Raw genomic sequence first — 72,089 nt, forward strand, 5'->3', positions numbered from 1 at the left:
AGTATTATATAAACTTAGTTGAAAAAGCAGTGTCAGGGTTTGAAAAGATTGATCCCACTTGAAAAAAGTTTTACTTTAGGTAAAATACTATCAAACAGCATAGCTCACTACAGAGAACTCCTTTGTAAAAGGAAGAGCTGATCAATGTGGCAAAATTCATTGTTTTCTTATTGTAAGAACTTGCTACAGTCCCCAGCCTTCGGCAACCACCATGTTAGTCAGTAGTCGTTAACATGAAGGCAAGACCTTCTATCAGCAAAAGAGATTTCAACTTACTGAAATCTCAGATGATGGTTAGCATTTTTAGCCATAAAGTATTTTAATTAAGTTATATACATTGCTTTTTAAGATATAATACCACTGCACATTTAATAGACTGCAGTGTAGTATAAACATAACTTATATGTACACTGAGATACCAAAAGTTCATGTGACTTACTTTATTGCAATACACCTTTTATTGCAGTGGTCTGGAACCTAACCTGCAATATCTGTCTGAGGTATGTGTAATCACAGAGTGCTTCGCACATCCTAAAATGTTATATAAATATTATTATTATAATATTTATTCTATTTTCCATTCCTAAAGATTTTGGGGAATTTCCTCAAGAGTAATATTGGGTCCTCTCTTTTCATTGAACCAAGATCTCATCAGTCTTCTATCAAAAGAGTTCATTTACTCTTGTATATCTATTTATAGAATATCTATCTACTCTGCAGAACTTACCCAATTTCTGCTTGCTATTTGCTTGGATAAATGAGTCATTTTGTGGTACCCCTCTTTTTTGTGGTACAAACCATCCAGTCTCATGGGCCCTTCTTCTGCTCTCCTCAAAGCTGGAATCTAAGTCTCCCTCGGAAAGCATAGACAAGATTCCAGAGAAGTACATCCATACCATTCTTCACACTTTTTATATTTTCAGCCATCCTATGTGAATATACAGGACTACATTAGTAATAGATAGGTCACCATCTCCAAAGGACAAAAATTATCTTTTACATATTTGCATAATGCCCATTTCTCTGTCTTTCTGTGTCTCTCTGTCTCTGTCTCTTTCTACCTCTCTCCCTTTTTCCTTCCCTCCTCATTCTGTTTCTCTGACTCTGTTTCTCTCTGTCTCTTTCTTTCTCTCTCTCCCTCTTTCTTCCCCCCTCACTCTCTCTCTGTGTCTCTGTCTTTCTTTCTCTCTCTCCCTCTTTCTTCCCCCCTCACTCTCTCTCTGTGTCTCTGTCTTTCTTTCTCTCTCTCCCTCTTTCTTCCCCCCTCACTCTCTCTCTGTGTCTCTTTCTTTCTTTCTCTCTCTCCCTCTTTCTTCCCCCCTCACTCTCTCTCTGTGTCTCTGTCTTTCTTTCTCTCTCTCCCTTTTCCTTCCCTCCTCATTCTCTCTTTTTCTGTCTCTCTCTCTCTTTCTTTCTCCCTCTTGATTCTTCCCCCCTCTGTCTCTCTCTTCCTCTTTTTCCTCCCTCATTCTCTCTCTCTCTCTTTCTATTTCTCTGTCTCTCTCTCTTCCTTCCTCCTTAGAACATCTCCCCACCCACACAGCTCTATCTAACACCCCAAGCCCTAGCTTTCCCGTCATTTCTTATGATACTCAGCCCAGGAATGATACTGTAAATTAGAGGAAAAACACCTAAGAGGGCATAGAAGTTTCATACAATAAAAAGAGGTACTAAGTACAAAACTAGATATTAAAAATGGCATCGGAGGGAGAGACGTCCAGTTTTCAATAGCCAAGAAACCTCTCCTGCTGTTTATGTTTCTATGCAAGGGAAGGACCTATTCTTGGCTTCTTTGTATTGTCTCAGGACTAAAGGCGTTGGCCTTAGGTGTGGGGATACCACATAGACATAAAACAGGATTACCAAGGGGTGATGGTGGAGGTAGGTCTGAGGTCCGGCAATTCAATGTATTCTTCCCTTAAACCTCCACAATACCCTTAGGGAGATGAAAACATTTTGTGCATGTGACCTGGACATCTCTCTGCTTTGCCCCTCCAGGTTACTGAAAAAGGAGAAGCATAATTGCCCAAGGAGACTAGAAAGTAGAGAATGAAAGAGGAAGAGAAGTGTCTGTTGTTCCCACTCTGTGTTCACATTTGACCTTCGCATTTCCAGCTCTAGCACTAAATGTAACTTTTAAGATGCCCCACATGGGTCACGTGTCATCTTTGGGGGTTTTCTGGGGAAAATTGTAGCCTGGGAGCAGGCAGAGGTGGGTGTAGAGTTAGAGAGATAAAAATAACCACATCAGGAGAAAGTCTCTCCACCTTCCCGTCAAACACTAAAGACCCCTTAAACTTCAAGCCTGAGACACACAAGCCTGAGCAGCTCAGAGGGAAGGAGAGAAAGCCTTGGAGGCATTAAGCATAGCCTCAGAGAAGTTAGGAAGCCATTCAACAAAGAGCTTGCTCTCATCCAGAAAATCAGTGTGGTAGAAAGAGAAGATTTCAATTTCAAAACAATTTCTTGTCCCTGGGGGGGAAAAAATCACTTAATCTTTGAATGTCCCTATTTCCCAGAATTGTTATATGGAAAGAACTTCATAAACTTTGAAATACTATTATTTAAGGAGTTGATAAGTGCTGAAAGAGGAGAGAGATTATATAGAATGCTCACAGAATTTTGCATATTAACAAATGGAAGAGATTTTTGAGATTTATTTCAATTAACTTAAATTTTTATTAAAATTTATTTTAAGGGTCATCCCTAAAGTCAGGAGACCTGAAATCTGAACTCAGACACTTAACACTTACTAACTGGGTGTGACTCCCAATTCTCTCATTAAAATAAATAAAATTTATTTTTTAGAACATTTAATTGATCACTTTATATCATTTAAATTCATGAATCTATCCAAGATGTTCTGGGAAATGTTTGATGACTGACTTTCTTAGGGAAAAATGTAGGTAGCACATAGTTATAATTATCACCATTACTTTCTTAATTCTAAATAAACAATAAACAATAAATCAAATTCTGATTTTTGTAAGGTTTGCTGATTTCTTAGGTGAAAATGTTCCCACTGATAATTTAATAATCAGGGCAGAAGCCAGTTTGAGCCTCTTCCTTTTCCTTCATTACCCAGAGAGCTAGCCCATTACAATAAGATTGGGAGTTGGGGGAGCAGTTCATCAAAACTACTAACGTTAACACATCAATAGAGTCTGACAGTATATGCAAATTTTCCACACCCACAGTCTCTAGACCCTGCAGAAGAAGACAGGTCATTTTAATTATCCAGCATTCAGTTCCCCCTCCCCCATTTATAATGTTATTGTAAATATTATTTTATTTATTCTGCTTACTCCAGTCTGCATCTTTTCATGTAAGTCTTCCCATGCTTCTTGGAATTCTTCATATTCATTATTTCTTTAGCATAGAAATATCCCTTTACATTTATGTGCCACAATTTGTTCATCCATTCCTTAATTAATAGGCACCATGTTTGCTACCACAAAAGAAATACTGCCATGAATATTTTGGTATGCATGAAAAACTTTCTCTCTTTGTTTTCATTGGGGTATCTAAGAGTAGAGTCTGAGTCAGAGGATATGGAAATTTTAGAAATCAAACTTTTAAAAATCAAAATTCTAAATTGCTTTATAGAATCAACTCTCATTTAAATAAGGAATGTTTCATAAGTATGTAACTGTTTTTGTAGCTTGTGTCATGACAGGAAGGATCTAGATACCTTTGGGGAAATTTTTTGATGCTTATAATCCACATCTAGGAAACCTAGGAAAATGTATGCTCAGTACATGCTCAAGGTGCTGAAAACTGACCTCTAAACCCCCATCCTCACAACTTGCAAAATTATGATTTACAAAAGTTTAGGATTTCTTGAAAAGTCAAAGAAAAAAAAGTAAATCTATCAACAGAAGTTTGTTTGTTATTTGTCTCCCACCTCCACCCCCCACTTTTTTTTAAACTACCAATGGGCAGCTCTTTTCCAAAGGTCTGTAAAGTATTTCCATCAATTATAAACAAGGATTTTCCCCATAGTGATTCTTCCTACAATTCCTCTTAGGTCCCTATAAATGGTATAAGATACTATTCCCAATCACAATGAAACCCTCTGGTGGGGGGCCGGAGGCCAGCCACTGCAGCCAATAGGTCTTCAAGGGTATCACTCCTGTCCTTAGGGACAGAGTTCTTCCGGTCCAATGAAGCAGCACCAGCAACAGAAATTTCCTCTCTTCAAGGCTATCCTTCTTTGCTATTTTCTAAACCTCTCACCTCACAAAAATCTTATCTAAGAAAGGACCCCTAGTCACCAACATCCTGTTCAGACACCCAGGGGAAAGGCCTCTGATAAAGTAAGCACTACTCACTGATTGAAGAACTATTTAAAAAAAAAAACCCACAATTTTTTGCAAAGTAATCACAGGATCATTATATCATCAATAGAACTAGATTTTGTAGAGCACTGCGCTTGGAATCAGAAAGACATCCTTATGAGCTAAAATCCAGTCACACTGGCTGTGTGACTCTGGGCAAGTCATTTAACCCCATTTGTCTCAGTTTCCTCAAGTGTAAAATGAGCTGGAGCAAGAAATGGCAAACCACTCCAATATTTTTGCCAAAAAAAACCCAAAATGGGGTCATGAAAAGTCATATATGACTGAAAAAATTGAACAATAACAATATAATATCATGATTGTAGATATGTTTTTTTGGTTTGTTTTTCTGAGGCTGGGGTTAAATGACTTGCCCAGGGTCACACAGCTAGGAAGTATTAAGTGTCTGAGACCACATTTGAACTCCAGTCCTCTTGAATTCAAGGCTGGTGCTCTATCCACTGCGCCACCTAGCTGCCCCATGATTGTAGATATGGATGAGATTTCAGAAATCATCTAATTCAACCCATTGATTTTTTTAGACGAGGAAATTGAAGCTCAGAAATATTAAATGATTTGCCCAAAGCTATATAAGGAGTGACAGAGCGAGGATTTCAATTGTTTAAAAGTGGGAGGATGACCAGTAGACCCTTCTTGAAGAGAAAAATAAAAGTTGGCAAAATTAGTTTTGTTTTATATATGAAGACATCAACAAATATCATTTCATGAAGAGTTGGAACATTTTGTATTGCAGTGTTCATGATAAATATTTGCAAAAAGACCATCATTAAAATAATTAAAGTTTGTGGCAGAAAAGTGGTACAGTGGATAGAGCACCAGCCCTGAAGTCAGGAAAAACCTGAGTTCAAATCTGGTCTCAGACACTTAACACTTCTGCTAATGTGACCCTGGGCAAGTCACTTAACCCCAACTGCTTCAGCCAAAAAACAAAACAAAACAAAAAGAAACCCTAAAGTTTATGTACCAACATTAGCTCCAGAGGATGAGAGAGTAAGAAAATTATATAAAGCTATAAAAATAATATAAAAAAATATTAAAAAGGAATTCTTGTCAAGGCAATAACCAACTGGGATTATAGAGATCTGATGATCAACTATGCTACTTACCCATGAAAGAGAGGTGAGGGACTGAAGGTACAGAATAAGACATACATTTTGGGACATGACCAAGGCAGGAATTTATTTTACTTTAATGAGTATATATTTATTACAAAGGTTTTCTTTATCTTTTAAAGAAGGGAGCAGTTAGGAGGGAGAGAAAATGAATCTTTGTTTATCAAAAAAGTAAAATGAAGAAATTATATGAAAGGTTTATAAGACCCTCTGAATTAAATCAAATAGACTTTGATGCTTGGTTGTTATTGTTCATCCTTTGTTCTTTTGAAGTGGACTGATGACTCCAAGGTGGAATTTTTTACTTCTTTGTGAATTAAGTTTAAATGAAGCAGAGTTGTACAAAATTATCAGCCTCACTCTCTCTTCCAGAGTCAGTGAAGTCCAATGGTAAGACTAAAGTCAAGATGACCAATGATGGCTTGGGATGAAATAGATGATGTCAGAATAAGCTATGAGCAATCCATGGTGTCTGTTTGCTTCAGCCACCTTTGAAGACCTGAGAATAAATTGTTATTCCCATTCTGCTGGGGGCTGACATTCTCCCCAACTCACCATAGGTTACCTGGACATTTAGGGTCTTCAGGGAGGATTAGCACCTCTGGTGTGAAGGCTTGCCACGCCCTTCTCAGGGCTGTTCATCCACCTTTGGTGTCCACCTTCATCCAACGCTCACCTGTGGCTCCAAGAGGCTGTAGCATGTGCAGTGGTAAAATCTGGACTGACAGATGCTTGGTGATGTCTTGCAAAGGTGAACATAGAAGAGAACTTTGAAAAATAGGATGGAACTTGATGTGTTGCTGCCTACTTGTATTTCCTGCTGTTTTAGCAAGCTGAAGTTAGTGAACCTCTTGAGCTTGGGAGTTTTGAGCTGGAATCAGATACATTAGAATTCAGTATAGTGAGCCATATTCCCCATGGCCATCAGGTTGAATAAGGAGGGGAAAACTGATCCAGGTCAGAAATGAAGCTACGAAATGCTTCAGTGCTGATCAATATAAACATTGGGCCTGTGGGTGGCTGCTGCATGTCCAAGGTAAGATAGGGAGATTTATTATTTTTTTTTCTAAATCATTCGGTCAGAAAGAAGGAGAGAGGAGAGAGGTCCCAGACTCATACAGAAGATAGAGGCTACCTGCCTATATATCATATTTTCTTTATTAAAAAAATCAGGTCAGAAATGATAAATATCAAATAACATCATAAAGAATGAAATTGATTGTGTATTAACAGACAGGAAGCAGTACCCTACTGATTCAAGAATTATTTTTTAATCTACCAGCTTGCTTGTTTATGCAGTTCAGATCACTGACTTTTTAAAGCAAGCATCAAAATATAAAATTAGAATTATAAAAAAGATTAAAATGACATGGCATACTGCTAAAGCAACTTAACCAAGTTATTGATTTGAGAAATGGTTGAAGGAAAGGTATGGTAGGAGCAACATCTTCTAAGGTCCCTGCCTTGTAGGCTGGGGTAGTTTTTCCCTAAAAGGACAGGAATCCATCCTTAGGACATGATTGGTTCGGAAGACTAGGGCTTAAGCTGTTAAACTGCTTCTAGGGCATTAAAAAAATAATAATACCCAACTCTCAATGAGATGGGGCCTCTCAGATTTGATAGATGTCCCACTTTTGGGTAAATCAACACTTCTTACTCAACATGCCCTTCTGACTAGATGCATTTCAGTAGGAGATGGAGATGGGGGCCACATCTAGCTGAAGCAATGCTGTATCATTAATGAGCATCCTTTTTATCCCATGATTAATGAACTTTGGTCATTCTGTTGTTGCTAGATGCTCTCTGAGTCTCATTTCATTCCAGTCCTGAGCTTGAGTAACCCAAGTCAGGCCTTGCCCAGCACAAAAAGACATGAAGACCAATTGTAACAAATTTCTAAAGACATCTATTGGATATAAATCAATTGTCATAATAAGGAGACCAAACTTAGCTTAGAAATTGCCTCAGCCAGCAACTACAACTTTATCTTCTTGCCAAGTGTAGAGATTTATCAGCCAAGGGCAACATTAGTTTAGAATATAAACTGGTTTGTAAAATCTTATGGAGAAGGATGATGGATGATTCTGAACCCTATCACCTCATAAAAGGGGAACAACTGAGGAGAAGACAAATACAGAGAAAACTTGGCAAGGCAGACTAGTGAAACAAAGTCATTCCACTGGCATTTAAGGATGAAAGTGGGAAAAGGACAAAAGGACAAAATGGGAAAAACCCCAGAAAGCTTTTTATAATAGGGGAGTCACCACCTATGCTCTCTGACATTATACTCCTAGAGCTGCACAGAGAAGCACCTAATGATCAGCATAGTGCTTGGCATATGGAATATCCATAATGAATGCCTATTAACTGAGTAGGAAAAGGAGCTGGATTACTTTGGGAAAAAATGCAGTTATTTTAAATATACTTGTCCTAAAACAAAAGTCCTTTTTGTTAACACCAGCTGTGTAATATACCTATAATACAAATCATAATATAATTATAATACAGTTTCTCATAATCTTGTGAGCCATGGAATATTATAAGCTCCAAAGAGATTGTCTAAGAAGCAAGGAAGAAATCCATGGTGAGTGTGGGCAGCTTGAAAAACAATTTCAAACAAATAATGACTGAAAAAAGAAAGGGCATTGATTCTGAAGTACAAGGTCTGAGTTTCAAATCCCACTTCTCATGACGACTACTTGTGTAATCTTAGGTCATTTATCAGTCATATCTGACTCTTCATGACCCCATTTGGGGTTTTCTAGAGTAGTTTGTCAGATGAGGAAATTGAAGCAAACAGAGTTAAGTGATTTACCCAAGATCACACAGTTGGTAAGTATCTGAGGCCAGATTTGAACTCCAGAAGAGGAGTTTTTTCTTTCTCCAGGCTCTACATTATTTAACGAGCCACCTAATTGCCCTGTAACTAGGACTGCACTGATACAAATTACTGGTAAAATATAGAACATCATGAATAGAGTAAAGGAGAGGTCCAGACAGATTGCTCTAAGAAAATTTAAGGAAGGAGACATAATTTTCAGATGATAGAATCAAGGAAAGTTTCATAGAGGAAATGGCACCAGAATTGGGTGCAAAGAGAGGGATTTCAATAGATAAAGAACTTCACTCTAGATATAGGGACTAGATAGCCTAAGCAAATATATGAAAGTAGCAGAAGGCAAAATGAGATTGGGGGATAACTATTAGAATTCTTACAAGGTGCTAAGTCACTGGAATGGATAGAGACAATAATTATAATGTATTAAGAACAGTATCTATAAAATATCCTCCTATAAAGTCTAGGGTATAAACTCCCTCAAATATATATATAGCATCTTTTGGAAAAGTGGGCTCAAACTACAATAATCTGGAGGCACACACGGGAAGAATATATATGTCCAAGACAACTCCAATGTTCCTTTCTTTCCTCGTGCATGTTACAGTGCTCTCCATGAGAAGAACATTTCTTTTAGGCTCCTGGACCTGCTCCACTGGTCAGCTCCCTGACAGGACTGGCTCTCACCTAAGTGCAGAGTCATCTCTCTGTCTCCAGAGACTCTGGTCCTTGAATTAGCCTGCAGTCACTGCATCGCTGGGTTCTGGGTCTGAGTGTACAGAGCATGTCTCAGCTATTTGCTAATTGGGGGAGGTCACCTGGTGGGTAACTAGTTAATAACTGGGGGGTGGGGGGTGGCAAGTTGCTGAGGGATGACCTCCCCATCAGAGCCTGGATTCTTCCTCAGCTGCTAGGTTCAGCCCTGTCTGAACAGAAGAATTCAGCTTTATGAGGATCATTGGGGTTGTCCAATCTCCATCCAGTCAATGCTAATACCCTTTTCATTCAATCAAGAGAAACAACTCCATCTTCAAAAGAATATATATATGTATATACATGTGTGTGTTTAAATATACACACGTGCATGTATATTTAGATTTTATATGTACATATGTTTGTATGCTCACATATACATATGTTTTTATATGTAGATGTGTGTTTGCATTTACATACATGCATTTGTGTATATGTATATATAATTTGGACTTTATCAAATCTTATCACTCCTATGAGATGGTAAGTCCCTAAGTTTAGCACAGTGCCTGAAACATAGAGCTTAATAAATGCCTATTGTCCTCCTAAGCCAAGAGCTCTTAACTTTTTTTGTGTCAAGCCACTCTGATGAAGCCTAAAGACCCCTTCTTGGAATAATGTTTTTAAATGCATAAAATAAAACACAAAGAGTTACAAAGGAATCTGTTTATGTGGAAAGAAAACTGGAATTTTTTCCTATCCAAATCCATAGAGTGCAAGTTAAGAACTCTTTTCCTAATGGCAGAAATTGTGTCTTACTTGTTGGTGCATTTCTTACAGGGCCTAGCACGGTTCATCACATTTTAATCCCTTATTATGTTGGAGAATGATTGGTTAATTAACACTCAGTCCAATAAAAAAACATAGTGATTTAAGGCCTTTTTAACAATGGAGGAAGCATTCACCCTATGAAACACTTGGCTGTATCCTGGTCTGGCCCGATCTTGGGTACGTATTTGGTTCTGAACATTAGAGGAAATTTTGATAAGCTAAAGGATGTCCAGGGAAGGGTCACCAATGTTGAAAGACCTTGACTTTTTGCCATATGAGACTGGCTGAGGGAACTGGGTATGTTTAGCCTAGAGGAAAGAATCTTGTGGGGTCAAAGAGTTGGGGAGGGGAAGAACAGAGAGGGGAAAACATCATTGCTATCTTGAAGAAAGGCCTTTTCATGTGGAAGACATTAAACCTTTTTGATTTGGTTCCAGAGAATAGAACTAGGAAGAATTGGTGGAAGTTACAATGGAGCAGATTTAGTCTTGATGTCAGGAAAAATCTTCTAACAATTAAGTGTTCCCCAAAAGGAAAACAGCAAAGCTGCCTTGGGAACGCTCTGGTTCCCCATAACTACAGATTTTCAAGGGAAGGAAAGGACTGACACTTCTCAGATGTCTATCAGCTCTTCTGGCAGTTTTAGACTGGCTATCTTGCAAGGAACCACAGGCCCCTAGACACTGGTAATGGGATTACTTCCCAGAAGATAACATGGAATCAGAATCAGTGGGTGGGGTTTCCCCCCTCCTCCATCAGGGGTTTAAGGATTTCTTGAGAGAGAGGAGAGGCAACACTTAGAGAAGAAGAAGGTGGCAGGGATTCTCCAACACTGGAGCAGCACAACTTCAGCCGTTCTGGGGAGACATCACTCTTCCTCCTGGAACACTAGAAAAAGAAAAGCAAAAGTGGGAGGCCGTATATGTAATTCTGGAGTTTTTTATTTTCCGTGGTTTGCTCAATGAGCTAGAGCCCTGAAGAAAAACATTGGCAGTTCCATTTTTTCTTAGATAGGAAAAGCACCCTATCTAAGCACTTATTTCTGGTCATATTCTCTTTTTTTTTTTTTTTTTCTCCTCGAGGATGCATCTGATGAATCTAATCTTATGTTTAATAAAAATCCATGAGTGATATTAGTGGACAGAGTCCTGGGCTCAGACACTTACTTGTTGCATCACCCCAACACAGGTCACTTAATTTGTCTGCCTCAGTTTCCTCATCTGAAAACGGGGATAATAATAGTAGTTGTTGGGATTAAATGCAATAGCATCCCTAAAGTACTTCAGAAATCTTAAAACACTATATTATGATTGGCTATGATATAATTGTTAATGTGATAATTGTTAACATTTATGTTCTTACTAATAGATTCCAATGGTAAAATTGTTTTAAAATATCATTATAGCTAGCATTCATGTAGTGCTTTAAGGTGTGAAATATTTACTACTACTACTTTAGTTGTTCAACCCATTTCAGTCATATCTAAGTCCTTGTGACCCGCTCTGGGGTTTCCTTGGCAAAGATGCTAGAATGGTTTGTCCTTTCCTTCTCCAGCTCAGTTACAGAAACTGAGGCCGATAAGGTTACGTGACTTAGTAAGTCAGAAAGAGGAATCTTCTTGACTCCAGGCCTACCACTATCCACTGTACCACCGAGCTGCGCAAACTACAACTTCTAACTACCACTATACTGCCACTGCTACTGCTGCTGTTAGTGCAACTACTACCATTGCTACTACTACACTTCTACTTCTACTACCTCTAGTACTATTACTGCCAGTTCTACCACTGACACTACTACTACTTCTACTACCACTAGTACCATTACTACTAGTACTACTACTACCACTGGCACTACTACTACTACTTCTACTTCCACTACTATCATTACTACTACTACCATCACCACTACAACCACTAGTACTATTACTATTACTAATTACTACTATTACTACTGCTACCACTGACACCATTATTGTTACATCTACTACACTACAATCATTACTACTACTACCATCTCCACTACAACCACTAGTAGTACTATTACTACTACTACTATTGTTACTACTATTACTACTACTACCATTGATACTACTATCACTACTATCATTATTACCATTACTATCATTACTACCACTACTACTATTACTACTACTACCACTGATACTACTATCACTACTATCATTATTACCATTACTATCATTACTACCACTACTACTATCACTGATACTACTACTACTTCTACTACCACTAGTACCATTACTACTACTATTACTACCACTAATACTACTACTATTACTACTGCTACCACTGACACCACTATTGCTACTTCTACTACCATTAGTACCATTACTACTACTATTACTACCACTACTACTACTACTATTACTACTACTACTACTATTATTACTACACCTACAATCTTAAAGGCAGAATTATCACGAACTTAAGACCTTTGGAAACTACCTCATCAGACTACAAGTCTAACCTGTTATGATCCTGTTGTGGTTCCCAAAGGATTATAGAAGATTAGAGGGTCTCCATTTTTTGCATGAGTTGGTCTAGAACCCAGTTTCTTAAACTGGTTTTCACCCCTTATAAGGTCTTGTAACTAAATGTGGGGGTTACAAAATTATGGTTTATTATCAATAAATTTTTTATTTGTTTGCCTATTTTATATTCCCACATATCCACGGTCATATAGACATTTCTTGGGCATGAGTGGAAAAAGTTTAAGAAGTCCTGGTCTACAACAGGATGATTTCAGAGAGGCCTGGAGAGACTTACATGAACTGATACTGAGTGAAATGAGCAGAACCAGGAGATCGTTGTACATAGTAACACGACTATATGATAATCAATTCTGATGGGTGTGGCTCTCTTCAACAGTGAGATGATTCAATCTAGTTCCAATGATCTTGTGATGAAGAGAGCCATCCACACCCAGAGAGAGGACTGTGGGAAATGAGTATGGACCACAACATAGCATTTCCACGCTTTTTATTATTGTTTGCTTGCATTTTTGTTTTCCTTCTCAGGTTTTTTTTCTTTCTTTCTAGATCTAATTTTTCTTGTGCAGCAAGAAAACTGTATAAATATGTATACGTATATTGGATTTAATATATATTTTACATAATTAACATGTATGGGACTACCTGGCATCTAGGGGAGGGGGTGGGAGGAAGGAGGGGAAAAGTTGGAACAAAAGGTTTTGCAAGGATCAATGGTGAAACATTACGCATGCATATGTTTTGTCAATAAAAAGCTATGATAATTTTTTTTTTAAAGAACCCTGTTCTAGATATCCTTCCAACCCTGATATTTACTGATTCTATGATTTCCTCAACACCACTTCATCTCTTCATTCACTCATTCAATAATAATTTATTGAAATGTTTACTATGTGTATGGCTCTGTGCAAAGTAATGGGAATACCCCTCCTGCCCCCAAAAAAGAAAGAACCCACTCCTGCCTTCAAGAAGTTTAGATTCTATTGGGAAACATGCCATGGATAGAATACAAGCCCTGAAATTGGGAGGATCTGAGTTCAAATCTGACCTCAGACATTACTAGCAGTGTGACCTTGCTTAATCCCAATTGCCTTGCAAGAAAAAAAAGAAAAGAATTATATGAGATAATAATATTATGACAGCTTAGTGGATAGAGGCTTGTAGTCAAGAAGATCTGAGTTCAAATCTAGCTTAGCTACTTTCTAACTATGCCTTGGTTTCCTTATCTGCAAATGAGCTGGAGAAGAAAAAGGCAAACTACCCAGAGAAATTAAAATCTTTGCTAAGAAAACCCAAATGGGTTTATAAAGAACCTGAAATGACTGAACAATATAATGATATCCTATTCTGTCCTTTTCCCCACCCAGTGAACACAAATTTAACTTAATTAAGAAAAAGAAGAAAATGAAAAGCTCAACACTGGGTACTCTTTTGATTTCCTGGGCTTTTTTGAAGACAATGCTCAAAGTCTGCCTTCCCACAAGCTATAATATTTCCTTTTCCAAATTACTTTCCATTTATTATGTATGTATCTTTTATATACTTAGTAATGTTCTCCCTTATTAGAATATATGTTGCTTGAGGCCGGGGACTGTTTTACTTTTTTATTTGTGCCCCAGTGCTTTGCAGATAGTAAATGCTAAATAAAATATGTCATTCATTCATAGTGACTGGCACATAGTAGATAGTTAATAAATGTTTGTTGACTGAAATTCTTTCCAGGTGAGATTCTGTGATTCTGAGTTGTTGAGGAAATTTATATGTGGGGCAAAAGAGAAAGGGAATGAAGATTCAGAAAGAAGGCTGGAAATACACATATAAAATGAGTTTTCAGACAAGTCTAAACCCAAAGTAGAACAATATTGATGTCATCAAGCATTAAAGCATTGCTTTCCAACCTTTTAGAGTAGGAGGCTCTTTTTTAATGTTCCCCAAGACCTCCCTAAGATAATGGTTGTATGAGTGATGGTTGTTGTTTGGCTGTTTTTCAGGATTCCATTTGGGGTGTTCTTGGCAAAGATACTGGAGTGCTTTGCCCTTTCCTTCTCTAACTTATTTGGCAGGTGAGGAAACTGATGAGACAAGCAGGACTTAGTGTCCAGGGTCACACAGCTAGGAAGAGTCTGAGTTTGGATCTGAACTTGGAAAGATAAGTCTTTCTGACTTTAGGGAAGGTGCTCCATTTACTGTGCCACCTAACTAAGCCTGTGTTAGTGGATTAAGTGTTAAGATCAGGAAGACATGAACTCAAATTCCAACTCAAAAATTTATTGTTGAACAATTCCCCTAATCCCTATCAAATTAGAATATATAGGGTATCCCAAAATTAAAGCTTAAAATTGGTACTAAGACCTCTGTGTTTTGTGAACTACAAAGTGCTATGTAAGTGTAAATTATTATTATTGTTACTGCTAATATTGAGAAAATACATCATGACAAAAATACACCATGAATTCAATTAATACTTTTAAACTCATTTGTATTTTATTATTCAAAAAAGCATTTGCACACATTTGAAAAATAATATTTCCTTGTAGGGATTGTTAAACCATTCTCTTTTGAGTAATTATGTAAGAGTAATTGAGGAGGTCTTGAAATTCTAGAACTTAGGACCTGATACAATTACTGATACAATTTTCAGTAGCACCTGGAAGATCTCAGCATCTTTAGAAAATCTATTTCCCATCTGGAATATAAGATATTTCCCATGTTAGAATTAGAATATTGGAAAGAAGTCTTGACTTGGAATCAGGAGGGATTTGAGTCTGACTCTATCTCTGATTCTACTAATATAACAATTTATAGTTATACTTGTATACCCTACTTGGACAGCTATAACATGACTTCTACATCTGTAAAATGGTTATAATAAACCTTTCGGCCCTTATCTACCTTTCTTAGAGGTCTGGTGAAGTATGAGAAATACTTTGTAAACATTACTATATAAATGTCAGTCATTATAATAATAGTGATAAACACCTTTGGCAATCATGCACGTTTATTTTCTTCCTTGCTTGATGCTAATTATTACAGTCCGTTATCTTTGCCATAGTCCTTATCAAGCAAGAATGATCTCATGCACCAGAAACTTTAAAACTAAAAGCTTCAACCAACCCAAAGTACAATGGAGAGTCATTTAATATTACAGAGGCTGTAATATTTCCAGTGGACATCTATGTACTCTAGGAACAAGAAGTGACCTAAGAGGTAATGATCAGAAGATGTGTGGTCCAGAAAGGAGATGGGCCTGTTACATAGACAAAGTGATGGACTGCATATTGACAGTCTCAGTGTTGCTGTGGTCCCTATGAAATGACATATTTGGTAGATTCACTACCAAGGATTTGTGGAGGATTTATAGGAAAACGCCCACCAAGACGCAAATAGGATAATGAGACATACAGATAAGTTGTGATCTGAATAGATGGAAGGAATGTTCACATCAGATCCCGGACTTTTTGAAATGACAGGTACATACACAGGTGAAAATATAACATATGGATAATATACAGGGCATCTCAAAAGTCTTAGTGTAATTTGGGGGCTTTGTAGCTTAACACTTTTGCACTAAGATTTTTCAGATACTTTGTATTTGTTAAATGTATATTATACATCTGTGCAGAGTGTGTGAAAACCTACATTAATATTTCAGGAATTAATTCCTGATTGAGACATGGCTATTTCCAAGATGAGAATGTTCTCTTTAAGGTGGGGTAGATCAATCAGTCAATCAATTCAAGCACCTGATATACACATCAGATACTGTTGGGGGATACAATAACAGAAGTGAACAGAACAGTCTATTTGAGAAGAAACTTTGTGATCAGAAAATCAAAAGGGGAAAGTGGAAGAAAATATTATCCTTTTTGAAATTCACTTCTTTTAACTTTTATTTAGAAAAATAAATCTCTGTTATTGTCTCAGATTTGGCGGTACAGTTGTCATGGATCATGTCTCCAAGAGGAAGGTATAGAAACGCACTGTGTTGGGCACACAATACAAGAAGCGCTGGTGTTCCATGCTGGCACCCATCGGTCATTTTTGTCTTCTGTAGTCCATTATCCACCTCTTTTTTTTCTAGAGAGAGGAGAGATTCAGCAGGAGATGAACGAGGCTGCCATTGCAAAAACAGTTCATTTTCCCTTCACCAGAACTTTGTGTGTTCAGTGGACTCTCCCACTGGAAATCCTAGGGAAGAATCTCTGCAGTTGAATGTCGGAGTCTCTAACGCTCCTTCCATGGTGGTAGGATCAAGGCTGGAATCGCGGGGAGCTGACATGGGGCTGGTGGAAGGCGTGGGCTCCATAGACCACCTCAGGGGGTGATGGAGATGTGGTGGCCAAGATGGAGCACAGGGGTTCATGGCTGCTCAGAACGGAAGTGAAATATTTCATTTCTTCTGTCAACTGCTTGATCTCCTTGCGGAGAGCTGCATTTTGTTTCTCCAGATCTTCACTTTCCTGTGGGTTGAGAGACCGGGACACAAAGTTAGCCCTTTTGTATTCAATGGGAGGCAAGAAGTTAATAGAGAAGCCAGGAGTTGGTTGGAGCAGGGGAGCAAAATTAGAAATTCATATGAAGAACCAGAGACTGTGATCATGAAATGGAAAAAGCACTGGGCTTGGAGTCGTCAAAATTTAAAGCCATATTTAACAGAAAAGCAAATTACTTCACTTCTCTGGCCCTCAGTTGCTTCATTTGTAAAATGGGAATAGTAAGATTGCGACAACTTACATCACAGAGTTATTATGATGCTGAAAACCTTTCTGAAAAAAGGATATTGAATTATAGCCAAAGAGTTAACTGCCTATACCCCTTGACACAACAATATCACTGCTAGGTCTGTAACCAAGATTATTAGGCACATTGGAAAAGGATCTGTAATGTTCTAAAATGTTTGTAGAAGCTCTCTTTGTGGTGGCAAAGAGCTGGAAATTGGGGTGGGTGACCAACAATTGGGGAATGGCTGAAGAAGTTGTGGTATACGATTGTGATGGAATACTACTGGACTATAAAAAATGATAAGTTCATTGTAGAAAATGATGGATAGATTTGCATGAAATGATGAAGAGGGAAATGAGCAGAACCAAGAGAACACTGTATACAGTAACAGCAGGATTGTTTTAAGATTGTTTTGAGCAACTAAGTGCTTTTGATGATTATAAATACTCAAATTAACTATAAAGGACATATGAAGAAAAACACTCTGCATCCAGAGAAAGAATAGATAAATAGAAGTATAGAATGATTTTACATGCACACACATGTGTACACACATCCACACCCACACTTCCACATGGACATATAGTCTAATGGTAGTCATCTTGAGGAGAGGAGGAAAAATAAAGAAATCTACAGGGCAACTTTATTCTATATTTAACAGGAATAGTAACTAACACATATAGATCGACAGTTTCATGTGCAATCTTTTTTTTATGCTACTTTACAGAAATGATTGTTTTTTTCCATAAACTAAAAATAAAATAAATAAAAAATATTCTATAAATATGAGCTATTTCTTTCTCTGTCTCTCTCTTTGTGTTCTCCTGACCACTTCATGCATTTCTTTCCCTTATCTTCTCTTTCTTTTTGTCTGTCTTAAAAGTGTGAGGAACCTCCTCCTTTACAAAGCCTTTGGTGACTCCCCACTCCTTTAGTGTTTTATCATACTTTGCTTGAACCTCTTCACAGGTATCCATGACCTCATCTAAAACAGCTGGGTATCCCTTCTTTGTTCTCCACACCTCCAGCTCCTATCTCAACCTGCAAACCCTTTGAAAGAGTCTTTATTGTAGCTGTTTGTATAAGCAATATCTACTAAAACTCTTATAAATAGTAGTCACTTGATAAATGTTGGTTGAATTCAATTAAATGTTGCTTAGGTCATCATTAAAGGAAATTGTATTTTTTAAGCATCTTAGGTGGCTCAGTGGAGGTAGGAAGATCTCTCTGGGTTCAATTCTGCTCTCAAACACATACTAGCTAGCTGTGTGATCCTGGATAAGTCATTTCATCTGGTTTGCCTCGGTTGCCTTATCTGTCAGACGAAGTGGCAAATCACTCCAGTATCATTGCCAAGAAACCCCTAAATTGGGTCACGAAGAGTCAGACACTACTGAAAAACAGCTCAACAAATTCTTTAAACACCAATCAACTGGTATCAGGGGGTTGGTGAGTCAGAAGTCTTGAAGTTGACTGTTAGAGGACAAACTGGCATTTTTAAATTGCCACAGATAATCTCCAAAGGGGAGAATCCATGAATCATTTGCACAATTCTGACTGTGTCTATGACAACACATTCACCCAAAGTTTGTCTTTTCCTATAACATCAGTATCTTTGCCAAGAAAACCAAAGGTCATGAAGAGTCAGATCTAAGTAAACTGACTGAACAACAGCAAAACCCAACAGAATGGGGAAAAGACAAGGCCATGGTAGTGGTGGCTAGGGAAAGGGATCAGGAAATGCTTCATGGAGAAAGGGGCATTGGAACTGAGTCTTGAAGGAAGTCTGTGATTCCAAGAGGTGAAGTTAGGAATGAATGCATTATAGGGATGGAGGATGGCAGTGCAAAGACCCAGAAACAAGGTGTGTTTGAGGAACAGTGAGGAGACTAGACCACACAGGGAAGGGAGGGGAGTAATGTAGAGGACTAGAAAGGTAGGGAGCAATCAGATTGGAAAAAGCTTTAAATACCAGAGAAGTTTATGGTTGGTTGGTGCTCAAGGCCACAGAGAGCCACTGAAGTTTGCTGAACAAGGAGATGATATGTTAGTTTTGCACTTTAGGAAAATTGCTTTAGCTGCTGGCTGCTGGGTAAAGAAAGAATGGATTGGAAGGAGTAGCTAGGTGACCCAGTGGATAGAGCACCAGCCCTGAAGTCAGGAGGATCTGAGTTCTAATTTGACCTTAGACCTCAACACTTTATAGCTGTGTGACTCTGGGCAAGTCACTTAACCCCAATTACCTCAGAAAAAAAAATAAGAAGGGAAGAATGGATTGGAAAGGGGAGAGGTTTGAGGCAGAGAACAAATAAGAGACTATTGTATTATTTTCAGAAAGAAGTAGTGAGGATTTGAAGGGGGATGGGGGGAGAGGAGGAAACACATTTGAGAGATATTTTGGAGACAGAATCAATAAGATGTGGCAACTAATTATATGTGTGAGGTAAGTGAGAGAGCAGTAGAGTTCAATCCCAAGGTTTTGATTCTGAGTGACTGAGAGAAGGGTAATAGGGAATAATAATAATAATAATAGAAAAAGTTGGAAGAGAAATGGGTTATGGGAGGGTAGTTCTGTTTTGGAAATGTTAAGTTTGAAATGCCTACTAGGCAGTTGGTGATGAAGGATTGGTGCTCAGGAGAGAGACTGAGGATGGATATGAGGATGGGAGCCATCTGCATGAAGATGATGATTGAATTCATAGTATTTATTGGTGACTTTAGAAAGAGCTGTTTTAGTTAAGTGATGAACCAGATTGGAGAAAATTTGAGAAGAAAATGTGAAAAGAAGAAGTGAAGATACCAAATGTCGATGACTTTTCTGAGGATTTGTCTGAGAAAAAGAGAGATATAGGATGATATTTAGCAGAGATGGTGGGATCTTATTTGTAGGCAGTAGGGAAAGAACTAGAAAGGGAAAGATTGAGAATTAGAAAGAGGGAGGAGATAATAGAGAGAAACAATCTGCTTGAAGAATCTTAGAAGAGATGGGATCAATTTTTTTTTTCTTTTTAAGATTTTAAGTAGCTGTGTTGGCCTTGATAAAGAGAAAGGTCAGCTCTTTATCAAACTGGATGGAGGGGAAAAAAAATTCTGAGGAATAATGCAAAGATTTTGTAAGAAGATAACAAAGAGATATTGATGAAGAGGAGGGGAAAAGGAATTTCACTGACTAGCTCAGATTCAGTTGTTTTGTTAAGATGTAAGGCAATTTTGGGTGAATGAGTGAGGTATTTTGTTCCATAATAACTGGCAGCAAGGTATACCTGCAGTGTACCTTGCAACATTAAAGCAAGATTTTTATTCTAAGGCAGAATAAAACTGTTCCATAAAAAATGTGAAAGTTGAAAAAAAACAAACAAACAAAAAAAATTGATGTGAGTCATGGTACTCTCTTGAGAAGGTGGGGGAAGATACTGTCAGAGGCTTAATGAAGGAGGAGAATGCTTGGAACAGCTTCTCTAGAAGAGAGTGCCATAACAAATGAGGAAGGAGTAAGGAAACTGCCTTATTGTAGTGAGGGTCCATTTGGTATTAATAAGATAATTTTGTGGTACAGCTAATCATTATGGTTGCAAGACTTCCACCACCAACTATGTACAGCAGCATAAGTGGAATCAAAGGAGGCGGATGCTGAGAGTAACACTGACACAGGATTTGGAAATAGTAAAGTGGTGTCTGGACAAGGGAGCCGGGAAATCAAGGTATACTAGAGTAGAGATGAAGTGATTCACTAAGGGGTTGAGATCCAGTAGGGAAGTAATAACCAGAGGAAGGGTAATGGCATGGCAAAAGAAAATGAAACAGACTGATTGTAGCTCACCATCAGAAGGAAGACTGGGAGGAGAAAGGCATAGAGAGAAATGGAATAATAGGAGATTGTGTTCAGGTAAAGGAATTTTTAGTTCTTGATTAAGGAAGTGGAACACTTTAATGTGAAGCAAAGTCAAGGATATGGACATCTTGGAGGTAGTGAAGGTGGAGTGGAAGAATAGGTCATAGGAATTAAAAATAAGGTTATTTGAAGGCTTATCAGCATGTATGATTGAGTTCTCTAGTATGAGGCAAAAGTTTGGGAGAAAGTGAATACTATTAACCAATCATTGAACTAACTGTGAAAAGAAGAATAAAATACTGTGGATGGGTAGTACAGCTGCTTGGACCATTGGATCAATGGATCATAAATACAGAAATGGATGATGACACAGAGAGGATCTGAAAACAGCCAATGAGAATAGGAATGAGTATTCTGATTCCCAGTCTGAGACCAGATAGTTAAGGGGTATGTGCCCAGTTCTAAAAAAGGAAGATAAGATGTAGTGTTTCTGAGAAAGCCAGGTATCAGTAAGAAAAAGAAGATGGAAGGAACATGAAAGAAGCCTAAAATGAAGATATTACAGTAGAAGGAATGGGTACACCAGTAATTTCTCAAACACTTGCTATCTGTCACAATTAATCAGCAAGCATTTATTAAGCAAGTACTATTTATCAGATATTGGTGATACAAAGACAAACATTAAGTAACCCTTGCCCTCAGGGATCTACAGGGGAGACATAAGTAACTAATCAAGGGTAGTTAGGTGGTACAGTGGATAGAACTTGGACTTGGAATCAGAAAGAAACTCATCTTTCTGAGTTCAAATTCAACTTTAGACACTTAATGTGTAACCCTGGGCAAGTCACTTAACCCCATTTGCCTCAGTTTCCTCATCTGTAAAATGAACTAGTGAAGGAAATGGCGAAGTCCCCCAGTATCTTTTCCAAGAAAACCCAAAAGTGGGGTCATGAAGAGTAAGAGATACAATTGTGCTAGACTCTCCTCAATGTGAAAACTGACTGTTCAACAAGTCTGCCCTTAGTCAGGCTCCTGTTTATATAATTGTTGGCTTTCATTCTTGAAGAGGACCAAAATGATATCACTATGTTAGAGTCAAGTCACAGTGTGAATGACTGACTGATCAGCCCCGTACGAGACCGGGATGCTCTGCCACATGTTGCCCACAAATAATTCCCAGGAACATTTGGGTGGCTTTTCTAACTCTGCACATCTTACTTTTCCTTGGAGCTGATTTAATTCTGTTTTGATCATAGAGCACAGTGCCTTCTCCTAGGAGGGCACAGTCCTGTGCCATTGTCTCCCATGTCATACAATCAGTGTATGAATTTCACAGGCATCCTTGCCTGGGTTCTGGACAATGGACCATGCTCTCGAGCTTTCCCCGTCACCACTGCGGTGAAACAAGGCTGTGGCTTTGCTCCCAGGCTTTTTTTTTTAGCATGATGTTTTCAGCTTTATTGCCAAATGCCTTCAAAAAAGACAAACCTGGAATCAAAGTCAGCTATTTATTGCATTGCTGGAAAATGCTTGAAAAACCTACAAAGCAGAACTACAGGGGAGGGAATATTGGTGCAGGATTTTTTGTTTGAAGGTTACTGTGTGCTCAGTGCAGCCTCCAAAGATGAGATGCAACAAAGTATGGGTCCTGCTTTTATAAACACATGATTACCTAGAATTGGGCAGCTGGGGAGATTGGAGATGGTGTTTGAGTAAAGGTTTCATTAAAAATAAGGATTCTAAGAGGCTGAAGTGAGGAGGGAATACATTCTGGGCATGGAGGGGGATGGCAAGGCAGGACAGAATAGAAGAGAAGAAATATAATGAATATAGATGAATCAGCCTAAATCCATTCACAGGCCCATAAAATCTACTCAGGATGCAGTATTGAGAATGGATGAGGTCAGGAGCCCTGGTTTTCTAAGGACAGGAGAGTGAGTTGGCTATTTACCCAAATATTTCTGAGTTAGGGCATCCCCACTTTACCGAAAGCCCTAAAAAAGATAAACAGGACACTGGACTGGGGGTTGTTTGTGAGAAGGGAACCGGGGACCAGGAGTCTTGGCCTTCCCCTTTCTCTAGCCCTTTTCCTCGCCCCCTCTGAATTTCCACCAGTGGCAACATTTACTGTAAATTCTATATACTGAAAAGTTTGGGTAAACCCCTAAGGCTGAGGGGAGGGGCCTTGAGGTGGGAGGGCTGCTTGGGGAAGAACAAGGCAGCTCGGACAGTCTCACAGTCACTGGGGGCTGGCCCGGCTTTCAGGAAGTGTCACCTAGTGCATCCTCCTCCTCCGGGCTCCAGGCTCCAATATTATTTCTCTCCAGGTCTCCTCAGTAAATAGGTTGCCTGGCCCTCGACAGCCTGAGGGGTGGGGTGGAGAGCCCAATAACTGACGGTTTTTAACCAGAAAACCACCTGTGACAGGAAATTTGTCATTACCTTGGAAATGGAAGACTCTCTGCTTCCTGCTGGGGGCCCCAGAGAAACCAGCCCCACCAGCCTGCCCTGGCCGAGACTCGGGCCGGCGGCCAGAAAGCCATTTAAAAGAGAAAGGGGTTAGATTTCACTTTAAAAGGGAAATGGCCTGACCCTGAGTCCCAATTCCCGTCTTCATCCCTGTCCTCGTCACTTTTTGACATTTCTCCCAAATTCACCCATGGAGGGGATCTTACTCTCATTCCCTGAACTCTCCCATTCGGGGCTCCTTATCCCAGCCCCTCAACCCCCAACATGGGCAGAAGAAGCAATTCAAATAAAAAAACTATGAAGTGACTTTATTCCCTATTCAATTTGAATAGAGATCAAAGTTCAGGAATGAAAGGGATGGACACTGTGTATCCTTTTCACACAGTGTTATCCATGTTACAGTGACTGTAGTTACATGTAACTGTAGGAGCAAGGAACCCCTTCTCACACAGTGTTATCCATGCCATAGTGACTTATGTAACTGTAGGAGCAAGGAACCCCTTCTCACACAGTGTTATCCCTTACCATGTCACACTGATTTATGTAACTGTGGGAGCAAAGAACAAAGTTTATCTTTCTTAGTATCTACCTGTGGTCCGAGCACACTAGTTTTGCAAAGAATGGAAGATGTGAACTAAACAGAGATCAATTTGAAGTCAGAAGATCTGTGGGCCTTTGGATTGGTCTAGAGGACCTTTGAAGAACTTTCTAGCTTTGCTGATAATGGCTTTCTTGGCAACTGGGTGGTATGGTGGATAGAGAGCTAGATCTAAAATTAGAAAGCTCTTGAGTTCAAATTCAATCTCAGACTCTATCTAGGCAAGTTACTTAACTTCCATCTGCCTCAGTTTCCTAAACTGTAAAGTGGGGTTGACTATAGCACCTGCCTCCCAAGGATATTGTGAGGATCAAATGAGTGCCTGGAATGTGGCAGACACTATATAAATGCTTATCCCTTTCCCCTTCAAGAAATTCGGAGACACCTCTTAATTCCAACAATTCTAGAAACTAAAGACCTATGGTAGAATTCCCGCCTTCCTCCTCTCCTCAAATCAGTGTGGATTAATGAGTGTGAAGGAGCTCTTTCCCTTTCCTTCATCTGTTTGTTTCCTCAATTTAAGGAGTCATTTTGCCAGCAAAGAGTGATGACTACTCTGGAGAGTTTCCAGGGTACCATAGCATCAAGTAACTTGCCTAGAGTCACAAGGAGGTGTTGGTACTATGCAGGAGAACTAGAACATCAAAGCAGATCATCCTCACCTGGTAGTTGGCCCTTTTATACACTACTCCATTGCCTCAGTTTCCTCATCTATAAAATGAACTGGAGAAGGAAATGGCAAATCACTCTAGTATTTTTACAAGGAAAAACCCCAAATAGGATCCAGGGTCCAATATTATAAGACATTAAAACTTTTGATGCTGGAAAGGAGACCAACAGAATAGTATGGTGGAAGATGAAAAACAAAAACAACATTGAATCAAGGGTCAGAGGACCTACCCCTTATTAGCTGTAATCCAGATCTGGGGAATTACTGAGGGAGAGGACAGCTAGCTGGAAATCCATTCTAGCTATGATGATAATGGCATGGTTGGCAACTAGGTGGCCCAGTGAACAGAATGCTGGGCTGAGTCAAGAAGATCTGATACTCAGATACTCACTAACTGTGTGGCCTTGGCAAGCCATTTAAACTTTGTCTGCCTTGGAGGCAGCCAGGTGGCTTAGTAGATATAGTCTTGAACCTGGAGTCAGGAAAAATCATCTTCCTGATTGAAATCTGGCTTCCCACACTAGCTGTGTGACTGTGAGCAAGTCATTTAACCCTGTTATCTTAGTTTCTTTTTCTGTAAAATAAACTGGAGAAGGAAATGGCCCCAGTATCTTTGCCAAGAAAATTCCAAATGGAGTCATGGAAAGCCAGACAAAACTGAACAATAGCAACAAAAACTGATGGGAATTGGTCTGGATGACCTTTACGCTTTCTCCCAGTTCTAAGTCTTAGGGCAAGTTTAAGAATTTTTAAATATAATCATAAGTATCTGGCACAGGTGAGCTCTGTATCAATCAAGTGGTTTGGTGACACTATGGAAGAACTAGGGAAAAAAATTGAAGAGCTTTTAGAGAATCTCTAGGTTTTGACATGAGTGTAAAGATGAAGAAATGAAGTAATAAGCAGTCCCTGGAGTTTATTGAGTAGGAAAGCAAATTGGTCACTCTTGTGCTTTAGGAAAATCATTCTGGCATTCTGGCACTGCATTAAAGAAGGAAGAACTTGAAATCCAGGAAATCTATCAGGAAGCTGTTATAATACTCCAGGTTTCCAGCTGTGGTCTTTTGACCACACAAGGCATCCGGAGATCTATCAAATTTACATATCCAGAAGGGGAAAGATAGAGGGCAGTTCTGGGAAAGGCAAGCCAGGTTTTGCCCTCTTTCTACTACTCATGAACTATAACCAAATAGGGTTATTTGATGTTTACCATTCACATAAACAAGAAGAAATGACAGCTCAGGGAAAGGAGTAAACATAAAGCTGATAGGAAACTGGAAATTCCCAAAAGAGCTTGTGTCATATTAATTGATTACCATGAAACTGTACCTATAACTTTGTAGGTAGTTCATAACTTAACATCTCCCCCTCCTATTATTATTATTATTTTTTCCCCCTGAGGCTGGGGGTAAGTGACTTGCCCAGGGTCACACAGCTAGGAAGTGTTAAGTGTATGAGACTAGATTTGAACTCGGGTCCTCCTGAATTCAGGGCTGGTGCTCTATCCACTGCACCACCTAGCTGCCGCTTTCCCCTCCTATTATTAAAATAGAATAAAACATAGATTGTAGACTGTGTGTGCTATTTCTCATGATTGGAGTTGGAGGAAGGCTAATATAAAAGAAGTAAAAGGGGAAAAAAATCACCCATTCTAAGGGAACAGTTTTTGGAAAGGGAAATCCCCTGGCAGCTAGATGATACATGAAGACGAGTTCAAATTCCACCTCTAGTTGTGTGACAAGTTGGTATATCATTTGATCTCTTCAATTGCCTCATCTGTGAAATGGGGATAATAGGAGATAATAATAACAATAATGGGACTATAGCACCTATCTCAGAGGATCAAATGAAATAATAATTTTGAAGTGCTTGGCACATAGTAAATGCTTTATAAAATCAGGTTTATAGATCTAGAGTTGTCAATTAGTTTAACTGTCTTCATTTACAGTTGAAGGAATTTTAGCGAGGTGACTTGCCCAGGGTCACACAGGTAACAAATGATAGTGTTGAAAATGAAACCAGGTTCTCTGCCTCCTAAGCCACTGTGTCTTTCCGCTATGCCTTGCTCCAGAACATTTGAGTTGTGTTCTGAAGGGCTGGTATTGTTGGTGCTGTGACATGCCGGTGAGTTAGATTTAAGTAAGGGAGGGCTATGCAAGGTCACTTTCCTTTCCCCTCTGGAGCCATCTGGATCCAGTGGCAAGAAATAGATCAGGATGACTGGAGATGGTCCTGGATGTAATGGGAGACCTTGGGTTTTTAAGCTAAGGTCTTCAACAGGTCTCAGTTTGACTGAGGCAACACCCATTCAGTGATTTAACTGTGTGACCTTGGGCAATTGTCTCCAAAAAAAAGACTAGGTAGCCTCAAGGCAAAGAATGGCCTTTAATATCTAGTCCAAAAAAAAAAAAAAAAAAAAGCCTAGATAAATAGATAAATAAATCAGGGAGGGTCATTTATTTCTGAAGGATTGATTGTAATTGGGTAGATAGACCTGGAGGGAAAGGGCATTCTAGATAAGAAAAATATTACCATCAAAAAGGCAGGAATTCCAGAGGATAGTCAGCTAAAAGAGATGACTATTCCCCACAATAAAAGAAAGAAATAAGATTTGGAAGGTAGATTGGAATCCAATTATGGAAAGTCTTGAAAGCTCCTTTAAAGAATTTATATTCATTCAGTGAATCTATGAAAGATTTTTAAAAGACAGAAACAACAAAGTCAAAGATCATTGATTCTGGCATTTAGTGGATCTGCATTCATGTCATGAATTAGAATCTAGATATGTCTGAGCTTTCCTGTGTAATACAACTGCCTTCCCTAAGAGTCCAGACTGTTTCCTGATCATTGGTGGTACAAATGCCGAAGTTAATGATTACATTGACCTACTAGCACAGGGGAAAAGTGGGACTTTGGTTTGGACTTTTCCTCCTTGATAAGAGATTCTCTCTGTATTCATTTATCCCTTCTATGTCATAACTTTCCCATCATAGCTTCAATATATCACAGACTGCTATAAGAAATTAAATGGGAATTGTACAAACATCTCAAATGACATATGAAGAGCAACAGACAGCACAGAAAAAGCTTAATATGCATAAAAATATGCATAATATATAGTATTATATAATATAAACATATCTAACTAGCAAATGTGGCAATAAGACAGATATGGTGAAAAGAAGACAGGCCTACTGGTCAGGAGGCTCCCAGATTGGTCACTGTCATTTTCCCTCACTGGATGACACTTTCCTCTTAGAAACTTTACTATCCCTCTGTTTTAAAATTCTAGGGTTCACTACACACTATACGATATTATAATTATTCTCATAGATTGACTGAGTCCTAAGTCCTTTAGCTCTCACCTCTTATTTTTGCTCTTTACACAAATATAAGTTAACATAATTTCATATACATATGAGGAGTGGAGGATTAGGTTACCTCATTCTACTCCTATAGCCAGCTATAAGCAAATTGGGAACAAAGTAGAAATTTCCCCCAGTGAAGAGTCATTCGAGGAATTCCTGCGTGATAGAGAATTGCCCCAGCAATTCAGCCATCAGGGAAGTCAACATTTCCTATTTAATTTTTATAACTTAATTATATATAATTATAATTTATTAATATAATTTAATATATATAATTTATATAAATATATTTATATGTTACATATAAATTTATGTAAATATATAATATAATAAATAAATAATATAATTTATAATTTAATTAATACTTTACCCTCTGGAGGCTCAACCCTTTTTTCCCCCTTCTGCCTTAGACCAAGGCTCCTTAAACTTTTTTCACTTGCAATCCTTTTTTACCCAAGAAATTTTTACATGATCCTGGGTATATAGATATATAAAATAGGTATATAAATCAAACATTTACTACTAATAAATCATAATTTTATGACCTCCACATTCGGTTACAAGACCCCAGGTGGGGTTGTGATCCACAGCTTAACACCTTAAATAATTATTTGGATTTTCTTATGCCAGTTGTCAATAAATTGAAAGCACCCTTTCATTAAGATTCTAATAAATAGAATCATTTATCTAAGAATCTCCATCCTGTCTCACCATATATTGACAAAGGGAGGAGGAAAACATGCCTAATATTACCAACTTCAATAAACGATTTATTAAAAGCCCAGTATGTATAGAATACTTTTTAAAGCACCGAGAAACAGTGATTAAAGATGATACCATAAAAGTGTTTGGGATATTCCTACTGTAGTAGGAAGATAGACAAAGTTAAATATATAATGAATCGTAATGAATTGTGGTAGTGGAATGGACTGAGAGTGGTGGGAGGGAAAGGGGGGAAAAAAAGGAAAGGTTGTCCTTCCCCTCACCAGAGCTCAGCAGAGGCTGGAGGACCACTAGTTAGCACATTCATGGAGGAGAAAATTTTGTTCAGGTATGGACTCAGTAGGCTGTAAACCACTTTTCTTATCTGAGATTAAGTGCTCCAAAGCAGTATGCAGTGGCAAAGAATAGTGAGGAATGCCTCCTCACTGGGCAGAATCAGTTCTTGGGATGACAGCAGTTAGCCTGGCTTTGAAGATTGGTGGGTGACATTTCAACAGAGGAAATACTAAATGGAGAGAATGATAGGAATAAAGCCTGGAGGTCAGATGTGACCAGAGTAAAATGAGGAATCCACTTTGACCATGTGTGGAAAGAAGTAATAAAATTAGGACAAAACCTTTCTTATTTCCCCAACAACTACACTAAAAGTAGCAGTTTCCAAAACACACAAATTTGATAGATCCTATCTCTCCTCATGGAGTCATAGGCTCACAGAATATTGCAGTAGTTTCCTAGTTGGGCTTCTTACCTCAAATTTCTTCCCACTCTAATCCATCCTGAGCCCTTAAGCGGATAGGATAGATAATCATCCTTCACTCAGCTGCCTAAATGATTTTCCTAAAGTATAAATTTCATCATGTCCCACTCAACATAATTCAGTGGCTCCCTGACTACAAACATTTTTCTCTCTTCTTATCTGCTTACAATTTGGTTTCTGACCCTAATATTCCAGGAAAACTGCTCTCTTCAGTAACAAAGGATCTCTTAGTTGCCAAATCCAATGACCTTTTCTCAGTTCCCTTTGACCTCTATAGCTTTTGACACTATTAATCCCCTTCTCCTAGATACTCTCTTTCCTCGGGGTTTTGGGATACCATTCTGTCTTGGTTCTCCTCTTAGCTGTCTAACTGTTCCTTCTCTGTTTCCTTTCCTGGATCCTCATCCTAATTATGTCTTCTGACCATAAGTATCCTCAGGGTTCTGTCCTGGGCTGTTTTCTTTTCCCTCATCAGCTCCCATGGATTTAATTGCAATCTCTATATTATAATTTTCAAATCTATTTATCCTGACCTAATCTCTCAACTCTCTGTTGACCTCCAATCAACATTTCCAACTAGATGTCTAGTAGCTATTTTAAACTCAGAACAATCATCCCTTCCACATCCCTGGGATTAGGGGCATGATCCCCTACACTATCCCCCATTATCTGGAAAATCTACAGAAAATTTTTTCCTTCTTTCTTCATACAAGGAACTCTGAATTTTTTTTCCTTTTCTGTTATAGAGTGTTTACAGTGTAAAACTTGGGTATATTTATGGTCTCAAACAATATGTTAATAAATGAATCATATATTTTGTGCATTTCTGATTTCTAAACTCTTTTTTCATCATCTACCGGCCTTTGAAGGCCATGTCATCTATGGCTTCCATGAAACTCCCTCAAAATTCCCATCTAATTTCTTATGCTGACCTTCAATATATCAAAACTACAATAGGAAAAATTACAGTGTGGAAGAGATAGCTATACATCCAAAGCAGAACTTACTATTTTCCTGATAAACCCTCCTCCTCCTTATCTTCTCTATTGCTCTACAGGGCAGCAGCATCCTCCCAGATGCTCAGACTGAGATTCCTCACAATCTCTCACTTCCCATATCCAATCTGTTGCCAAAATCTGTTGATTGCACCTTTTCGATGTCTCTCAAATAAGCCCTTTTATTTTCTCTAACACTGCTACTCCACTCTGGTCCAGATGATCTCACGCCTGGACTATTGTAATAGTCTGCTGGTGGTCTGTCTCCCTGAAGTCTTGCTGTACTCTGATCCATGCTCCAATTAACCACTAATGTGATTTTCCTAAAAATACAGTTGGATCATGTCATACCCCTACTCAATAAACTCTATTGACTCGGTATCCCAGTATTGATTATAAAATGCTTTTTCTGGCATTCAAAATTATTTATAATCTGTCCATTTTCTATCTTTCCAATCTTTTTACACTTTACTTCATACATACTTTGGATTCCATGACCTGTTCCTTAAATAATACCTCTCCACTCTAGCCATTTTCAAGGCTGTCACTCCTTAACTCTGCCTATTGACCAGTCTGGTTTGCTTTAAGACTCAGCTAAAATCCTATAGATGGGGGTTTGAGGTCACTATCTTTTACTGGAATTCTATACTAACTTCACTTAATTCTAGTGTCTTCCCTCAGCTAATTATTTTCTATTTATCCTGTATGTAGTTTGTTTTTTATATATTTGTTTACATGTTGTTTCTCCTAGAAGATTATAAAAAAAAGATTGGCTTTTGCTTTTTTGCATATCCCCAGTGCTTAGCACAGTGAGTGGAACATGATTTATATAAATGCTTATTAACTAAATAAGAAGGATTGAAGGCAAATGATGTGTGTGGAGGCAAAGAGCTTGCTGAGTCCATTGATATTGTTCCTGATCTAAAGTGACCTTAGAAGCAAGAGGGCTACTGGGCTACACACATTCTGAGACTTTGTCTCAGGCCCTAGTACCACACTAGGCACATTGTAAGCACTTAGTAAGTATTTTATAATGAATCCCTTCCCACTCTCTAGTGGAGAGTGATGAGAAAAATCTATAGATGAACTGTGCAGGGCCACCAGAAGCAATAGAAAAAAACTAGAACTCTTTCTATTTGCCAAGAATGACCACAATGACATTCCTCCTCTTCCTCCTCCCCTCAGGGAAAATGTGAATCTTTTCCAAAGCTTATCTCCATTTCTTTAAAATCTACTTTGCATTTCTGTACATTTATTCTCTTTTTAAAAATGCAACATTAGGGCAGCTAGGTGGTGCAGTAGATAAAGCAGGAGGTTTCAAATCTGGCCTCAGGTATTTATTAGCAAGTCATTTAACCCTTTGCCTCAGTTTCCAAACCTGTAAAAATAGCTGGAGAAGGAAATGGCAAATCATTGTAGTACTCTAGTATCTTTGCCAAAAGTTGGAACTGAAAATGACTCAATAAGAATACGTACTTCTAAAAGTCTCTTTTTATCTAAAAGATAAAACTGTGCTTAATCTATTACTAATATGGATATATTTCTCCTATTCAATACATTCTAACAGCTACCTATTGCCTTCAGGATCAAATATAAAATCTTGTTTGGCTTTTAAAGCCCTTTAAAACCTGGCTTCTTCACATCTTTCTAATCTTCTTACACCTTACTTTCCTCCAAGAAATCAGAGTCAGAGATGAACTTGAAGTGTTCCTCAAAAAAGGCATACTATCTCCTGCCTGAAAGGTGATGGTATTAAGATGCAAAATAAGATGTGCATTTTTGCATATGGCTACTGGTGAAATTTATTTTAATGGACCATGAATATTTATTATGGAGGGTTTGGTTTTCCTTTTATATAATTATTGAGTGAAAGGGGATAGAGTAAGGAATAGTAAATGCCTGTATTAATATTTTAAAACAAACAAAAAACACCTTATTCATTGCTCTAATCCAAACCCTTCATTTGTCCCTGTTCTGAAGTATGAGCCACAACTACAAGGAGTAGACACACAAATGGGTTTCAAATCAAGGTCTTTTGTCCATATTCAATGAGTTTTCCATTGGTGGGTGGGTGAGAAGGGGGCAACAACTATTTCTCCAGACCTGAAAACAAAATCTTTCTGAACCTCTCACTTTTCAAGGAGAACTTTAGCCTAAAGTCATAGGAATAAAAAGCAGTGAATTAGGCTTTAAACAGAACACCCTATCTCTGAAAGAATCTTGGTCTACACAGACTGGGGACTAGTGTCCTCTAGCACCCATCAGTTGGGCCCTTAGTGGTAATAGCTTAATGTTGACTTCAAGGTCAGGAGTCTTGAGATTCTTGCAGCCTGTTCCTTGGTTCCTGGCAGAGTGATTTTATTGGAGCCATACTAGGAGAGTTATCCATAATAGAGCCAATTGTAAACATTTTAAAAGGTTGAGTAAATAATTGCAGCAAAAGATTTTTTTTAAATCTTTGGAGTGTTTACTTAAGTTTAAATGAAGACTTATTTCTTGGCAGGGTTAGAATAGCTAGCTATGTAAATCTTAGAGTAATATGTCAGCAGTTTATTATTTAAGGGAAATGCTTGTTTCATCCCATAAATTAAAAATAAATAATTTTAAAATAAGCTGCCTCCCTTCATAGCTGAACTGTTATTGCCCTAATTAAAAAAAAATTAAATAAAACAAAAATAGTATTTTTACCATTAAATAATAAGCTGTAAGAGATACCAGAAAAAATTATTTTAAAAAATAATGCATCTGAGATTAGAAGCATAATATAATAGAGAGCTGGTCATGAAGATCTTCATGCTTCAGATACATACTGGATACATACACACTTCCAGTATGACCTTTGGCAAGTGACTTAACTTTCAGAGCTCTAGACCACTTTCTAAGACCATAAGGTGTAGAACACTTGCTAAACTGCTTAGATATAAGAAGCTTGGGTTCCTATATCAAAGATCTCAATAACAGCCAAAATTCATCCAGGGATGAGCTAAATGACACTATGTGTGAAGAAATGATTGCCTAAGCAAATTAGGTATGAAAAAGATGAAAAAGATTTCAGGAGACAAGTTTGATTCAATTGAGAAAACCAATCATTTAAGTACTTAAACTATTTGATTAAAAAAAAATTAATGGCTCATTAGTATGAGTCATCTATTTTTTAAAAGGAGACTCATTTGTTAGGCAATCTTTAATGGAATGATTTCAAGTGATTATTCATAAACATTAGAACTGGAAGAGACCTCAGAGATTATTTAAACAGAATCTGAATCCTTAGAAGCAGGAGTTATCTGATTTTTTTTTTCTCTGTATCCCAGAGGCTTAGCACAGTACCTTGAACACTTGAGGAACTAAATAAATACTTGCTGAATTGAAACTTCAGTCCAATTCCCTAATTTTATAGATTGGGTAACTGAGGACCAAGGAAGTCTTATAAAGTCTTATAACACTCAAAGTCTTATAAAGCTAGGTAAGCCAGAAGTGGGTGGATCAAGAATTTAGTTAGATTTCCTATATGGGTAAAAGGATAGCATATATTTAACCTATATTATATTGCTTGCTGTCTTAGAGAGGGGGAATGTGAGGAAGGGAGGGAGAAAAATTTGGAACACAAAGTTTTACAAAAATGAATGTTGAAAACTATCTTCACATGTATTTGGAAAAATAAAATGTCATTGAAAAGTGTGGGGGGGGAAATTTAGCTTTCCTAATTTTCAGATCGGTGACTAGAAAAACGATGATGCCATCTTTAAAAATGGTTTTGTAACTCAGATCTTACATTAATTTATGCCCCCTTTTCCCTATAATCATTCTAAGTTAATAAGGGTTTGCTGAATTTTGTGTGAATTAAGTCATTGGTTGTTGTTATTGTTGTTCAATTGTCCAGTTGTGTCTATTCTATGTGACCCCCATGAACTTGTTCATGGGATTTTCTTGGCAAAGATAGTTTGCCATTTCCTTTTCCAGTCTATTTTACAGATGAAGAACTGAGGCAAATAAACAGAGGTTAAATCACTAGCCCAGGGTCTCATAACTACTCAGATCTTCCTTACTCCAAGCTTGATGCTCCATTCCATTGTATCACCTAGTTGCCCCAGATCATGAGTAGTGAAGGGTTTTATAAACTACAAGGAAGAGGAGTGTAGATATTCCCATACAGAATGTCCCCCAAATCATAATCCAATTTTAAGATTTAACAACTTAAAATTAAACTTAAATCACTTAATAATGCAATAAGACTTTTAGGACATTTTGTGGTTTATCATATATCTCAACATTCTTCATAATTAAAAAAAAAAAAGATTCTAATTTTATGAAAAAATAAAAAGGAAAGGAATGCAAATCCTTTTTTTATGTTAGTCAAAAACTAGAGACTCCTGTTCCAGAATGAGGTATTACATAAAATTTTCACTACTAAGGGCCTAAGTTCCATTTTGGAAGATCAAATATATGGCCTCTTGGTTGAATTAAAAAAACAAACAAACAAACATTAGCACTTTGGTACTCTCTTAAATGTACTCTATGTCCTAAGTGTGAAGCAGTCCAGGGCCTAACAATGGAGGATATTCAGATACCTAAAATAATACAGTCCCTGACTGCTTACTACAAAGCCAAAAAACCTACAAAAAAAAACCTGAGAAAATTTAAATGGAATGGAAAAACTTTTTATTAAATGCCTATTGTGTCAGACAGCATGCTGAGCACTGGGGCTGTAAAGTCCCTACCCTCAAAGAGTTTACAATCTAAAAGGTAAGTGACAAGCAAACAAATATATACATATAATCTATATACAAATTAAATAGGAATAGTTGACAGGGAAGGGATTAGAATTAGGAGAGATCACAAAAAAATTGGAAAAGAAAATGGGACTTTAGTTGGAATTTGAAAAAAGACAGGAAAAGAAGATCAAGGAATTACTGAATACAATGAGAAAATAGAAAATTCATGTTTGTTGACCTGTGAAATGTGTCAATTTAAAGTATGATAAATATTGCAGGTTACACAGAAGGCAATACTCATTTCATATCTCAGAATTCCTTGGCTTCCTTCAAGCCATAAAATCTTACCTTTTTCAGTCCCCTTTAGAGCCTTCCAGCTACGATTATCTCTATTTTATTCTGCGTAATCTTATTTGTGCCTAGTTATTTGCATGTAGTCTTACACATTAGACTGGAAGCTCCTTGAGGGCAGGGCCAGTCATTATTTGGTGGGGTTTTGTTTTTGTTTTGCTTTTCTATCTCCAGCTCTTCCCATAGTACTTGGTACATAGAATTCACTTTAAAATTTTTGCTAACTTGTTGACCAGGTTTCTATTTCCTTACTAGTAAAATACTTTGGACAGCTCATCCACACTTAAATCCAATTCACTTGCAGGTCATAGCATCATGTCCCTAATGTCATGGTCCTCTTTGAGAATGAAGGACAAGGGGCAGCTAGGTGGTACAGTGGATAGAGCACCCACCCTGAAGTCAAAAGGACCTAAGTTCGAATGTGATCTCAGACACTTAAGGCTGAATAGCCTTGTGACTGAATTATCTTGCTCTCCCTCCTTCCTCCCAAAAAGAGAATGAAAGACAAACAACAAAGTATAATGAAAGCTGATCTCATGTTCTTTACTTTCTATTCCCATTTTTTACAATGAGGAAAGGTTAGTCACCACTGTAAGGGAAGCCAGGTAAAATACTGCTAAGCTTAAGGTGACACAGTAGATAAAGTGCTGGGCCTGGAATTGGGAAGATCCAAGTTCAAATTCTACCTTAAGACAATTATTAACTGTGTGATTCTGGGCAAGTCACTTAAGCCTGAGTGCCTTGATTTCCTTGAGAAAGAAATGGCAAACCATTCCAGTGTGTTTGCCAAGAAAAACCCAAAGGCGGGTCACAAAGAATAGGATACAACTAAAATGGTGCTACAACAACAACAAAATAAAATTTATCCACCAAGCCATCTAACAAGATACCAAAAAACTTTCAAGAAGTTACAACCAAAGACAGCTTCATAAAAATATTTCCTTAATAAAGCAGAAGCTGTGACCTCAGACTAATATTATCTGAACATGTCTTATATTGAGATGAGATCTACAAAGTTTTGAACTTCTAAAGTATGCTCTTCAAAGATGTTGATCTTGAGCTGCCATCAGCAGGACATTAATTTATAGAATTGTTTGGTTTGTTTTGTAGTGGTATCAGTCCCTGCACTTCCTTTGCCCATTCTCTTTATGATAAACATTATGCAATTCTAGGTGGCTGGCATGGAATGTGCTGTTTTTTCAATTTCATTCTCTCTTTAATTTGTTGGCAAGACAATTGAGGAAAAGTGACTTGTCCCGGGTCCCACAGCTAGGAAGTATTAAGTGTCTAAGACTGGATTTCAATTCAAATCCTCTTAACTCTGTATCTACTGAGCCATCTAACTGCCCCTTTGTCCTTTATTCTCTAAGAGGACATCACTATGCTGTTGCCATGATGTGAAAGTGAATTGGATTGAAATGAGGGAGAGCAATGCAAAATCAGCAGCTTCACTCCTGCTTCTGAAACCAGTTGGGTTTATTGGCAAAATATTGATTAGGATGATTGGAGATGGCCCCAGATTATGGGATGTGACTTTAAATAGAGTTTATATGTTTGCTTGTGTCACAAAATTGTGTATACTCTAAGCTGGAATCCTTCCCAGATCATATACAACCGATGTAGGAAAACTCTAAAGAAAAAATTACATTCAAAGAAAGCCTCAAGAGATAGTACCATGTTAGACAGTAAACTTGATTTAAAAGACAGAAAACACAAATCCTGCCTGTCTTGATTTTAGCATTTACTTAATTATTTTAGAACTTACTGGCTATGTGGTTTTAATAAGTCATTCATTAAGTAAGTCTTCATTATGGGGATAATAATAGCATCAGGATTGTCATGAGGATCCTATGAGTTAGATTATGTCTCCTCCTGCTTTGTGAGGTAAAGCAAACCCAGATCATCTTGCAAACCAGTCACAGTCACCTACACTCAGCCTCCCAGAACTCCTTTTCAAAACACCGAGTGCTACCCAGTCAACGTAGCCCTTTCTTGCAAGGCACTGCAGTTCCAGAATGCAGAACAAGGATGTGTAGGAGAGAAAGTCTGTATGTGTAGGTGATGGGGATTAGTTTATAGAGAGTTCAGAGACTATCGTGTCCCGAGCTTACAGAGTGATACATGTAACTTTGCAAACCTCAGAACAAAGTTAAATATGTGACTTTGCAAACCTTGAGATGCTATGTATAAATATGAACTATAATTATCTGAGTGTTCTATATTCAGAGAAGGGAAACACGAAACACGTCTGCAAAAGAGACGCAGTAAGCTGAGACTCAGGGGAAGTGGGTTCTACTGATGGTTCAACCCTTACCTAAGTAGAACAGCAAGTCACTTCCCTTCCCTAGATTTCAACTTTCTTATCAGTAAAGTGAACAGCTTGAGTAAAATTTCATGCCTACCTAAGAAATCCAGGGGAGAGATATAAACCCCCTAAAAATAAATGTAATGTATAAGACCCAGCTAGAAAGTCCCCAAGAAAAACAAGAAAAGAAATCCACTGTGGAAGAGAAATAAGGAGAGTGCTGTTTAAAGAAGGGATCTATCCAATGAAACTAGAACTTACTCCATACTATGGGTAACTTAGGGATAAATAAATGGTGAAGATAGTTCTGAATTCTTCTTAATTGCTGTCTCAACTGAACTCTAAAATAGATTGTTCAGTAAAGAGTTTAATCTCAGAATCCAAAACAAAAAATAAACCAAACTGATAACACAAAATGTATTTAAAGCAAGAACAATTTAAATTTTTAAAATAAATTTTGAGCTTAGATATAAAAATATTTTTTAGAAGAACAGTTCCAAATACTCGGCACAACATAAAAAGAGGATTCAATGTAAAACCATGAATTTTCATTTCACACTGTTTACTCTTTTTGAAAAACTTAAAACAAAAATTGTTAACTAGATAAATCCCTGGAAAAAATATTCTAAGCATATATGATGTTATTAGGATTATTGTAGAGTATCCTAGGAAAGTAAGATCTTTGCCAATTAAATTTCTTCTGTTTCTGAGAGATTCATTTTAAATCTCACATTGCATCCCATTTTATGCCAAAATGTAGAGGAAGCCTTTCACTACAGCAGGTAGAAATACTTGATCTTATCGACAAGTTAGCAAGAAAAATTAAATTAGTATAACTGGGGTCTGGTGCATGAGCAGGAAACTATCAGAAGGCAAGGTCTCTTCCCCTTCTTTGTAGATTGCTGCTCCCCATTTGGCCTCTTCCCCACCCAGCTTGGCCCTGCTTTATCCCTCTAAATGTTGATTTACCAGAAATAAACTCATTGAACACTGGATTCTCTGCTCTTATTGGATCTTGAGGTATCCTCCCCCAAATACTGAAATTGAGACTTTTTTTGCCTCTCCTTATTCCAGGCATGTGTTATGTGTTTTGTCTGAGCACCAGAGTTCAAAACTGACCTCAGACACTGCTAGTTGTGTGATTCTAGGCGAGACACTTAACTGTTTGTCTCAGTTCCTCATCTGTAAAATGAGCTGGAGAAGGAAATGGCAAACCAGTCCATTATCTCTATCAAGAAAACCCCAAATGTGGTCACGAAGAGTTGGACATGAGTGAAAAACGACTGAACAACAAGGCACCAGAATTTCTAGTAATGATTCTACGTAAATAAGAATCCATTCATATTATTTTTTTTGTTGGGGAAGGGACATGTTTGTAATTTCATCAGTTTGGGAAATTCCAGCTATGGATATTTCTTTCATGGATACAAATAGGAATCCATCCTTAACCATTATCCATTTTAGAGGGTTGCCTGACAGCAAGAGTTTAAGATTCGCCCAAGATTCCGACATCAGAATTTGTCAGAGGTAAAACTTGAATACAGATAGTCCTGTTTCCAAGGCTGGTTCTCTATCCACTCTGCCAGGCTTCCTCTTTTGATGTTGATAAAATTGGAATAATTGAAATTCAATTTGACCCAAGATAAAAATAGTTGGTTTAGTTTTGGTTCTTCCTATCAGCACTGAGTAGACTGTAATGGTCTCTGTGGACACTCATTAATTGTCAGGTACAAAAAACAAATTATGAAAGAATTATGATTAATATAATAAAAGTGACAATACTAAGTTAATTTACAGATTAAGTACCATACTAAAAGATGGAATAAGAAAATATAATAACCAAAATCACACAGAAAAATGAAAGTTCAAGAATATGAAGAGGAAAAAAAATAGAAAATTTGGGAAGAAAGATAGTGTCAAATATCTAACTGTACTAGAAAATCAAAATCATTCAGTATGAGTTAAAAAATAGGAATATTGAAGAAATTAGGCACACAAAACCCAGAAGCAATTGAACATGATAGCATAGTTTAGTACATCCAAAGGCTGCAACTCCAAGAACAAGGCATCACTATTCACCAGAAATTACTAGGAACATTAGAAAGTGGTTTAGTAGAAATTAAGTTTAGAACAACATCTTTTATCAAATGTTTTAATAAGTTCTAAATGGATTCATGATGTACATACAAAAAGCTATATCATAAAAAATTAGGGGAGTAGAAAAAGAGACATTTTTCACAACTCTACAGAGAGAAAGAACTGACAGCCAAACAAGGGATAAGGAGCATGGGAGATAAAAAACGAACAATTTTATTTTAAAAAAAAAATTGTTTATAAAAATAAAACAATGCAGTTAGATTTAGAAAGGAAATAATTATCTTGGGGAAAATCTTTGCAAAACGTTCTTCTGATAAAAATCTTATAGCTAACATATAATGAATCAATACAAATATGTAAGAACAGCCTTTCTCTTAATAGATAAACTGTCAAAGTGTATGAGCAGATTGTTCTCAAAAGGAGAAATGCAAGCTATTAAAACCATATGAAAAAATGCTCTAAATTACTAATAATGGTAGAAATGCAAATTAAAGCAAATTCTAAAGTTCTACCTCATACCCTTCATATCGGCAAAGATGATAAAAAGAGAAAATGACCAAGGTTAGAGAACAGGCACATTAATGCATTGTTGGTGGAACTGTTAACCCAATTAATCATTCTGGAACTATGGTATCTTGGTTTGCTCCTGCACCCATTCCCTTGGTTCCCTTGTGGACTTTGGGGGATTTAGACTTTTCACTAGCGTCCTAACACTGTCTCTAAAGTGATTATGGAAGATAACAATGCACTTATTGGATACCAGTGACCAACTGAGTAATGAAGAAAGGTATATTCAATATTCTACAAGCTACCATATAGCTAAAGAGAACATGTTGAGGACTTGATCAAGAGGATATCCAGTAGCTAGCTGTGAGTTATCTCTCTGCCACATGTGCTATATGGTTGAGACCACATTCCCCTGGATTCTGTAAGTACTGTAGGAAATGGGAAGGTGTGTCAGAGTTGTTTATGGGCCATGGTGGGGAGAAAGAGTTTATACCAATTACATCACCATAGTAAATGCCCAGTACTGTATAATTTTATTAAAAAAAAAAAAAAAAAAAGAAGAAAAGAATATCAATCAAACATATAAAAATACATAGAAGAGAACGTAAGAAAGTTCAGAAGGGGCTATACTCAATTAAGGCATTTGGGGAACAAATCTAACATTTAATAAATTTAAAGTTTAAATTTAATAATTCATTTTTAATAATTTTTATTATTAAATTTAAATTTTCATTTTTAAAGTGAAATATACCTAAGAGATATTCACAATATTATATTCAGTCCTCTTTCTCTAATCTCTTTTGTTTAAGGAAGTATTCATATTTGTTGATGTTTTTCAAATTCATAAGGTTAAAAAAAGATAAACAACAATAACAAAAAAAGATGTCTAAGTGATAGATGATTAAAATGTTATGGTTAAATGTTTAGGATCACAGTGGCAGATGGGGGTGGAAATTACCTAACCCAATTTCTCTGTGGCAGTTGACATTTATACTGTTTTGTTTTGGATAATATAGATAGCATAATAGATGAAAAGGCAAATTTACTGTTCTGATCTGAAAACAGCAGGGCTGAATTTTTAGAAAGTCGCATAAGGACTAGCTATTGATAATGATGATGGAACCACTTTCCCTAGAGAAAGCCACTTAATAATCTGAAAATACTGAGATTACATTAATGCAGTGAAAAACATAAGATTTGTTATTTGTGACCGCAGATGAAACTGAGGAGAAACTGTTACACCACCAAGGATTTGGAATTAGAAAATCAACGTCTTGGTGGCTAGGACAGGGAAACAGTTATTCTACACATTTGAAACCAGCTTCACTGAGTCAGTTGCTTCTAAAACCACACTAGTCTGTTGACAAGTAGCTTGGCCACATTATGGGACAAAAGGATGTTTTCCAAAACATTATTTGTAAAGTCAAGTAATTCTGAAAAAGCAAAGAAAGATCAAAATGACAAGGACATTGATTATGTGCAAGCTCTCTGTCTGGAACAGATATCATAAATTAAGAGGGCAAGTAGATGATAAACAAATGATAATTATTGAAAATCTAACTGTAAACCATTAAGTCAACATTTATTTGATCCAGCAACATCACTATTTGCAGAGATGATTAGGGAAAGAGAAAAAAGGACCTATATGTTCTAAAATGTTTGTAGCAGCTTATCTTTGGGGTGGCAAAAAATTGGAAATTGTTGGGATGCCCATCAGTTGGGGAATGGTTGAATAAGTTGTGGTATATGGTCATGATGGAATACTATTGTGCTATAAGAAATGATGAAGCTTGTTGATTTTAGAAAACATAGATAGAAATTCACAAAATAAGGAAGAGTGAAATGAGCAGAATGAAGAGAATGTTGTATATAATAATAGCAATAGTTTTAACAAAAATTTTGAGTGACTAAATCATTCTGACTAATGTAAATACTAAATTTAACTACAGAGGACCTATGCAAGAAAATATGCATCCAAAAGAAGTAACAAATAGAATGATTTTTACGTATGTGTGTGTATGTATATCTACATATATATATATATATATATATGTAGATATACATAAACACATATTAGTGTTTAAAGGTAACTATCTCTAGGAAGCAAGGGTAGGGGAGAGGGAAGAAAAAAAAGAAAAATGGTATATGATAACTATTATATATTTAAAAGAAATAGCAAGTTGTACATAATATACTTGCAGTTTCATGTGCAACCATCTTTTTTTTTTTTGTTCTACGTTTTAGAAATACTTGTTTTATTTGATAAATTAAAAATAAAATATAATAGAAAACATGGATGAAGGAGGAACCCAAATAGTTAACAATAACCTTCCTCTTTGATTTCATGGAATTTGCTATCACATAATTATTGATATAGTTGTTGTTCTGGTGTTTCAATCATGTCTGATTCTTCATGACCCTGTTTGTGGTTTTCTTGGCAAAGATACTAGAATGGTTTGCCATTTCCTTCTCCAGCAAATTTTACAGGTAAGGAAACTGAGGCAAACAGGATTAATTGACTAGCCATCATTTGAGCTTCATAACTTTGTGAGGCAGAGACCCCCCCCCTTTTTTTTTTTTTACCAATGAGATAACAAGGCTTAAAAAAAGGTTACTTACCCACAGTTATGCAGATAGTAAATAGCAAAAAATTAGCAAGTAGATGACATTTTGAAAAGGTTTGATCTTGATTTTATTTACTGTGTAGAAACAAGGGAGAAAAATCACAGCAAATAAAATAAACATTTGATCTATCTAGAGACCCAGTCTGAGTAGAGGAAGGGCATTGCTTCCTTTGAAGGTCAAGGTAAGAAGGAAAGTTTCTTACTTACGCCATGTTTCAAGTATAAATTTTATAAAAAATGTTCACAAGAATCTTTTAAGATAAATAACAAAAGCATTATTATACATTTTACAGATGGGAAGACTAGGGTTTAGGGAGATTAAATGATTTCCTTCAGTTACATAGATTTTAGGGGCCAAGATTGTGACTTGAAATCTGGTGTCCTGATTCCATACTCTGGTTTATCACACTTCCCCTCCAATAAATACCATCTGTTTAAAAAATATGATCTAATTATAGTTTAAATGTTATAAACTTTTACTATCATAAAAATATTCACCAGCTTTGGAAGTCATATTTCAACCATTATCTTGTCTTCTTGCTACAGAAATGTTTTGGTTTTTTTTTTTTTTTCTGAGCTTATTTTTTATTCTTAAAGAATTCTGAACTAGAGCCAATAAGAGATACACCAATATACAGTTTCATTATCACATGAAAACACTTATGATATTTTCAGATAACTGAACCACTGAAGGCAAGGAATAAATAGCTGGAAAGAAATCATAACCTATCATAATCTATTTGGGAATATTCATTCTACTTATCAAGAATTTCCCTGTTAGTTTAACCTATGCCTGATCCAGAAATCCCACTACAATATACTTCCTATGTTAGTCTATCTTTCACCTAAAACTTCTAAGTGAGAGGGAACCCACTCATGAGGAAGCCCTTTTGAGCAGCTCCTATTTATTAGGAAGTTTTCCCCTCATTCTGGCCTAAATCTCTTCAGCTCTCTTCAGCTTTCTTCAATTATTCCTTATTCAGTCATTAGGGGCTAACCCGAATAAATCTAATCCCCCTTTTATGTGGTGTCTCTTCAAGCATTTGAAAAGAGCTATGATTTCTCCATCCCCCTATTTCCTTTAATCTACTTTATTTCAAGCTAAACATTTGTAGTTTCTTCCACTAATCTTCATGAAGCACGAAAGCTCTCAAAAGCACCTTGTCATTTTGTTCACCTTTCTCTGGACTTACTCTAGCAATATCCTTCCTAAAATGTCATATCTAGTCTTAACATATATTTTAGATATAATTTGATGAGAGGAGAATAAAGGAGTATTGTTATCATCCTAGTCCTGGACCGTCTGCTTATTTTGGGCACCCTGTGATTATGTTTTCTTTGGCTTAAATTGAACTTGTGGTCTGCTAAAAAGGTTTTTATTTTATCTGGGAACTAAAGAATACTATGGTATGAAATAGACATTATCTAAAATAAAGTGGAAATGTCCCAGAGGAGTGGTTAAAGTATTTAGTTTCTATTGACTAATGGCAAAAATTATAAGTCTTGACCTTACAAATCTGGCCATCTTATTAAGGAGGGGAAAAAATGGCTGCTTCAGGATGCCAATTTCCCAAATAACCAAAATATCAGATGAGAAAAGTTATATCTGATATGTATCTTTCACAACATAACATTTCCAAATCATTTTTCTGAATTATGACATTTTCATAGATTTAGAACTGGAAAGGACTTAGTGGTCACCTTATCCAACTTCTTCATTTATAGATAAGGAAACTGATGCCCAGAAAAGTTACATGATATGCTAGGTGGCAAATCCAGGTATTAAACCCACAAGGTATCACTCTAAATGGGGAATTCTTTTCATTCCATTTTTATGGAAGAAAAATGGACAAGAAAGAAGAGGGGGCAGGTTGTTGTGTAGGTGACAGGAGAGAAAAAGCAAAGAATTTATTTGAGCACAATCAATATGTACACTCCTTAAAATATCTGAATCTAAACACTGGATTGTGTCATGTATTATCAAGTGGAATAAATACCTAGACAATACTTTGGGAAACTCTTAAAAAGAGGACAGGGATGAGGGGGACATCAAAAAACTAGAACTTTTATTACATTCCTGATTTTGCCATGCAATGACCAAAAGAGAAATAAATATACTTGCAAAAGCGACTATTATTTATGGTATTAAAAATAAACTGATTTTTTTTTTTTTGACTCAAGCACTTGGGCATATTTCCTATCTCCCATTAAAGTTTGATTTATCAACACTGCTACAATCAAAAGAAAGATTATTCAATTTCAGAGAATTTGGAACATTTAGTTTGAAAATTCAAACAGATGAAATGTCAGGCAGATGTTGGAGTCAATGCTTAAGATTCAGGGATAAGTAGAAAGCAAATTTGGATAGCATGAAGGGAGACTGTGGGGTTATGAAAAAGCCACTAGTCTTGAAGTCATAAAATTGGGTTTGCCATTATCCTGGACTTAACTTTGATGCCTCTAAGATCTCAATTTCCTTATACATAAAAGGAGGTGTATAGGACTCAATGAGCTCTTAGATATAAGTATTATTCCATTCTAACTAAAAATCTGTGAATACCTAGAATACAATTTGGAATTATGCCAAGAAAATGATTAAGATCTATTTGGGAATATTCATTCTACTTATCAAGAATTTCCCAGTTAGTTTAACCTATGCCTGATCCAGAAATCCCACTACATGACATAACCCACGGAAGTCAAAGAGTTCTATTTCATAGCTCATACATATACACACCAAAATATTTCCTGCAGCATTTTTGTAGTAGAAAAGAAGTGGAAACAAAAAGGAATATAATAAGCACCGATTAAGTACCAGGCCATACTAAATGCTTTATAAATCTTATTTCATTTAATCTTCATAACAAACTCTGAGAGGAAGATGATATTATCCCCACTTTACAATTAAGGAAACTGAGGCAGACTGGATTTGAACTTAAGTTTTTCTGACTTCAGGTCTAGCAATTTGTCCACTTTTCTACTTGGCTACCAGATAAAAAGAAAGGAAAGCAAAAGCAAGATTGCTAGAGTTCTTCTGGATAATTTGCTCATATCTGGGGTATAACATTTGTCTCGAGAAAATTTTAAGACACAAGGGCTAATGTTGAGGAATTGTCCATGCATATGTTTTGAAAAACAAAAAGCTTTAATAAAAAAAAAATGAAAAAAAAAAGTTCTAATAAAGAATCCTAAATGCCTGTCTTCTGACACAAAAAGGATGGGGCAAATGCAAAAGGTTCACAATTCATTTCTTCCTTCCTCTTCAGCTCTACCCACAATTTCCTCACCATGCCCCATTCTGGGCACCTTTCCCACCCCTACCTCCTTTCCAGTCCTCTTTTATGTGTGATCTCCCCTCATTAGAAGGCAAGTTTTCTGAGGGTAGATACTGGTTGTTTGCTTTCATCTGTGTGTCCAGTGCACTTACTTGGATTATTAAGCTTTAGTAAACATCTTTCTATCTAAAAATTTTTTACAGCAAAAAACTTGTTTACTCTTCAGAAATGCTCTCCTTTTTCTGCTAGAATTCAAACTCACTGGACTCCAAAACCAATGTTTTCTCCAAAATACCACTATGTCGCTTTCAGAACATATGGATGAAAATTAAATGAAGAGAGTAACAAAGAGAAGAGCAAAAGATGGCAGAACCAAGCAAGTGGTAATAGTTTTCCAAAGCCGGGACCAGATAATTGCCCACAAAAATGTTATCAGGAGTCCTGCGTGGCTGGTGAGCATTCTGCCTCAAAGTGGACTTCATGTGTATAGAGCAGAAGACCCACTCCTATGCATCATCAAGAAGCATAAAAACTATTTGACCTAGTTCAAGGAAATAATCTGAGTTCTAACTAGATGATTCTCTGAGTGAGGGGCTCTACATTTCCTCAGTGTATTTGAGCCGCTGATCTAACCCCACCACAGCATCTCATTCTTTTCAATCCCATAATAAAGGTAGTCCTTCTAAACTGTTATCTCAAGTTCATGGCAGACTAATTTCATTATAGCCGAGCCACCTGTAAGCAGGCTCCAGTTCAACAATCCAGCCTTGCTTTTAAAAGCTGAACTTTATGAGTTGAGCAGTCCCTACCCCTCAAGGAGTTTATATTCTGCTAAAGGGAAACCATATGTTCACAGATCAAATAAAATCAGGGAACAACCTAAAATATGCACATTGATTGGAGTGGGAGCTTGAGCCCTAAAAATGAAGTGCCAGGAGTCAGAAAAGGTCATGGATTGGTATTGTACCTTCAGATTGTTGTGTTTTCAGAAGATTCAAATGAAAATATAGCACATATCTATATAGATTGAGAAATAGATAGACCTACATAAAGCTAGTTATATGGATGAATATATATAGATATATTTTTTCAAAATAAATAATTTTTTAAAAAATTAACAGTAATTTTTAAAATCTCCTACCCCATACCAGGGGGGAGAATCTATCTCTATATAGATATAGATAACAATTTCCATCTCTATATTTATGGGGCTAGATATAGTTATACAAGATGAGATATACATATGTAAAAATACATATACATACATAAATACAAATGTATGTATTATATATATATATATACATATATACACACACATATATGATAAATGCTTGTCAATTCAAAAGCATTTGTTAAGCAACTACTGTGTGCTAAATATGTACTATTCTAAGTACTGAGGAGACAAAGAAAGGAAAAAAAAAACAATTCCTGCTCCCACGGAATTCACAATTTAATGGGGGAAGACAACAGGCAAACAACTATTTCCAAACATAATAAATAAAAATAAACTCCTCAGAAATAAGAGCTAAGTTACAGAGAACTGGGTCTCAGGGGGATGATGGAATGAGCTACAAGGCCAATTATTACACGTTCAGTGCAAGCATTTATATCTCAGAAATTGATAAATGTTACAAATAAAGACTTGATTTAGTGATTGCTTAAAATTAAGAAAGCAATGCAGATGATGTTAATAATTAAATTTAAGTTTAAGATTAAACACAAAGGTGTGCATTCTAGACAGCAATTTGGAATTACTCCCAAAGGGCCACAAAACTGTGATGCAGCAGTGTTTCTACAGGGTCTACATCCCAAAGAGATCATTAAAAAGGGAAGGAAATGTTTGTAGCAGCCTTTTTTTATAATGGCAAGGAACTGGAAACTGAGTGGATGCCCATCAGCTGTGGAATGACTGAATAATTTATGGTATGTGAATGTAATGGAATATTATTGTTCCATATGAAATGATGGGCAGACTGATTTCAGAAAAGTCTGGAAAGACTTACATAAACTAATAGTAAGTAAAGTGAGTAGAACCAAGAGAACATTGATCATAGTAACAAGATTATGTGATGATAAACTATGGTGGACTTTGCTCTTTTCAACAACGAAGTGAAAGAAGGCAATTCCAATAGATTTGTGATAGAAAGAGCCATCTGCATCCAGAGAGAACTATGGAGATTAAATGTGGATCAAAGCATAGTATTTTCACATTTTTTATGTGAAATTTTTTTTATTGTTGGTTTGTTTGCTTATGGGTTTTTTCTCAAATGTTTTTTTTTTTCTTTTTAATCTGATTTTTTTTTTTTTTTTGCAAAAATATGTCTAAAAGAACATTTAATCTATATTGGATAGCTTGCTGTCTAGGGGAAGGGGGGAGAGGGGGAGAAAATTTTGGAACACAAGGTTTTGCAAGGGTGGATTTTGAAAACTATCTTGCATATATTTTGAAAAATAGAAAACTATTATTAAAAAATAAAAATAAATAATAATTTTTTTAAAAGTGTACTGTGACTTTTAGGATAGATGATTGTTAAACATTTCCTAGCATATCCCTGACTACTTTCAAGGGCTACTTGCAAAAGTGGTCCTTGAATTGAGATTTGAAGGAAATCAGAGAGGATTAGAAGAGAAAGAAAATAGTAATCACTAGAATTTAAGGGATGTCAATGGGCTAAAAACACTCACCAAATGTAATGTGTCTGCTTTTTGTGTCTGCCTTTGTCGACTCTTCTGAGCTGCAATACGGTTTTTCTCCCTTCTCTGAACTTTCCTCACATCATCTGAGGAATCCTGAGAAGTAGAGAAGATAGCAATGGTTACTTTGGGCTTTCTGCATTAACTCATCTGATTAATTCACCTACTGAGTCCCTAGCACTTTTCCAAATGCTAGACTGAGAATCCTTCCCCCTTTCTATGGAATTCCCACTGTTAGGTTAATGTGATATAATGAAAAAAAAAAAAAAAAAAAAAAAAAATATATATATATATATATATATATATATAAAGGCTTTTGCAAACTCTAACACATATGAGTAGAAAAGTCAATTTAAAAAATATATATTTTCAATAGTTCAAGATATTCCTACATATATCAATAATTAAGATATTCCTATATGCAAATATAGGTATATCTTGAATTACTGTAAATTAGTTTCTCTCGTTTACAATTTATCTAGAATGAGACACTCCATTGAGCCAGTCTGAGCAAAACTGTTAAAGTTGTCTCTGAAAGTCTCTGACCTTCCTTTTGTTGTCCCGGTCCACTTTTATCTTCCCATCCCTGGTTCCCCATGCTTTTAATTTTACTCGAAATTGCCACTTTTGTGTTCTGATGTTGATTTCCAGGGACAGAACCCCCGATTTCAAAACTCTTTCATTATCATCCGCCTCTCCCACCAAAATGTACATGCTTTGTATTCTGAGCCTGTGGGTGTCTTCTCCCATCTAAATGAGAGAATCAAATAAACTGAAATGTTATTGCATTGATGCATGTGAAGAACTGAAAGAATTATCCTTTCCTAGATAATATAGGTCACATGGCCCAGGGCACAAAATTTCGAAGATCTGGATTTGAATCTCGGTTCTCTAACATGATCTTGTACAAGTCATTTAAACTCTTTAGAACCCAGTTTACTCATCTGTAAAATGGGTAAACTCAACCAGGTGTGCTAGTGCTACTTGAAAGGCCGAGGCTAGTGGATTGCTTCAGACTGGGAATTCTGAGCTTCAGTAGGAATAGAAATTATATGTCTGCACTATGGCTCCCACCAAAAGAATCAGTCCCTGGGAACAGGAAACCATCAGGCTGTCTGAGGGGCAAATGAGCCTTGGTCAGAAATAAAGCAGATCACTGATCAAAGCAGGGTTACCTCCACACTACAATGTAAGACTTTTGTAGTGGAGAAACCTGAAGCTAAAAGAAAAGTGACCAGCTAAAGTCATTCACCGTCAGAATTTGAACTCAGTTCTTTTAACTAGACTCTTTCCATTATGACAGGTCTTCCAGGCAATCTTTATTTACTATGATACATCCCGTTCCAGAGGGGATAGGGAGGCCCCATACTCTAACAGTGGTCCTCAAACTTTTTAAATAAGGGCCAGTTCACTGTCCCTCAAGCTGTGAGAGGGTCGGACTATAGTAAAAACAGAACCTCACTCTGTCTCCGCCCCTCAGCCCATTTGCCATAACCAGCGGGCCACATAAACGTCCTCAGTGGCTGCATCTGGCCTGTGGGCCGTAGTTTGAGAACCCCTGCCTACAGGGTACCTCATAGGCCAGAGTGACATGATATGGAAAGGAACTTTGTTATTACCAAGAAAAAGGCTGGGAGAATAGTCTTATTATTATAGCACCAGCCTATTTCAATATCTATGAATTTATTAATAATCAAGAGAGTCAAGGTGCAAAATGGCTAATTCCAATTACATTACCTTAAAAGGATTTTGTGCGCAAGATCAGAAGCAGAAAATTGGGGTGGGGGAAGAATTTTATAGACAATTTCTCAGATAAAGACCTTTTAAATACTTCTCAGAAAAGCAAAGCCAGAAGATTCAGATCAGATAGGAGGGGAAGCTCCATTTCTCTAAAGGATACAGAGGACTGGACTGGTGATTTTCTGGCATGGGGAACTCTCTGATAAGGAAATTCCCTCTATCAATGCAAATCAGCACCTTTTCTGCAACTTCTAATCTTAGAGGGTCAATGAAGGCTTTACTAGACTAAATTTACTTAGGATCTTCTAGCCAGTAGGTGTCAGAGAAAGGACTTAAACCCATACTTTCCTGGTTCTGAGACTCTCTACCATGGCACAATGTTTCTCAAAAAGATATGTGGCTTCTGACATTTAATTCTTATTTATTTAATTCAATTAATAGTTTAATACTTATTAGCTGTGTGACCGTGAACAAGTCACTTAATCCCATTTGCCTAAGAGAGACAGAGAGACAGATGTGGGCAAGGATTGCAAGTTTATAACCATTTTACAGATGAAGAAACTGAAGTTTAGGAGTTACATTCATTGCCTAATCTATACAGCTAGTGTCAAAGCCAGGGCTGTTGGCTGGTTCCAGGTTCAGCATGCATATTTACAAAATGTGTATTCTCTAAGTTACTAAGTCCTAAAGTTGTGAAGAAAATGTTTTCTAGTCCTCAAATCAACACACTAATGTGAGTTATATTTATTATTATTTATTATAAATGTTATTATTAATTATTATTCTATATACCTATAGACATGAAATATGGAAAATCTACTCACCCTACCCCCAAAATAGTACTAATGAAATATATGATCTTTAAGTCATAAGAACAGGGAAGAAAATTAAAAACGATTGCACCATAGGTGGTTGACTAGGCCAGAACCATTCCCCTTTACAGAAAAAAAGTCAAGGGATGTGGTGAGCAGGCAGGTTCAGGGAAGCAGTGCTTTGGTTCTTAAAGTAAGACCTATCAGAAAGCCGGAAGCTTCTGGACAGACTTTAATCTCCCAGGACTGGAGGTGAGTTGTTGGGTTATCCCAAGAATCTCCCTTCAAACTCTCTAGAACCCTCCCTCACATCCCTTCCCATGACTCCCAGCCCAGTCTTATCCAATGCAGTAGATAAGTTGCAGCAGTAGCTGTATCTCCTTTCTCCTCACCCATGGCAGGTCAGCTCCTCATAATGCTCTTCAGAATTTCCCAAACCACAGCCCTCATAGCCATTATCTTCCTCAGCCCTATAGATTCTGTTTTGGTTTTTAGTTGCTTTTTTTGTGTGCCAAAATTACATCCTCTTGGATCATCCCTGTTTCATACTTTGACTTAAGTTTTCCAGTGTAAGCTTCAATTTAGCAGCCTGAAATAGCATAGTATGGGCAAAACACATTGGATATTAGGTCAGAAGACTTAGGTCTAAGCTATTTTTTTAGGCCTGAGAATACGGGTCAGCAAAACATTTAAACGCTGAGTCCCAGTTTCCTCTTCTGCAAAACGCGGCTAATAATAATACTTGAGAGAAACAAGGAGCAAATCAAGAGCTAGCAATGGAATCAGAAAGACCCGGTCTCATACTTACTAGATGAATGACTCCACGTGAGTCATTTAATTTCTCAGTCCTCACCAGCAATTCTCTAAAATTACACATTTCAAAGGAGTTGCTAGTCTGCAAGAGCAGAAGGACTTTTTTTTTTTTTTTTACAATTTATGTCCATATTTAAAAAATAAAACTGAAAAGAACTTATCCTATTTCATAGGATTATTATAAGAATTCTGTGATCCTCAAATATGTTAAGCTGTTATTATTAGCAAATGAAATAATATTTATAAAGATCTCAGTACGAATCTAGCACCTAGTAGGACCCTATAAATATTAGCTCATCATCATCATTCTTATTAGCCATAGCTTGCTCTCCTATTAAGAATAAATTTTTTGTAGCATAAGAGTGTTTCCCTCTGACTAGAACAAAACTCTTTGATTCACCATCTCCTCATTCATTCTATTTCCTTCCTAGAAAGCTTTATGGGGCAGAGACCAGGAGGGTGTGGAGGAAGAGAAAAGGAGAGGGACATTGGTAGAGTGATGGGCTGAGGGTCCCTGGGCCAGGTGCTTCTGGGAGACCAATCCCAAGTTCCAAGCTGAGGCTCTTTGGCTTATACTCCGTCCTTGACCACTGAGCCATGGTTTTCGGACAGCAGCCTCCCGAGAGGCTCTACCAGGAAGGGAGGACCAAGGGCTGGCAGTCGGGGTGGGTGATGAAGGAAAAAAGAAGCCTTACCTGTTTATTGCTGGGTGGAGGTGAACGGCTGAAGCTAGAGTCACTGCTGTCAGAACTATGGGGCATGGCTGAAATCTCCAGGGGCTGGGCAAGCTTCATCAGCTTCCCTTTGGGCTCTCCGGCACTAACCTGCCTTTCTGAAACACTCCCTAGGTCACCAGCCCACCACCTTCGTAGGGTTCTTCTTCTTTCTTGCCCACCATGCACTTCTAGACCCCAAGGTCCTTTTCTCTCTGCGGCCTGGAGACACTGCACCTAGCAGTGACATACTCGCTCACTTTTTGGGGCTTGCTTTCTCACTTGTGGTTTCTGGTTAAAAAAAATAATAATGGAGAACTCAAGCTGGAAGTCACATGGGCGGAAACTTAGTGAACTACAAGTTACACTGATGGGTGAGAGAGAGAGAAAAAAAAACATATCAGAGAAAAGACATTTAAAATAATCTGAAAATGAGAAGAAGAAGAAAAAAAAACCCATACACCTTCAGATAGTTTAAAAGGCAAAGAAATTGGTTACAATTGAAAATGGTAATAGAAAAGAAAAAAAGAAGAGGGAAAGTCCCCAAACAGCTCTAGAGAGCTGGTAGTCTCTCAAAATGGGGAGATACCAACAGCAGGGAAGCAGTTGCCATTCTTACACAATTTGATTTTAAGCCAAAATAAAACAGCAACATTAGGATTTCATTTTGATTTTCCTTCATAAATAATCTACTGCAACCAGAAGTCCTGGTCACACATCACAACCATCAAAGAGGCAAAGTGAGTGAGGATGGATGGATAGAGAATCCTAACTCAGCATTTTATTGTAAGCAGTAATTAATATCAGTGTAAATAAATTATTAAACCTAGTAGGTGATTAATAAATGGTTATTGATTCTTTTTAAAAAGAATTATCTACAAACATTTTATTTTTAAAGATAAAAGAAATGAAGTCTGAGCTCTGGTCTCAATGGACATAGAATCTTGGCTCTCCTAAAAAGGAATACTCAAATAATCGGCTCACCACTTTTCCATTAGAAAAGATCCCGCTGGCTGACACTATCATCAGAGAAAAGCAGTCATCTTGTATTAAATGGAGACACAGCCTAAATTCCCTGTGATTTATCTGGCCAGTGCATTTCCACAGAAGCAGAACCCAAAATGGTGGGAGGATTTAAAGCATGGTAAATATCCTGATTACTAATCTCTTAGTCAGCTAGAGCACCAAACTTGAAGTCAGAATTCATCTAAATGAGTTTAAATCAATCCTCAGAGGCTAGATGTGTGATTTTGGGCAAATCATGCAACCTTATTTTCCTTAGTTTCTTCATCTGTAAAATGAGATAGAAAAGGAAATGGCAAAGCACTATAGTATCTTTGCCAAAATAACCCCAAACAGAGTCATAAAAAGTTGGAAAGAACTAAATCTAATTTCTCTCCTTGTATAAAACCTTATTTTCCTTGATGAGTAGAATGCAGTCTCCTTGAGGGTAGGGATATAGCCAGGACAACAAAGAGTACCTTTTATTATCTATTTGTTTATTTGTTTTATTATCTGTGATTTCACTGGTAGACTGGGTTCCCAGTGAGGAAACACCCTCTACCAGTATAGAATTGTATCTGTTCTACAACCTCCTAGTTTTAGAGAGTTACCTGGGGCACTGGAAGTCAAGGGGCCTATCTGTCCGTGTGGAGTCATATAACCAGTATGTGTTAAACTTGAACTCAAGACATGCTGATTTAAAAGCCTGTCTTCTATCCACTTCCCCATCCTGTTCTCATGTAGTTGTCATGCACCTAGGGGGCACTTGATATATATTTGTTAAATTGACTTGAGTAATATAATACTTCCTGAAGTCTTTCAACTCTTAGAGGGGCTCTTATGACTTTTCTGGATCACTTGACATTATTACATATTATAATCCAATAACTTGGGCTCCAACATTGACTAATTGTGTAAACTTGGACAAACAACATCCTTGATCTCTATGAGCTACAGGTTCCTCCTCTGGAAAATTGGGATAATGATACAGGTGTACCTAATTTTATTGTGCTTTGCTTTACTGCACTTCACAAATACTGCATTTTTTTTTTTTTTTATAAATGGAAGATTTGTGTTGACCAAATATGCTGTGCCATTTTTCCAATAGCATATGCTTACACTGCATCTGTGTCCCATTTTGATTATCCCCACAATATTTCAAACTTTTAAATTATTATTATGTCTATTCTGGTGACCTGTGATTAGTGACCTTTGATATTATTATTGTAATTTGGGGGGGGCAGATGCTGTACTTGGGTAGTCATGCCATGCTTTGGGCAATCATTCCACACTTCTTTGAACCACAACTACAGAAGATGGAGAACTTAATAGATAAAAGGTGGTATGTGTTCTGACTGCTCCAACAACAATGCTCTCTCTCTTTCTCTTTCTCTCTCTCCCCTTTTCTCCCCAGGCCTTTCTATTACCTCAAACTCAATAATATTAAAATTAGACTAATTAATAATCCTACAATATCATCTAAGTATTCAAGTGAAAGAATCAATCGATGTCGAAAACTTCACTGTTGTTTTAAGAAATTGCCACAGTTACCCCAACCTCCTGTGAGTGCCACCCTTTTCCATCAGCAACCATCTACATCAAGGCAAGGCCTTCCACCCACAAAGATGATAATTTACTGAAGACTCAGGTGATGATTAGCATGTTTAAACTCATTGAAAAATGGAGGGAAAAGTGTGTGACTCACTTTATTGTGATATTTGCTTTATTGTGGTGCTCTGGAACCTAACTTGCAATTTCTCTGAGGTTTTCCTATAACTTGTAACTCAAATGGTTCTGTGGGGAAGGTTCTTTGTCAACCTTAAAAGCCTTTTATAATTGTGAACTATTGTTATTGTCAACTTTTTCTTTCTCCCCACGCCGACTTTATTTATTTTATTTTGTCTAAGGAGCGAAGATACATCAAATAAAATTGTTGTTTATATAGCACTTAAGATTTTGCATAATGTGTTATAAGAAATACCTCGTAAGGATTTCATGCCTTACATGGCTTTCTGTATTTTCTTTCAGGGCATATTATAAGTTCAGTTGACTGGTGTGGACCCTTATAGTCCCCTTCCCGAGGTTAACTTGGAGACACTCAACATTCTTCCTCACATATTTAATCCTAGAACAATAAAACAAGGGAAAACTAGCAATAAAGCAAATATCAAGATAAAGCAAGTCTGAACGTGAGGAAAGAAGTCCAAAAAGTGTTGTGAATGACTAGAAAAGGCTATTGCTTCTGAATTTCAATGACAAATAAAATAGTTCTCCATGGGATGATTCAGATGAGACCAGAGCCATAACTTGATCTTATCCTATAGTGTTGTTAGAGGGGGTTCCTTCTTATCCTGATGGGTCTTTGATGCTTCTAATCTTATATCAAGAGATCCTTGGCAGCTAACATGACCATCCCACTCTCTTGACCATCCATGGGTTTCCATCCCCGTGGTTCTATATAGGTGGGATTCCTTTCCAGAGAATATCTTCCCGCTGACTCCCTCCATTCTGCCTTCTTCATGGGGTTAAGGTGTTAGGGACTTTTAGCCATCCTGTGTAGAAGATAGTCAGATTCTTAGGGAGGGGGAGTTGTCCAAGCACAACTATATCCAGAATAGAATGTTCTCTGAACTGAACCCCTAAATTAAATTTCCTCTTGATGCATAAATCAGACAGGAAGAAAAGACATTCTTGTAGTACTTTATAGCCTTCAGATTCACAGATTCTTTTCTATGGAAAAATAGTATAAAGGATCATATTTTCCATATAGTCAAGTAAATTGGATATCTTTCATTGTGGTATATAGAAAGAGTGCTACCTTTCAAGTCAAGAGTGAGTATCCATATCCAAGCTATGTCCCTGCCCTGTGACCTAGACTAGGTCAATTAATTTTTCATTCTCCTTATCTGTAAAGTGAAGGAACAAATTTAAATGACCCTTTTAATCCCTTCTAGTTCCAAATCTCTGTTTTTACAACTCCATGTTGTATGTTTCCTTTGAATACATCTTTCTTTTTTTTTTATCCTCAGTGAGTTTATTCTTGAAGACCCTACCAGCTAAAAGCTATGACCCAACTGTGATTCCTAGAATTATTCTTAAGCTGGATAGTTAACAGTCAACTACATAGCATCATTTGAAGAATGCCAAAGGGCCTTCTTATCATCTCTCATTTTTTTCCATTGAGTTATTCCCTCAGGTTCAAAATATGTTTTGTGGGGCAGCTAGGTGGTGCAATGGATAGAGCACCAGCCTTGAATTCAGGAGGACCAGAGTTCAAATCTGGTCTCAGACACTTAACACTTCCTGGCTGTGTGACCCTGGGCAAGTCACTTAACCCCAGCCTCAAAAAGAAAAAAAAAAAAACAAAAAAACCAAAATATGTTTTGTACAAAAGTATCATTCTTAGAATAAAAAATTAATTTCACTTCTCAATTTAATCAATAATCACTTGTCAAATATCCATCTAACGGTCTATCCAAAGTTCCGTGCTAGGGACTGGTCTCTTCCAGCTCTAACTCTATGATCTATGAAAAATAAAATAGTCCTCATCCTCAGGGAACTTATTCTCATTTATATGTATAAAATCTAGTGCTTCTTGTAAATGAGTGTTAGATTATAGTCAGTAAAGATCTGAATTCAAGTCATGCCTCAGATACTAGCTTTGTGCAAATCACTTAACAAATTCAGCTTCAGTTTCCTTATTTTTAAAGTGGGATAATTGAATATTATTAATGAATTGTTAATAACACCTGCCTTAAAGGGTTATTTTGAGGCTCAGATAATTTATCTATTTGCCTGTTTGCCTCAGTTTTCTCATTTATAAAATAAGTTGGAGAAGAAAATGTCAAACCATCACATTGAAAATCCCAAATGGGATCCTGAAAGAGTCAGACAAGATGGAAATGACCCAATAACAACATGTAGCATTCACTATATTGTTATCACATTTGACTCTCAATAAGATAAATGCTATATTCATCCCCATTTTACAGATGAAAAAACTGAGACAAAGAAAGGTTAAGGTTCTTGTCTAGGGCCACAATTTGTCAGATCTTTTTGACTCCAAACGTGGCACTCTATCCACTGCAGCTTAAAATCTGAATGAACGAGGGCAATTCATAATAAAAGAAGGAAGGATAGTCCCTCCTCCCAACCATTAGCTGGACACTGCACAGAAGCAGAATCACAAAAAGCTGGAGCAAGAAGGCACTTTAGGGATCATGTATTTTTGATTTTACAGATGAAGAAAGCAAGGTACCCAGAGTGGAAGGGATGTGCCTGAGATTACTGGCAGTCAAGTGTTCTGGGTGGCCATTGTTTTCTCTGTTAAGCTAACTCAGAATTCATCACACATCAGCATCAATTCTGAGAGTGATACTTCTAGGAACTTACCAGGAAATCTCTGTGCCAGGGACATGCATTCTTGCATGCATGAAGATGATAATCAAGTCCTTCCAGAGACACTTATTTTTTTGAATTATTTTTTTTTTCCTCCCCATCAGGGATGATGGATGACCTTCTCCCGGTCCTTCATCACCACCAATGTTATTTATAGTTGGCTTGGTTTGAAGGTCAGTGCCACAATCTAGGAAGAGGGAATTAGCTAACTGGCCCACAGAGAGAGATCCAAACCACGACATTGTCCTCATAAACATGAAGTCACCCTAACTCTGTGACTGCAAAGTACAAAATGCTGCAACCTGCACAGTCCCTAAGGCTTCTATCTCGTGAGTTGACACTGACTTTATCCAAATTAAAAAGACATAGGATGGTATACTGTCAGTTTCTTTACATAAGTAGAAATGAGGCCCTGAGAAGGGAAATAAAGTGTGAGTCAAGGGAAGATTCTGCTAAGCCATCCTCTCTTTCACCTCTCTCTCTCTGAGATGTAAGGTGAGTCAGCAGTGCTATGAAGACCATGACTTATGCATCTTGTGATCACTTTGCTTTTAAATTTGAGTTTTACTTTCCTAGAGGGTTTTACGTGTGATTCCTTAACAGTTTGTTTTCTTGGTATGGTTAGTAAAAAGATTAAAAAGAAGGGAGGAAGAACATGAAAGAAAATGATCCCATTCGAAAGCTACATGCACTTACAAGGTTCCCCTCAGTACAGAGTTCACTCAGCCAAAGGAAAGCCGAGGAGTCATTTAGAAAAGCATTTGTAACTCATACTTCCTCTCAGGGATGCCTAACATGGACCCGGATCCATTACTAAAGGTGTCCAGTTTCCCATTTCTTCTCTCATTCACCGAATCCTGTTTATTAAGCCCCTACTACATGCAAAGCACTAGACTGGGTATGAGACTTACAAAAACAAAAACCAGACAGTCCCCATTTTCAAGGAGCTCCCATTCTACTGGAAGAAGTCAAAAGATGCCCTCATCGTGTTTTCCGGCATTAACTATTTGTTCACTCTACCCACACTGCTTTTTTTTCCAAGCTCTATCTGACAGCCCAATAGAAACTTACCAGCAGGATGAACCAACTTTGAAGTCTCTGGGTTAGGTGCAAGTTGTTAGTTATTTGAACAAAAATAATAAAAATCCCCTAGCCGCTTTGTCTTTAAAATGGAAAAAGGCCATTATTTCATGTCCTAAGTGATTTTAAATAAGGGGGATTTTTCTCAAAATTTCCCAAGCCTTTCACAGATAGGGAAAAACACACCTGAAAGGGCACTTTCTTCAGAAGCCAGCGACAGAGAGTGAGGAAAGCTAAGCTGATTAGCTGGGGCATCATGCCCAGGATCTGGTAATTAGTGTAGGAGCCACAGGCCATCCACCATGATAATAGAACTCAAGCCTCTGGGAAACAAATTTCACAGGTGTTCCTATGAATGCATCCGAACTAGAACTCTAAAGAGCCTACTTATATCCACCTTGTTCCTTTCTCATTGTCATTAGAGTATCCCAGTCACTTTCTTGATCATGATTGACCAAGATTTCCAGCTGCATAGCATCATTCTTTTCTTTTCTTTTTTCTCCTTTTATCCTTAGGCTAAACATATGATTTTATTATCCTAAAGGATACTCTCTGGTTTAGAAACTCTTTCTACCATGGGCAATTTATCTATAGTTTATAATCATAAAGCAGCAGGACCTTTATAGTATCATGAATCCCTCTGGTGATCCAGTGAAACTTAATAATACTGATTTGTTGCCCGTGTTGATTATTGAAGAAAATGTTAAATTTCATTTAGAGGTTAATAAAAATCATGAATAATGGTTATCATATTGCTTACTTTCTCAATAGGTGAAAGAGAGACTGGAGAGAGGGAAAGAATCTTGTAACTCAAAATTTTTAAATAAATGTAAAATGTAATTTTTTACAAACATTTTAAACTCAAGTAGGAAGAATCCATGTTTGGCCATCAGTTCACCAAAGAAAACATGTCAGGATTTTGTCATAATGTCCTTGAAAAATTGTCAAACCTTGACATATTTCATAGTTTTCTGATGTTTTTCTCTGTCTATTTGTAGCTTGTTCAATAATTTTTCAGTCATGTTCAACTCTTCATGATCCCATTTGGGGTTTTCTTGGCAGAGCCACTGGAGTGTTTTGCATTTTCTTTAAATGTTTAAAATGTAATTGAAAAATAAATGAGGATCAGCCCCGAAGTCAGGAAGACCTGAGTTCAAATCTGGCCTCAGACACTTAACACTTCCTAGCTGTGTGACCCTGGGCAAGTCACTTAACCCTAATTGCCTCAGAGGGAAAAAAATTATCAAACAAGCACTTTACAAGCCTTTAAAAAAGTAATTAAAAAATAATGAAGTGATTTTTTTTTCCTAAAAGTAGAAAATAATTTTTTAAAAAAGCCTACTGAAAGCGACAATGTAATTTTTTTCCATCCAAATAAAGAGAACTTGGATCCTAGCTTAAGGACCCCAATTGTGGAGAGCTATTTGGAGGTCTAAAAGCTTGTATCTTGCCTATCATCAAATAAATAGTTTTTCCTTCTTCCCGGTCAGCTCTCTATGGGGCATTATTGGTGTATTGCTGAGATGACTATATATAATAGAATAGAACACTAGAAGTTTAAGTCAAGATGACAAATTTGAATCTGGTGAGGTACTAGCTGTGTAACTCCAATTTGGTTACAACAGTTCTCGGTCTCAGCTTCCTCATCTTTAAAATGGGGATAACTGGGGCAGCCAGTTAATGTGGCAGACTGAGCACCAGCCCCGAAGTCAAGAGAACCTGAGTTCAAATCCGACCTCAGACACTTAACACTTCCTGCCTGAGTGATCCTGGGCAAGTCACTTAACTCCAATTGCTTTAGCAAAATAAATAAGTAAATAAAATGAGGATAATTCTAGCCTGTCTCTACAGGGCTGTTGAGGGTGAGGATCAAATAAGACAATATTTGTGAAGCACTTTGCAAACTTTGAAGTGCCATGTAAATGTTAACTATTTTTATGAAAATACCGACTTATGTAACAAAGAAAAGTTTGGAGTTGTTGAAAGCTCAGTGTATTGTCCCAAATGCAGTTCTGTTCATTTTTTCTCCTCCCTCAGTTCTGCTGACTCTAATGGAATGTGTCTTTTCTGACTCTGAAGTGAAAACTGAAATGTTAATAATAACTAGTGTTTATATGATAGAATTTGTAAAGCATTCTACAAATTTAATGTCATTTGACCATCAAAATGAGGTGCTATTTTTATCCTCACTGAGTTTAGGGAATTTAAATGATCAACCTAGGATCATATGAATTGTAAATAGAGGTAAATGTTTAACAACTGACTTTGGGGGGAAGGGGCAGAGGACAGGAGAATTGCATATACTGTACACTTTTAAGTTTAATTTGTATTAATATTTTCCTTTTCACTTTCTTAAGTCTAGACAATCAACAAAACAACAAGCCAAGTTCTAATTTGTAAGGCTTGCCGATTTCTGAGACATAAAAGTTCACATTGAAAATTTAAAAATCTAATGTCTGGCTGGAGGAGCTGGCTCTGGCATACCCTGAAGCAGCATTTGAAGTCAGGTACTTCATGATTCTGGTCCAGTCCTCTGGTCCATAGCCACTTAGCTGCCCACCACACTACTACTTCTGAAGAGTGACCATAAAGTGTAAAATCATAAGGCTCCATGAATGCAGTTCATAAATAATAAGCATGTGATATGTATGGTGTTTGCCATATGGTCATAGGATCATAGATTAAGAAGTGAAAGAGATTAGAGATTATGAAATCCAACACCTTCATTTTATAGATGAGGAATGTGAGATGCAGCAAAGGTTATATAACCTACCCAGGTCACACAACTAACCTGAATAAAAATAGTATTCTAGTCTAAATGGAAGGGTAGCTAGGCCCAATGATGGAGCACCAAGCGTGGAGTCAGGAAGATTCTTCAAATCTGGCTTCAGGAACGTACTAGCTGGGCAAGTCACTTGATCTTGTTTGCCTCAGTTTCCTCATCTGTAAAATGGTCTGGAGAAGACAATGTAAAACACTTCACTGGCTCTGCCAAGAAAACCCCAAATGGGATCATGAAGAGTTGAACAGGACTGAAAAATGACTGAACAACAAGCTACAAATAGAGAAAAACATCAGAAAAGTATGAAATATGTCGAGGATTGACAATTTTTCAAGGGCATTATGACAAAGTCCTGACATGTTTTCTTTGGTGAGCTGATGGCCAAACATGGATTCTTCCTACTTGGGGAATGGGAAATGGAAGGATGAGGAGGAAAAATATATGGCCAATTCCTGAAAACAGAACATTTTCCTCTAATACTATTTATTCCACACTTCTAACAGAGGTGCTAATTCAGAAGAGAATGTGCTCTTAAAAGCACTAAAGATGTGGCTAAATCAACTATCCCACTTTTCTCTGGAAATAGCCTCGGGTGTTCTCTTTGAGGCACCTGGGATAGGATGCCTTGTATATCAGAGAATAACTTCAATTAGACCATGAATTGGAGGGACCACTAGTTACCCAGGACATTCAGCACCTCAGTATCTGGGATCCCCATACCTGAGACTTAAAAATCCCCAAGTCAATGCTCCACCCAATCAACCCTGGGGATGCAAGTGTGTGTCTGCTGAGGAGGAGATAGCTGAAGCTTCATCTTGAAACATGGAGCAAGTTAGAGCACCCAACTATGGTCATCATTATTTAAAAAAAAAAAAAAAAAAGCATTGATTAGTCATCTAGCTCCTAGATTTAGTCTTAGGTTTGCACTATGCAGATTAAGTAACAGACATGTAAAGCAGCTCACATAATGTCACTGTTAATCCTGAGTAAGCCTTTTATTCCAATCAAACACATAACAGTTGTCAAAGGCTGTTTGTGTCCATAATAATAGCTAACATTTACATATGTGCTAAGTGTTTTACAATCATTAGATCCTTACTACAACCCTTCGAGGTAAGTGCAATTATTTTCCCCCTTATGTAGAAGAGAAAACTAAAGCAAAAAAGGTAGGGGTGGGGGTAGGAGAAAGAGAGTTTCAAGTGACTTGCTCAGTCACATAGCTGGTAAACATCTGAGGCAAGATTTAAGCTCAGGATTTCCTAAAGGAAAAACCCAGCACTCTAAGTCCCATACCACCGAGCTGCTTCAATGTTCTGCCTCCAAAATAACAAAAAACAGGTATTTAACATCAATAAATTGAATAAAACTTTTCTTATTAAGAGAAACTCATTTTCTTAGAAAATAATATGTATATGAATATACAAACTATATATATACGATCTCTATGTAAAATATATATATTTATACACACATACATATATACAAACATTGTCAGTGGTTTTGTTTATTTTTGTTGTTATTGGGGAGGTATTGGCTGGAAATGAGGAGGAATTATGACCAGAAATGATCTAATGAAAAAAAAAAAAAAAAGACATCTATAAAAAAAGAAAAAAGAAATTCTACCCTTATGCAAAGCAAACTGTCTAGACACCTGTTTTTTTAGCTTAGCAACAAGGAAATTATAACAAGCATACTGAAGGAATGCTGTGAGAGCTCCATAGAGCTATCACCACAGACCAGTCTTCTGAGGAAAGAGTAAATTCATTTGAAATCCCTTGAGGACTTTACTTCTAAATTTTTGTACTCGGTTTCAAAATTGCCTTTCAAAATAGCATTTTTTGTACTCAATAAAGTGGTAAATATCTCCTTCCTCCATCAGGAAAAAAAAAGTATAACAACCTCAGACACTAAGCAAGCTAGAAATCTGGAAATAAAGCTGATTAGGCTTTTAGCCAGACATTTAAAACATTATATGATTGCATTTGTGTAAACAAAATATTGTGAATTACTTGCTCTCTGACATGCAGCAAATCGAAGTTATACATAAATACAATCACTTAGCACAGTACATAAAGTACCAGGCCTGGAGTCAGGAAGATGAGTTCAAATCCAACTTCAGATACGAGCTGTGTGACCTGGGAAAACTTGATTTGCCTCAGTTTCCTGAACTGTCCAAATGAACTAGAGAAGGAAACAGAAAACCATTTCAGAATCTTTGCCAAGAAAACCCTCAATAGATTCACAGAGAAATCAATGGGACAGTATTTAATTTATACTTTAACATATGCAACATGTATTGGTCAACCTGCCATCTGTGGTTGGGGGTGGGGGGAAGGAGGAGGAAAATTGGAACAAAAGATTTGGCAATTGTCAATGCTGTAAAATTACCCATGCATATATCTGATAAATAAAAAGCTATAATTAAAAAAAAAAAAAGAAAAGAAAAAAAGAAGAAAGAAAGAAATCAATGGCATTACAACATACAGAAATACAGCTGATTATTGCCTTAGAGCTTTATCTTGTCTTACTTTGAGTCAGATAAAAAATTCCACACTGCCACATATAGTATACTTATCTCATAGGGCCTAGTTAATCTTATCCCCAGTACCCTTCCCAAGTAATCTAAGCACATAGCTCTGGGCTTCAGAATCACAAAGGCTTGGGTTTGAATACCACCTTGAATATATGTATACCTGTTGTTTTTACTTGTATAAATTATATTACTACTTGTACAACTCTGGAGAGTCATTTTACCTCTCAGTTAAGTCTGTTTCCTCATCTGTAAAATAGCACCCGTAGGATTTAATGCACAAGGATGTAGTAAAAATCATGAGATATATATGTAAGGTACTTCACAAACTTTACTGCTTAATATAAATGTTCATGGGCATGGGGGGAGATAGAAAAGAAATGGAATAAGCATTTATGTAGCACACCTACTTGGTGGCAGACTCATAGCTTATATACCCTTTTGGAAAAGAATATTCCTTCAATTAACTTTGATTGGTTAACAATTAATGAGATGAGATTTGTGATGGAAAACGCTATCTACATCCAGAGAGAAAACTACAGAGACTGAATGTGGATTAAAGCATAGTATTTTTATCTTTGTGGTCATTTATGTCTTTTTTCTTTCTTGTGTTTTTTGCCTTTTGATCTGATTTTTCTTGTGCAACATGACAAAAATGGAAATATGTTTAGAAGAATTGCACATGCTTAACCTATATCAGATTGCTTTGTGAAAGGAGAAGAGAGAGAAAAAAATTGGAATACAAGATTTTGCAAAGGTGAATGTTGAAAATGCTACTTAAACAATTAATGAGAGGAGGTTTTACAAAGAGAAGTGAGGTCACTCCAATGAGGGGCTGAGAATGACATCAAATCACTCTTGGACTAAACTTATTAGGGGCAGCTAGGTGGCGCAGTGGATAGAGCACCAGCCCTGAATTCAGGAGGACCCAAGTTCAAATCCAGCCTCAGACACTTAACATGTCCTAGCTGTGTGACCCTGGGCAAGTCACTTAACCCCAGCCTCAGGAAAAAAAAAAGAAACTGAATGTGGACTAAACTTATTCACATACCCAGACCACATCTTAGCCCAGAGCAATCTAGACTGAAGGATCTATCTCCACCCAAGCTTGATTGAATGGAATTCACTTTAGACTAAAGATTGCTTGTAAAGTTGGGTGGAGTTGGATGGAGAGTATTAGTTCCTCATTCAGAGATAGATCTTGAAATGAGGATGATTAAAAAAAAGGGGGGGTGGTGGCAAATCTGAATTTTCCCAAATTATTAGTTATTAATAATAATTTCTTTCAGGGAAGAGGAAACTGAGAAAACAGCACCTACTTGGCAGGGATGTCTTGACAATCAAATGAATTAATTTTTTTAAGCATTTAATATAGAGCCTGGCACATAATAAGCATTATATAACACATTCCCTTCCCAGCATCCTATTCATTGCAACACACTACCTTTCTACTGTCAGGATTATCACCCTCATCATCTTCTTTAAAAAGATAAATTTATTTTAGGCTATATCTATGCTCTAACTCTGTACTTTGTTTTTGGAGATATAACTTTGGCTCCTGTCTATGAGTCAGATTTATAAAACAGGGCCTGCATTTGTAAGTCTGCATTTTGTTTTTGTTGAGTATTTCTATCATATTCAACTCTTTACGATCCCATTGGGTGTTTTCTTGGCAGATATTGTAGTGGTTTCCCATTTCCTTCCCTAACTCATTTTACAAATGAGGAAACTGAGGCAGACAGGGTTTAGTGACTTACCCAGGACCACAAAGCCAGTAAATGTCTGAGGCTGCATTTGATTTCAGTTCCTTTTGACTCCATTGTGCCTCCTAGTTGCCCAAGTCTGCACTTAGCAAAGTAATAATAAAATAGTCTGAATTTATGCATCTAGTAAGAAAGCACATCTCTCTAAAAATAGGCTGGAGGTCTCAGTCTGGTGTAAGGAAAGATTTCTCTCCTGTGTAGTTCCTGTTGTATCTTTGAGGCCCAAAAAAGGGAGATCCAGCAATATAAAGACAAACTTAAGCCATAAATGTTTATGAGAAATAATAATAAATGCAACACATGCTTTCCTTCTTTTGGGGAGCAGGAGAGGCAGCAAAGCAATCAGGCTTAAGTGACTTACCCACAGTATGAAGGCTAGGTTTGAACTCAAATTCTCCTGTCTCCAGGGTCAGTGCTTTATGTACTGAACTACTTAGCTGTCTCTTCTTTTCTCAGTTTTATTGAAGGTTTTTTTTTATTTTATATATTACACTATAGATTGCTCTCACTGCGAGAGAGTTCGTATAACAAAGTAAAATAAATTTAATCTATAAGTTCATATATTTCACATCTATAGTCCCCTTTAACTCTCTATTTTACCTAAGTAATCTAATTTATTCAGTGCCATTCCAGGTAAATTATTTAAAAATTATTTCATTGAGTAATAAAAAATAATGACAAAGTTCATTTGGAGGATCAAAAGTTTAAGAATTAAAAAAAAAAATTGGAGAAAAGTTGTAAAGGAAAGAGATTTAGTAGTATTGGACCTTAAATTATAAGTCAAGGGCATTATTAAAGTGTAAAATGAATAATTTCAATTTATCTTAAATTAAAATATTTTCATATAAATAAAATGAATGTTTTCAAGAGAAGAAGGAATGCAGAAAATTGAAGGAAAAAATCTTTCACAGATAGGATGTGATTGTGTTGGAATAACTGTGTTGCATGTAAAATGTATGGGATTGCCTGTCATCTAGGGGAGGGAGGGGATAATTTGGAAAAATTAATACAAGGGATAATGTTATAAAAAAAAATTACTCATGCATATATGTCAAAAAATTTATAAATAAAATTTTTAAAAATCATATTCATAAGTGTCCCCCCCTTTTTTTTTACTTCTTTGCAAATTATTCTTTGGTTCTCTGCTGCAAACTTTATTTACTTTATTCATTTTCCCCCTTTTATCCCCCCACAACCCCAGACAATCTACAGTTAAGAAAAGACATTTATGGAGATATATTTTGATATATACATACATATACACACTGATATATACACCCCACATACACACACGTGTCTTTCCTATTCCTCCTGACTCTTTAATTAAATTCTGCTCCCTAAATTGCTTTCCTATTACTTAGCCTCCCCCCATTCAAGGATCCTTCCCTCATCCTTTATTTCCTTATCCCTCTCTTTCTCCCTCCTTATTTCTTCTACTTCTTTTTTTTTTTCTGAGGCAATTGGGGTTCACTTGCCCAGGGTCACACAGCTAGAAAGTGTTAAGTGTCTGAGACCAAATTTGGACTCAAGTCCTCCTGACTTCAGGGCTGGTGCTCTATTCACTGTGACATCTAGCTGCTCCTCCCTCTTTGTTTCTTTATTGATTTTGGAGGATGCTATACTAGTACTTCACCATGTAGGTAGGCAATATGTAGTATTGTCTATTAAACCCATCCCCAATGTGAGTAGGTTTTCATAACTATGAGCCCTCCCCCCATGCTTCTGTGTTTATTCTTCCTCTGCACCTCATGTGTATAACATGATTACTGATTTTTTCCTTTATTAAAGCTTTTTATTTTTCAAAAGATGTGTGGACAATTCTTCAACATTAACCCTTGCAAAACCCTGTGTTCCAATTTTTCCCCTCCTTCCCCCACGCCCTTCCTTGGATGGCAAGTAGTCCAATAAATGTTAATAGATGTTAAATCCAATATAGGCATACATATTTATACAATTATCGTGCTGCATAAGAAAAATCAAATCAAACCAGAAAAGAAAAGAGAAGTAAAATAAAATGCAAGCAAACAACAACAAAAAAAGTGGAAATGCTGTGTTGTGTTCCACACTCAGTTCCCACAAGCCTGGGTATAGATGGCTCTCTTAATCACTAAACAATTGGAATTGTCTTGAATCATCCCATTGTTGAAGAGAGCTACATCCACATGATTACTATTTTTACCTTAACTCTGCAAATCTTTCTTTTAAACTACCCTGTTGTTGATGTGGATCTTAAACATATAATATACATTTCCCATGTTAAAAAACAAAAACAAAAACAAAAAACAATTTGTCCATGTTTAAACAGTTTGTCTATGTGAATTTCTTAAAATTGAACTTTGATATTGGCTCTTAAATGTTAAAAATTTCTGTTAAGATTTTGTTGATATGAAGAGGTAACAGGGAACCAAATGATGAGGTAAATACCTAATGGTGAGGTATATACCTCAATAGGATTAATTGAGGTCTAGTGGCAGGATTGGGGTACAGGGAGTCACATGGAGCTCCCCTGCATCCCCTTGGGTTTCGGCGCAAGGATACAAAGTTAAATCAAGTCTAGTGGCGGTGACAGTCCCCTGTAAATCAATTTACAGGCCCGATAACCTGGATGGGTAAAAACGAGATTTATTGCAAGGTTTGGAAGCAAAGTTAAAGTCTGGCTAGTAAAAGGCATTAGATAGAGGAAGATATACACCGATAGTGGCGGGACAGAGAATCTCTCATGCAAAACATCTTTGCTGGCATCTTTCAACTCTCTGACAAAGGATGATTCTACCTTGGCTGTTTTTATCTGCTTGAAGGGGCATATGGGCAGAGTTCAGGTTGATTGCTGGAAGGCCAGATTTTTGGCCGGCTTTTCAGATAAGGAAGAAACTGTTTTGGGGAAACCTGAGCAGACAGTTGAGGGTTGGGTTATCTGAGCAGATCATTAGAATGGGGGCTAAAAACCCAAACCAACTCAGATATGGTGGGTGGGCTGGGTACAGGCTTAAAGGAGGCTACATCTACATCAATAGAAAGTTCTGAAAATCTGCAAGTATTTGAATGTTCACTTTCTCTCATTCAATTATAGATAATTTTGCTGGATATGATATTTTTTGGCCACAGGCCGAGTTCTTTTGATGGTTGGTAGATATGATTCCAGGATCTGTCATCTTTTATTGTAGGTCTTGATAAGTCTTGCACAATGTAGCTCCAGCATATTTGAATTGCTTTATTCTTCTTTCTTAAAGATTTTCTCTTTGATTTGGGAGTTTCCAAATTTGGCAATAATGTTCCTGTGTGGAAATTCCACAAAGGATCTCTTTGAGGTGGTGATTGGTATATTTTTTCTATTTCTATTTTCCCCTTATGTCCTATGGACAATTTTCTTGGATTATTTCCTGCATTACTGTGTCAAGGTTCTCTTTTTGGTTATGACTTTCTGGCATTCCAAATATTCTTACATTTTCTCTTCTTGATCTGTTCTCCAAATCTGTCATTTTTCTTATGTTTCACATTCTGTTCTATTTTCTCATTCTTTATAATCTGCTTTGTTATTTCTTGGCCTCTCAAAACTTCACTGGCTTTCCTCTTGCTCAATTCTAATTTTCAAAGAATTATTTTCATCTTTGAGACTCTGTACCTCCTTTTCTACTTGGTTGACTTTCTTTTTTTTTTTTTTTTTAATAATCTTGTTTTTCTTGGATGGTTTTTATTTTATTTTTTATGGTTACTTATCTTACAAATGTTTCTCATTTGATTTTTAAATTATTTTTTGAATTTTTCTATAAATTCTCTCTAGACATTCTCTTTGGGGTAGAAGCTTTTTTAACTAAAGTGTCCTCCTCTGAAGATGAACCACAATCTCTCCTGTTCCCATAATATGTTTCAATGGTGGGGGTATCTCTTCTTTGCTGATTCTTTTATTTTGAAAATAAGAGGTATTCATGTAAGCACCTCTAATCATGGGGTGGGGAATGGTTCCCCAAAGCTTTTCCCCTCTGACCAGGAACCCCAAATCAAGAGCTCTACCCTCCAGCAGGGGCCCACAGCAGCAGAGACCCTGCTCCACTGCTTCTGTACTCACCTGGTATTGGTTCCTTCTCACCCAGGGCGGCCATTCCTGCAGCGCAACTGGGTCTGGTGTTCCTAATGAGCAGGGGTTCACTCCTTCTTTCAGGACTCAGACCCTGACTTAACTTACAAGGGGAGGTGAAAATCTCAGTGGTTCTTGCCAGGCTCCCGCCACTCCTAGCCAGCCCCAGAAGTCTCTACTTGGTGTTTCTGCAGAGATGACCTGGAGGTGTTTGCACTTCAAATAGGTTAATCCTCAGCCCCATCTTTCTTCATATCTTCTTGGATTGCACCAGGAGAACCCTTGTTTTGTCCCAAGTCTTTTTCATTTTTCACTAGTCTTTGTTCACTCTTGAGGTGCAAATTTGTTTTATTTATGGGGAAAATCTGGAGAGCTTGAAATTTACCTGCCTACTCCGCCATCTTCCCAGAATCCTCCCCTCCTAAGGAAATCTTAAAGAATAATCTTAAGGAATCTTAAGAGGAAAAATGATTTCTTAAGAATTAGAATTGGGTGAGGGAAGCCAGAGAAGTTATAAGAGAATAAGAAGTAATAAAACAAAATATAAAGAATGAAAAATAGGAAATGATGATCTGGTTGATTTAGAAAAACATGGTAAAACTTGGATATATGAAGGAAGATGCTATCCATCTTCAGGGAAAGAGATGACAAGTAAAAATATGCATTACAGCCTTCTAACTTTAAGAAAGATATAAGATATAAAATTCCAGGTCATCTTTAAGGTAATTGTGTGTTTGTGTGTGTATGTGAATGTTATTTTTCATAAATGCTGGTCAGCAATTTCATTTTGAATAGATAATTGTAAGTGAAGGACTCAGAAGAGAGGGTTATCTTAGTTTATCTCTATGGGTGTCATCCAAAGCTTCATTCTGGTTTCTATTGTCCCTTATTTATATTTTCTTTATGTAACTGCAGCATGACCTTAGATTGAATTATTATCACCTGTCCAGCTGCTGTAGAGGACCACACAGATATTGGGGAACTCTGAGAAAAGTGTACTTGAAGCAAGGATACTTCCAGCAGGGTGTTAACTCAGTGTGATTGATGCGATGATGCTTCTCTAGCTCACATATATCTAGTATGATATAATGATATAATCACTGTAGTTGCATATACTTAGTATGCTGTAATGATGTAATTGTAATAGGGTATTTAAGGGCTGAGAGAACTGGGGACAGAATTAGAGTGAATAGACTGTGAAGGAGACAATAAAGACTTTAGACTCTTAAAAAAAAAAAAAAAGAAAAATATTACATCATTACAGCACACTACATATGTAAGAACTAGAGAACAATTACATCACCATACTAAGTACTAAGTATATGTGAACTAGAGAACCATCA

At 37.0% G+C, this 72,089-nt stretch overlaps 1 protein-coding gene across 1 annotated transcript; it reads right to left on the bottom strand.

The window, feature by feature from the left end:
- Positions 1 to 14,801: 14,801 nt before the first annotated feature.
- On the bottom strand, positions 14,802 to 53,437 carry BATF (basic leucine zipper ATF-like transcription factor). Its single transcript, XM_074289985.1, has 3 exons — positions 53,099 to 53,437; positions 49,030 to 49,134; positions 14,802 to 16,799 (listed from the first exon to the last, which is right to left on the bottom strand). The coding sequence occupies exons 1-3, from the start codon at positions 53,195 to 53,197 to the stop codon at positions 16,590 to 16,592; spliced, it is 414 nt and encodes a 137-aa protein (XP_074146086.1). The 5' UTR covers positions 53,198 to 53,437; the 3' UTR covers positions 14,802 to 16,589.
- Between the last annotated feature and the right edge of the window lie 18,652 nt (positions 53,438 to 72,089).

Source organism: Sminthopsis crassicaudata, chromosome 2 (assembly GCF_048593235.1).
Source record: "Sminthopsis crassicaudata isolate SCR6 chromosome 2, ASM4859323v1, whole genome shotgun sequence".
In the NCBI taxonomy this organism is placed as follows: domain Eukaryota; kingdom Metazoa; phylum Chordata; class Mammalia; order Dasyuromorphia; family Dasyuridae; genus Sminthopsis; species Sminthopsis crassicaudata.

Bases quoted from the DNA above. Each gene is read 5' to 3' on its own strand.
- BATF (XM_074289985.1), bottom strand. From the start codon at position 53,197: ATGAAGCTTGCCCAGCCCCTGGAGATTTCAGCCATGCCCCATAGTTCT. The intron at 49,135-53,098 runs GTAAGGCTTCTT...TCTACTTCTCAG, and splicing joins CTCCACCCAGCAATAAACAG to GATTCCTCAGATGATGTGAG. The intron at 16,800-49,029 runs GTGAGTGTTTTT...CTCAACCCACAG, and splicing joins AAGCAGACACATTACATTTG to GAAAGTGAAGATCTGGAGAA.